Source organism: Vanacampus margaritifer, chromosome 2 (genome assembly GCF_051991255.1).
Source record: "Vanacampus margaritifer isolate UIUO_Vmar chromosome 2, RoL_Vmar_1.0, whole genome shotgun sequence".
NCBI classification, from domain to species: domain Eukaryota; kingdom Metazoa; phylum Chordata; class Actinopteri; order Syngnathiformes; family Syngnathidae; genus Vanacampus; species Vanacampus margaritifer.
This window is the reverse complement of record NC_135433.1, coordinates 45,055,561-45,127,649: the sequence shown is the minus strand read 5'-3', so window position 1 is coordinate 45,127,649 and position 72,089 is coordinate 45,055,561. Positions and strand designations below refer to the sequence as shown.

General features: G+C 39.2%; 2 protein-coding genes across 2 annotated transcripts; both read right to left on the bottom strand.

The window, feature by feature from the left end:
- Positions 1-60,309: 60,309 nt before the first annotated feature.
- On the bottom strand, positions 60,310-62,509 carry foxc1a (forkhead box C1a). Its single transcript, XM_077558155.1, has one exon. It carries the CDS (start codon positions 62,182-62,184, stop codon positions 60,733-60,735), a length of 1,452 nt encoding a protein of 483 aa, XP_077414281.1. The 5' UTR covers positions 62,185-62,509; the 3' UTR covers positions 60,310-60,732.
- A 4,114-nt stretch (positions 62,510-66,623) lies between these two features.
- Positions 66,624-70,112, bottom strand: foxf2a (forkhead box F2a). The gene is made up of 2 exons (XM_077558376.1): positions 69,084-70,112; positions 66,624-67,522 (listed from the first exon to the last, which is right to left on the bottom strand). The coding sequence occupies exons 1-2, from the start codon at positions 69,955-69,957 to the stop codon at positions 67,320-67,322; spliced, it is 1,077 nt and encodes a 358-aa protein (XP_077414502.1). The 5' UTR covers positions 69,958-70,112; the 3' UTR covers positions 66,624-67,319.
- Positions 70,113-72,089: the final 1,977 nt, after the last annotated feature.

Here is a 72,089-nt window from a genome sequence, read left to right as displayed (position 1 = left end):
ACCAATGAATGAATCGTTAGTTAATAACATACTTTCTGGTTGGTACTCTAGGTCAGAAAGACAGAGACCGAGAGTTGCATGGAATAAGGTAATAAATAACTGAAAAACATTTTTTTAGATCATATCACAAAACCATACATATATTTATCCCTAACTTACAAAAACTTGAGAATCTTTACATGGAAATATGACACTAAGAGTTACCATTTCTGTCCCACTAATGTCACATTTCAAAATGAATTCCATCTGTCGTGGTTGGCGTTCGCAAACATCATCATGTATACGAACATATCATCACGTCTGATCTTTTCTGGAAACATGTCCAAACAACAAATCCTTGAGGAATTTCCACTGACTCTTACAAAGAGTCATAGAAATAAAGCCAACTTTTGACAATGTGGGAGTGAGGCAACTTTTTACATGCTCATATTCGGGACACAAATCACAAGTGGAGGCAGCCGTAGGCTCACGGCCCAGCGCTGCTATCAGTCCTCAAAAGGTTTTGGACAAGATGGATGAAAAATATGATTATCACTGTCACAAGATCGAGCGCAGCTTCATAAAGTTCTCCATAGGCTGCATCTCGAGAAAACCCAGCTACACGCTATTGAATGTTTTTTTGCGTGCACATGTAAGCGATAAACCTGCCTCGCTCGCATCGCTGTTACGGTGGCCGTCAGCCAAACAACTTGTAAGAATTCCTCCTTCTCCTCAGACTTCCGCAGGCGCCAGCCGCCGCTGTACTGGAAATGACTTCGCCAAGGGGAGTAGTGGAGAGAGAGAGAGAAAGAGAGAGAGAGGCTATTTTAGAAAGGCTGCCCAAAAAATATTTCATAAATAACGGCACGAATGAGTGGTGCGTAGGTCAGTGTGAGTTTATGAGTCACCGATGATGTCTTGAGTTTGACGGCTTGGAAAATGTGGAAGCGATGAGAAGAGCGCGTTTGTGCATTCATTGTTCTGCAAGGAGGCTAAATGGAAAGGACATGAATCTTTCTCTCACCCTTTTTCTCTCCTCTATCACTCTCTCACCCCCTGCCACCTCTCCAAGGGAGGAGGGTCTCCTGAGTTTCTCAGGAATGTTGACTTCTCAGTGCCTCTGTCCCTTGGGGGGCGTTGGTAGAGGTCTTGACCCTTCTGCTGTATCCCTGGAGCCGATCAGCTAACTAAGTTAGCATGAGATAACTCAACGCTCCCAGCACCCCTTACCCCACCCCATGAAGCTTTTCTAACTTCCCTTCTTTTTTGTTTCCTGTCACTGCAGCCTAATATGAGACAGGAACTTCATTAGAGGCCGGAGAACATCCATCATGGTACTGTCTCATTTTTGCCCGTGGCAAAATTTGTCTTTCGACCCTGTGACGTCATCAGACTCTGCGCCCAGACGGATGACTTTTTCTTTACCTTGTTTGTGGGCCCTAACGCCCCCGCTGGTCTGCTAGTCAGTGCTACAATGCTACCATTATTTCCTTTGACCAATCTGATACAATAATCTTTGTGGCTTTGCGAACTTTAAGGAAGACTTTTTAATTGCCTCTATACAAATAATTGTATCTCTGGATTGCCTGCCCAGCCATCATGTCGTAAGTTTAACAGCTAAGTAAATCTTTTGTTAGCTGCATAAAAAAATGGTTTTAAACAAATTTTACCACCACAATAAAAACCCATGATTTAGCAACTATCTGGATTAAGATTGGATTGTTGTTTCTTGAAAGTAAACAACATAAAACTGCAATGTAGTTTTTCTCCAGAATTTTTTTTTTTAAATAAAATAAAATAAAAATAAAATAAATAAAAAAGTAAAATAAAACTGCAATGTTGTTATAACATGGTAGCAGAGAAGAGCCTTCAAAACCTGTATGTATCTTATCTACATTCCCACATACAAACCCCAAATACAAAGTAACATCAAGTTCATACTCCAATAATTATAATGCAAGGTACGACAGGCTCTAACTTTTTCCCGGGCAGAATATGACTGTTTTGTCGCCAATATTCAGATTAAGGTCAAAATTCCGATTTCTAAAACATTCGAGATAACCCATTTATTTACATGTGTGAGCGGTCACAGTTGTTCCCGTATACATATCCCAGACACAGACAACGTCATTATGCAAATACACCGCTTTTAACTCTCTACGGTCAATAAAAAACATTTTATTCAGCAGTAAGTTTCTTCCTCGCTCCGAAAATGTGGTTCTGTGCAACATTGCCATGTTCCGCCATTTGTTTACCCATGCTTGCGTATTTCCAGTGGGTTGGGTGCCAGACGCACGGACTTATGTATATACACTAACACGCATATATGTAGGTGCAAAAGTATACAAACTAGCATTTTTGCCTTAAAAAACAAAAATAACGTGAAAATGTTGCAGAAAAATCAATGTATTCAAGTTAGGCTCGCTTCACAAGTGGCAACATAAGATGGCCGCCGCACATAGAAGTGGTTCTCGTACTCAAAAGACCAAGATTCCTTGGAAATTGAGCATGCACAGACCACAAAACAAATGTTCCGTTCATCGGAGGTACCCCGATCATGTTTATATGACCAAATATTCAGGTTGGGAATAGGGGTAACCCAGGGGTCTAATTCGAGCACATTCGGGCTTTTGCGTGTCTTTACATGGCTGGGTTATTGACTGCATGTAAACGTAGTCTGTGTTAATGTGGGATCCTATTATCATCTGTTTTCTACATAAGACTTTAGCCCTACATCACTCCGACTATAACAGTTGAAATACTGTTTTCTTGCTGGGGCATTCTTTTATAGAAAAGTAGAAAAGGGGGGCCTCTATTGCATTGTATTGTATTTTTAGAATCATATATTTCAATTAGCGCCGGTAAAATACAATATATGTCACTGGTACAAAAACAAAACATTGTGAAGTGACTGCATAGTTTACTGGAATGAGATAAGATAAATAACCTTTATTAGCCCCACAACGTCTTTTGCATTTTTAAAAATTGCAGGTACAAGTGCATGGTGGTCTGCCCTCATATTAATCAACGATCTTGCTTTTATCCCGGAGAAAAGTTGTCATTTTTGGAGCCTGCTATTCATAGCTATTTCATTGCGATGCCACTTTGTCTGACCCCACAACAAAATCCCTGCAACTCCACCCACTGCGCAGGAAGCCCAGAAGGCTCAGCGGATTCAAAACGAGAGCGTCCAGCGGGTTAACTGCCAAATGTAAAGCGCCGAGATCACAGATTATATTGTTGCTCGCAAAAAAATGTACTCGCATGGCCATGTGCGTAAGGTAAGGCATCATTTGTTTTCATGATGCCGAGCCTCTGCTAAGTAGAAAAGCAGAAGATGAGTGTGCAATTGCGGCGTTCTGCTTCACTTCCCGTGTCTGTCACGGTTCAATGCCAGTTCAAGCGACGACGACGACGACGATTCCTGACGTAGGACGTTCTTTTGTCTGGTCTCCACTGCCCTCATTCTGCTCCAGAACCGTCTCCTTCACCATGTAGGAATGTATGGGAAATGGACTAGCGTCTTGGAATGCCACATGCAATCACTGCCAACCAAGAGGGAGAGAAAAAAACAATAATGCATGATTCTCAATCACTCGTCAATTGTGAATTCAGCTGGGGGGGGGGTTACGTCCACTGAGGGTAAGTAAATGTGTCATTTCCAGTAATGACACAGTGCTGTCTCCGTGCCCACCCCGCCCCCATCCCCCCCACTTACCCGAATCCCCTCGACTAGCTTGGAAGGCTTTAATATCTGGCAGCAGTGGTGGGTGGAAGGATATTCAAACTTTCACCATAGTTTAAAAATAGCCCGCCTCCTTCTCCGAGACAAAAAAGAGAGCCCTGCTAATAATCACGGCTCTGTGCTGGCTGTCTGAAGCATCTGGTCTGCGAATGTGTCATTTTTTTAGGAGGGGCCTGGGAAACTGTAGACACCACGCTGCTCGCTGCCCAGAATAAGAACCATGGGAATAATTGAATGGACCTTTCCAACCCTCCACCCCCTCTATTGGTGTGGGCCACTAAACGAGCTTGTGTCCAGAATTGGCTCGGCCTCCCTTGCCAGTATAAGTCACTCGGTGGCTCGTTTTGGCAGAAACAGATGATTTTTATGGTAAGACATTAAGAAAAGCTGAGGGACACAATCGGGTCGACAAATCATGATGATGCAGGCGGGGGGGGCGCCAGGCAGACCAACAGAAAGAGCGTAGTTTATGACATGGATGTCAAATAAAGTCACGTCGACAGAATTAGAAGACTACATCATTGTTCTTGAATTTCTGCTGTGTGACAAAGTTGACTTTGTCGACTTTTGTGTGTGTGCTGCTCAACAACCATGAAAACATGGTTTAGTGTATAACAGCATCTTTTTACAAATTGACCATCCACGACTGTTGTTCAAAACATTTTTTTTCCCCAAAAAAATGGGGTATTATATGTATAATGTATTTATACAGGGGTATTATAGAGGGCGCCCCCATTTTTTTTCCTCATTGTTTAGATATTTAGCCGCACCAATGCAGGACCAAGGGGTTGAAAAAAAAAATGAAAATATATAATAATAGTAGAATCACAGATTTTTAGTGCATTTCATACACAACATAATGTGTTTCACATACTATAATGAAATGTACAACATTCAAAATCAGAAACACAGAGTTAAAGAGATTCAAAAGCAAATAAAATAAAATAAAAATAGCTTCCTAAAATTACTAAAAGAGCATCCAGTGCAAGAACAAGATTTTGGAAAACATGATTTTTAAAAATACTTTGAAAGACCTTAATCGTAGGTATCAGAATAGGGCATCATTTTTAACCTGGATTTAAAAGCATTTGCACTTTATTGGCATGTTTTGAATCTTCATTCATTCGTATTATATTCACGCTGCTAATAATAGATCAGGGGAAAATTTATACATAAGTACAGAGGAATTTTTTTTTTTACTTTTTAAGGGTGATTTGGTGCGTGTGGGGTGGGGGGCAGTGTATTATACACGGGTGCATGTCATACATGGAAGATGAAAATACTGAGTCAATAAATAAGAAGGTATGAGGTCATGGGTTTACGATTGAGTTCCATTCCTTTTGCAGCAACATAACTCAAAGCCGGTCAATAAACTACATTAATGCAGTTGTAAAGTCATAATTACTGTAAATAGCTGTCTGATCATAATATAAAAGCTGTACAGGTAGTAGGTATTAAAATGTGTTAAGGTACCTTTTCACTTAACTAAATTGGATTGATGCATTCAGGTTGAATTCAGTTCATTTAATAATCAGTTAAACTATGAATGTATATACTGTACCATACAGTAGACATTCCAATGTAAAATACAAATGGAATGCTTTGATGACATTGTGAAACAGCGCCGTCAAATGATAATCTCCTCTGACTTGCTTTTTTACTAATATGATTCACTGTATTGCTTAAAGTGGGTAGTTAAACCATATTTTAAAACAAGGCTCTCTGGAACCATTTTCCAAAACATGCACTACCATTTAAGATCACATTCCCGTCATTCTTTTTTGTTTTGCACACAAGACACTTAATTTTAATAAATAGCCCAGAACCTCGGATAAGGATGCTTGGTGAAGATGATTGACAATAAAGGTAAGTTTTCATTTCACTGAATCAAATAAATGAATACAGTTCAATTTGATTGAACATTTAAAAACGTAGCCAGAAAAAAAAGAGAAAAAAAAATAATAATGAAAAAATAATAAATAATAATAATAATAATAAAAACATAGCCGACGATACTATACAAAGCTACTTTATAACTATTGTTTACCGTACTAAAGCTTTATTGTCCATAAAAGTCTAATTTGTGAATTTTCAGCCTAACCCACTGTGACTGTGGCATGAGGAATGCAACAGGCACTCTGATTCAAACTGTCTATGAAGTCAGGCTGTTAACTTGGCTAACAATTAGCGCTGATAACAGACAGAGACACATGGTTAATGAGTGCTGCTAGCACAGGTGATGTTGAATGGCAGTGGAGGTATGTATCATCGAGGGGGATATTGTGCCTCATTCATTTTGCTTTATTAACACAGAAAAAAAACAATCAAGGATGTAGAATTTTTTTTAATTATGGCGTTATTTGAATGAAACAAAATCACGGTGTGGCTTAGCCTTTTTTTGAAGGATCGTATAAATCTTTGTCACATATTTAAATCTGCCAACAAAATGACTGATGATACTAAACAATCAGTTGTGTGTACAAAGTTTGGTTTGCTGACATCACTGTAGCGCCACAGCCGGGGAGTGACTGAGTGAGAATGTGAACGAGGCACTTGATTGCTCTCTGGAGCATGGCCCGCTCAAGGAAAACCCACAGGAGCACTGGCAAGAAAAGTCAAAGCCTCAATAAAGATGAAATAATAACTGTAAATAATAAATAAAAAATAAATTTAAAAAAATCAAATGAATGCTGTATATTAAATAAAACATAGAGGGAAAATACATTTTGCTTAATTTTAATGTCAGAAATTTTTGGGGGGAAGATGCTCCAATTTCCGTTTAGATTTATAGTGCTAAACTAAATTAGGCCATTAAAGGGGAAGTCAACACAAATATTTTCTTTATAATAAGCAATAAACTACAGTAAGCCCACACTGGTCTAAACACGGCATTTTGATTCATATTGTTAATGTGGAATATGGATTAAGCAGCAAAATCGATGTTTTTAATCCCTCTCTGGGGGCCGCCATTTTGCCACTTGCTGTCGACTGAAAACGACATCACAGTGCTGATATTATGATTAATATTGCGTTTGTGGAATATGAATGAAGCAACAAAATCCACCCATTTTTATCCATCACAGGGGTGGCCATTTTGCCACATGATGTCGACTGAAAATGTCAACAGAGTTGAGTGACAGTTGAAATGGCCACCCCTGAGATAAATGAAAACGTGTGTATTTTACTGCTATATTCATATTCCAAAAACGCAATATTAATCATAATATCGTGTTTAGACTAGTGTGTCTGAATAGAACATATTGTCAAGAAAGTTTTGGGTTGACTTCCCATTTGAGGTTTTATTGGTCAGGGAATATTTTGTAGCTTAAAGATCCATATAAAGTGGGGTACACACAAACTGACAAATGAGACAAATATAAGCAATGTATTTTTTTCTTCCCAAAAGGCCCAATTGTTGGCTGTCTCTAAAACACAGGTCAAACTCAAGGTCAGGGGGCCAGAACTGGCCCACCACGTCCGTTTAAGTGGCCCACGAAGGCAAATCATGTGTGTCGACTTTGTTTCTTTCTAAAATACCAAATAGAAAAGACCTTGTTTCTTCAGTTTCTTGTTAATTTGAAATGCATGCTATGAACAAAGGTATTCTTTGAACAGTTTGTTTTGACAAATATAATGATCGCAATGAAAATAGTAACTAAGAGCTGATTTCTAGACATTATCCATGCAGGTTTTCTTGATCATAACCAAAATCACTTAGGTTCTTTTGGCATGCAATGACCAAAACAAACTGTGCTTTAGGCATTCCTTTCCGTCACATGATACAACTTTATTGGTACCAGGGATAAAAATAAACAAAAACAAGGTAGCCTTATCATTTTGCTGGTATGGATTCACACAGGGGGAACAGGGGGAACAGGGAAACCATTAACTACTGTATGAAGTGTCCCGTCACAAAAATGAGTTAGACACCCCTGCAAAGTTGATGTCAAGTGATTATCATGTGGTGTTAAGAGAGAAATCTGTTTATTATTTATGATGGAAAAACTTAGTTTTTGGTCAACACGAAGTTCAGCTGAGCCATCAACTCCTTGACATGAAATGGAACATTACTGAGCTAAACAGTTAGCATAGCTTCTGTTCTTTCTTCTTCTACTAGTATTGCTCTATTTGCTGCCTCTCACAGGGCAGTGTTGGTACTACAACATACATCTAGTTTTGGAAGGTCACGCACGTAATTTGTGTGGCATAAAATAAAATAAATAAATAAAAGTCTTATAATGTGCTAGGGGTTAAACGAGTGTCTATAAAGGGTTTAATGTGTCACTGCTTGGTTAGCGTATAACTGACAGTGCAGCAGTAGGTCACCTACATCTCATCATTTGCATATTGTCCTGAAATGCCGTATGAGTTGCGTGTTAATAATTGTAAGGTCTTGACAGATTTTTTTCAATTCTTCCTCTTGGACTTATTTTGGGGAGGACACCGGCGTGGTGAGCTCCGTGTTTGTAATCGTGTATCCACTTACGAGCAATCAAAGCTCCATTACTACTGCATTTTAAGGCATTAGAGATGTCAACATTGTTAAGGCGTGTGTATTGTTTGCTCAGTCAAGGAAAATTAGAAAATGAATTCCTCTGGGCAGCAGCGGAGTGTGTTCAAGAAGGGTGGGGGTAGGGGGTGGGGGGTGGGAGGGTAAAGTGAGGGCGGTGCACATGTGCGGGGTCAGAGGGTGGGTGTCTGTGTGCTCATGGAGGGTGGTGTGTGTGTGCGTGTTGTGTGTGTGTGTGTGTGTGTGTGTGTTGTGGGGGGGATGCCAAATTGTGCTCAGTCACCAGCGGATCATTTTCACTGAGACAGCTGAATTGTGGGAAAAGAGGAAGCGTGGTGGCTCTGCCATTTGTTTTGCTTGTCACAACCTCCCACCCAGACGCGGCTGAGCGTGCACTGATTAAAAAGTCAAACACGCACTTTGACGCACCGGCGTCCTGGAAAATGTAGCCTCTGCAAACACATCTCGCGGTACAGGTATGGCAGGGAAATCCTTTAATATCTGTACAAGCAAACCTCCATAGTTTCATTTTTATTGTGGTCATTTAGTGGGTGACCCTTGACAATGAACAAACACTCTCCAATGTATTACTCATCAAGCGGTGTACACACACACACATTTTGCACGTTTTAACGACTTTCCAACTTTGCAGCTGTTGCAGCCAATCATGCCATGTGATGTTGTATCATGTTATCTTTCGCAAAATTTACGTTTATAAGCATAAAAGGCCGAATCAATAAAGTATACAGTATATTGTGTTTTACAATAATACTTAAGTACATTTATAATTTATATGTACCTGTGTATGACAAAGCAAAGTGTGCAGAGTCTGTCACGGAAAAGCACAAGTTGAGTTGATGTTTCCTTTCTTTGTCTAATTATTTTACAGCGACAGCTGCCAGAGCAATCTATTTATTCTTTGACAATAACATGTTTTATGGTTCAACAAAAAAATTAATAAAAAGAGTACAGTGTATGTGGCGCCTCAAAATGTTCCCCGCTAAAAGCACCAGGTTTGACAGTTTTTTACCATTGCAGCAGATTTGTATCTGTGCAGCCTGTTGTGTGCCATTGAATCAATGATTATATTTGTTTTTTTTATTTTTTGTTTCACTATTGTCCAGTTCAGTTGCTTTCGGCTATGTTTTTGTTGTGCATATGCAGCACTTTTTCGTTTTGGCCATCACTGTATTTGACGCCGTGGATGTATACGCGTATCGTGACGTGTGGTAGCGCCGAGAAGCCCACTGTTGTTGCTCTCTAGTTTTTTGCTATTCGGCTGTGGCGTCCATGGCTGATCAGCCACTGCGTGTTACACAATGAAACACGCATGTGGAAAGAAAATGGATGAATAGCTGGAGTACGACTTTTCCTTGAAAAAAATACAAAAATCTGCAAATAAAAGTTATTTTTTTCCCCCAAAACTGTTTTTTAAATAAAACAAAACAAAATCTGACTTAAAAGAATAAAGTTAGAATTTAACTTTACTCTTTTACTCTCCCTTTTTTTCTTCAGATTTTTTCTCACTATTTTTTAACAAAAGAAATCCCTTTTTTTTTCAAATCTTTTCTTTAAATTCTTTAAATAATAAATAAATTGTACACGCAAACAAATTTTTCCACAGAAATTTAGAGAGCACTAATATAGTATGTGGAAATTAAATGTGCAATTTGCAAAGGTTCAAAAAGTAAAGCATTGTGACTGGAATTACCAAGATCCTAATGGTATAGTATAGTCCTTTTGACTCCCCCCCCCCCCCCCTTAAACCTTAAACATTTCTTGACAATAATATATTATATGTAACCTCACTTGTCTAAACATGACATTCTGATTAATATTACATTTGTGGAATTTGAGTAATGAAGTAAAATCCAGCCGTTTTTATCCATCTCAGGGTCGGCCATTTTGCCAATTGCTGTCGACATCACAGTGCCGATATTATGATTATCAGGGCTCAGGCAACCATCAATCACATATCACCTGTTTTCTGAAGCTGAGCTGTGATTGGTTGTTACCTGAGACCTGGGCAACATTGATGTCATCTTCAGTCGACAGCAAGTGACAAAATGTCCGCCCCCTGAGATGGATAAAAACGGCTGTATTTTGCTGCTTAACTCATATTCTACTAACGCAATATTCATCAAAATACCATATTTAGACTAGTGGTGCTGCATAGAACATATTGTTAAGATTATTTTGGGGGGGTTGACTTCCCCTTTAACTCATTCACTGCCTTAAATTAATTTGAACTTTTTCTATTAGTTTAACATTTTTCCACTTTTGTTAAGAAGAGTATGAAAACCTAGATTTTTTTTATTGTACATTTATAACAGATATAAAATTTGTGATCAATCGTGAGTTTACTAGTGAAGTCATGCGAATCGCCTGATGTGATTTAAAAATAAGATTCATTCAAATGTTTAATTGTAATTAATCGCATGACTTCACTAGTTAATTCATGATTAATCACAAATTTTATATCTGTTCTAAATGTACAATAAAACAATTTAATTAATAAAAATTGTTCAAATGAATTTTTGACGTCTATAGCCGTCAATGGAATTAGTTAATTATAATAAAGTGTAATTTGACATCCACTACAGTAGGTGGCAGTGGCGCTCTCAGAGTGCACACAGAGTATTATCTCTTCTGCAGAGGTCTACTGACAACAAATGAAACTTTTAATAGTGTTGGCGAAGAATTGGGGTTTAGAGGGGGGAACAAAATTATTGAGAAGCAATGCTATAGTACCAACATTTTATTCGTAATGTCATACATCACTACATTCAAGCAAAAAGGTACTGCAATTGTGTCACCAATCACACCACTGCACTCCAATCTTGAGGTAGTAGTGGCATGAGGACAACGGAGGTGTCAGTAAAGGGACCCATTCAAACGCGAGCGGGGGGCCTCAGCGGGGTCAAGCCGCCCTCCCTGCCATGCGAGCCAGCAAGGTGTGTGAACTTTTGCCTCGTCCCGCTCGGTCCGTCATCCGGCAAATGGAGCACATCAGCCACACTGTTTGGGGCGGAGGGGGTTGCTGGCGGGGTCGGGCGAACACCTCACACAGGCTTCCTTTGTGCTCGGGGCAGCCACTTGCGTTACTCAGGCTGGGGTGTGCTGAATTAAGGAGATGGGTGGAGTGGATTGGAGGAGCGAAGAACAGTGTTGGAGTAATTACCACGTGTGCTCATTATCATGCTGGCGTTGATGAGCAGCTCACTTCTCACTCAAGGTGTCACCTGGTCTGCATTACACTGACAATGACCTCTAATAGCACCCAGGCCTCTCTGGCGGGATTTACACTGCATGGTTCAAGTGAGTGCTCACAATTGGAATATGTTTTATGGAAAGACAAGAGAGATGCAGCAAAAGCATGGACAATTAAAGGGTTTAAATGCATTAGAGGTGTGGTCATCATTAAATGGGCAAAAAAGCTGCTGACTCTAGCAAGTGGGAGTGTTGTGGAAGCTACTCGCATTAAAATCTATATATAGTATTCACTGACGTCACGGGATTGCGCGTCGGACACTTCTGATGAGTCAACTTTCCAGCGGACTCAGCTGTGTTTGTATTGAGTTTTCATCGAATGTTCTTTTGTTATTGATTAAAGTCACCCCCAGCTTCCTCTAACATTACTTGTGTAAGCAAGACGTATGCGGAAGATTTAGCTCAACACTCCTTGAAACGTTTGATTAGTGGAATCGCATGGATTACAAACATTTGCCGATGTTACTGCCCGGGCAGGACTACATGGCAACAGCGTAGGCGCTGAGGTAGGATGGCTCCCAAAACACGGACAATCTTGCGTCTTCCGTACTTTTGTCTTTTATTGGTTGCTATGTGCATTTATCATTTGTGAATTCAAGGTGAGGAATCTCGGGTTATTTTTAAACCAAGTTAGCTAATTTCCCCGACCGTGCTAGCTACTAGCGCTAGCATGTTACAACAAAAACAACAACAGCATTGTTGATTCAGCACTTATTTTCCTACACTTTTAACAATTTCCACTTTTGGGCTGCTTGGAAAGGAAAATAAGAGACCTTGAGGAAGGTATTTTTTTGAAGAGATCTCAAAATCCAACATCTTGACCACCAGATCTATTTTTAGCCAGAGCTAGCCATATTTATCACAATCACATTATGGTAAAAGCATTTTTACCATCTTACAATGACACTTACAGTACCTTAATCCAAATGGTCAGAATACACTTTAGTAGACTTTTCGATTTATCTTTATCTTTCCCATTCGACATTCCATGGACCCGTGAACGGCACACAATGTGGGGCACATGACATCATGTGAATACTATCTATAGGGTGAAGAGTCAGCTTAGGCCAGCTAATTATTATTTAACTTTTCATATTTGTATTAGTATTATTTTACATCCATGTTGTCACTGCACAGTGTTTATGCATTCAAACAACTTTACAAGACATTTTTTTATTCTTTGGCTTTTTACTCAGCATGAGATTCAATATTGTTTTAGTGTTTTATGGTGTTTACTGTTTAATGTTAATTAATGTTATTAATTTATTGTTTTAACTGTCTTGTGTGACTACTTTTTGCTCCATGTACAACACTTTGGATGTTTTAAAATACTCATAAATTAACTAATTAATAAACTATAATATAAACAGGGCCACCGCTCCCTATACGCAGAGTACATACAGTGCGTCACATCCCCTTTGTAATTGAGCGACATGTGTCTTTCAAATATCCGTCGGCACAAAAATGCCCACCCAAATTTTCGGTGGGCAACCATCTGAATTTTTAGCTTAGGGCAGAGGTGGTTGTGGTTGCGGTGGCTATGACTAAAAATAAAGTTGAGCTGCATTCAGTATGCTAATTTAGGTATCCCATCTATAGTGTTTCACATTAAATGTTAGCATTAAGCTAATGGATTTTCATTAAAATAAATGTATTGGTTTGCTAAAATGCTACAGTTGTCTTTTTTTTTATATTGTACAGTAAACTTTAACTGAATGTGTCAATTAATTTGCTATTTAGAGACAGTGAGAAAAGCACTAAGGAATACTTTAAAAAGTGATTAAGTGTGTTCTAATACATTTAATTATATGGGAGGTTGACCATGTTTTTTATATGTTATCTCTATGTATCACATCTGGTCTAGAATTAAATGGAGGTACACCGTTTTATGTTTTTGTTTTCAAATGTAAACAAATTAGATTAATGAATGTATAGTTTGGTCTTTAAAAATGTGCAAATGAAGTGAGGGGAGGTGCTATCTGCGTCATTATGTCTGCCCCCACAGTGTGCCCTTCATCCTGATCCATGTGCAAAGTTTGACACAAGACTGTTTGAACAAAAGGCAAGTTTCTCTTTGCTCACCATGATTTTGCATTTTTAAGGCTTTTATCAGTGGTGGGATGTTGTGATTTCACAGTGTGGAAGGCAATGGTGGGCAGATATGCAAGGTAAACAACTACAATAAGGCATTTATGCATACGTGGACCACTTGTCCCCTCCTATGGGGGCGTTTGAGTAAATATAGCACAGTGGGCAGCTCCGCTTCCTGCTAACTGCAGTAAAATAAGGCACAGTAATCTATTTAAAAGGAGATATTTCAAGATATGTTTACAAGTTGAGAATAAGAGGGATATTATTGTTAAGACTATTACAAATGTTGAGTGCTTCACCACGACGTATGTGATTGATTGCAAGGTCCTTTTCTATAAAAAGGTATTAGGGCCATGCTGCAAATAAAGAAATATAGCATACAGCGAGAATAAACTGGTAATCGTAGAAGACAACAGCAGGATTTATTTGTTGATTTTTATTTAAGGGGAAACAAATCTTACAAAAAGAATGCTGCATTTTGGGAAAAAAAAGTTGATAGCGTGGTAGCTGTATTTCATCGCGTTATGCTACTTTGTTTAAAAAAAATTAATAATGAAACACTCAGGTCAACATCACTATCATGACTTTGAGGCCATTGTGAGAGAAATGCATCTTACATACAAGACCCTTTTTGTATGTATATATATATATATATATATATATATATATATATATATATATATATATATATATATATATATATATATATATATATATATATGTATATATGTATATATATATATTTATTTATATATAAATATTTTTTTTTTAATGTGTATTAATTTCTGGAATTTTTTGTCTTTCTTTGAATTTTACACCAAAAAAATCCTCAAAATTTTCAATTGCATTTAAAAGGAAAATCTTTTTTCCTGATAAAAAATAAAATTTTATTTCCAGAAGACATCAATACCTTTATAAAAAAAAAATAATAATAAATAAAGGGTATCAATTCAAAAAATATATATATTACAATGGCAGTTGATGAGATATTTATTTTAATCAGTGTTTATTAAAGTTTTTATTTACAGCATTTTGTTTCGGATACCGTGTTGATGGATGGGAAACTGATGGTGAGGCTATCCTACAGCAAACATGGCAAGAAATCGAGTACCGTCTTTTGTGACTCGTGAAAATAATGGTGCCCGCAGACAGTAGAAGTTTATTATGAAGTTAAAAATAATAATAATAAACACTTGCATTTGAAGATGGTCGGAAGTCGGAATTTTCTGAGTTCAAACCAGGAAGTGTGTACAGGAACGCCCCCTTAAACACGGAAATTCCACTTGCGAAGTCAGAAAAAAAAGTACTCCGACTTCACCGACGGACTAAAATGTGACGTCACTCTACATTGGCGACCCCTTTGGAAACACAGGCCGTGAATGGTAAAACACAATTTACTCGAGTATAAAAAAATATTTTTATTTTTTTTTACATAATCTCCACGTAACACAATGTAATCGCTGCATGAAATTAAATGGTGAACTACTGAACTGTATGAAATGCTTATGAAATAAGATAAAAATAATAAATGAAGCTAAATTGCGAGAAGGCAAGTTTGCTGGAGGTCAAAATGAGTTTTGAGGACCAAAATAAAAAACAATTAATCACTATCCGCCATTTTGGTTGTTTACTTGATAAATCTGACTTCTCGAATGCAGTATTAGTCTTGTAAGATTATAAGATTTTTCCTTGAACAAATACAACTTCATCTTCTAAGATTTAGACTTTTTTTGTCCTAGGAAAAGCTCAAAATCACACTTTAAAAATGACTTTATTCCTTTAAAGTTACGATTGTGTTCTAAAACAGATCTAAAAAAAATTTAAATAAAAAAACAATTGACCTCAATTGTTTTCAGATTCCAACTTGGTCCTGAAAGTGCAACTAGTTTTTTCATTCAGTTGTGGCCCTAATTATCCTTTGTGTTGTATGCCCTCTGAATGAGAAAAAAAAAGAAAGAATCTGGATCACAGAGTATAATCTAATGAAGTTACCAAGAAGAGAGAACATTGAAGGGAAAAGTCACAGATTTTGTCAATCTCCACGATTGATTTAATTAACTGCAAATCTCCCCTGTAATCCTGTTTTTTTGCCTTTTTTCACCCGCTAAAAATTAAAGTTTAACTATAAATAGAGGTGGATAATGCAGTTGACCCAAGGGGTTAATTCTCTGGCTCTTGGATGCTCGCGGCCCCCCGGAGGCCCTCGCTGCGCGCTCTCCTCGGGTTACATTACCGTGAACTCGAGAAGCGGCGCAAGGAAATGAGTTCATATGGAGAAATGAAGCGAGGATTTGGTGCGCTCGGGCACCTTTGCAGGCACTCCAGAGATGAGAGGCCCAGAACGGGCTGAACCTAAGTCTCCGTTAAGACCCCTCGCTTTCACGCGTTCACGTCATGAGCTCGCCGAGAGATGTCAAATAAAGGGAGAATTGCTGGAGCCCTGTATTAGAGCGTGTTTTCCAGTTTCCACCGCGAAATAGCGCACATTCTTGGAGCGCGAGTGAGGTAAAATCTTTCAATTAATAGCAGATGAAAGAACTTGTTGAGAACAGTGTCCCGGCATGCCACGCCGCCCTGTTGAATAATCGCTTCTTCACCAAATCCTACAATGTTTTGCACAATCACAAAGTGTTTGAACATAAAAAGCGGCCGATTAGCGTTCTATAGTGTCGCGCCGTGCCAGAACAAATATACACCTTATTTTACGGGCCTAGCAGCTTTGGCATTAATCTTTCGACATTTGCTCAGCTAATCAAAATGGAGTTGGATAAATAGAGAAATGTGGCCTAAATACACATCCAGAAGTCAAACAGCCGATGACGCGTTGGGGCGATTTGATGATGGTGACAATCAGGAAGTCCCAGCGTACGTGATGTGATGTATGCAACACGCTGAAAGATCGCACCTCACTCAAGCTCGCACAAACAAATACACGTGTCGGCAAAGTCAAACTCCGCCATAAATTTACACACGCACACACAAAATGGGAGCACTGATTGCCTGAGCAGCTGAGCTAAGCTGCGGTCTGGAAAGTCCATTGAAAAGAGCTACTGTGGTGGAGCTTGAGGGGGAAAAGTGCATCGTTGGGGTGGGGAGTTCTGGGAAAAAAAGGCCGCTGGAGGTTTGTTACTGCGGGCATCGGGTGACAAAGCCACTCGGTCCTTTGCAGAAATTGATGAGAGCGATGCTTGTATTGAACATGTTTAGTCTAAAGGTAAATTAATTGCTCACGTAATATCTTCTCCTGTGGCACACGCAGGATGCTGCCATATGGATATTATTGACATGTTTTGCCATAAAGTGGTTATGTAGTCAGGATTTTACTGCGGGAAAAAATTGAAACATCTCTGATGGTACAAAACGACAGGCTGCACACTTACTGATTGTCATTTGTTTGCTTTATATTCATGGTCTAAGTGTTTTTCGTACCACAATTATGACATTTCGAGGTTATGAACAGTGCGCGATGATGCCGTCGTTTTAATTGGTTTTTCTTGTTCCGTTTCCCAAACCCCAAATGAGCTGAGATAAATGAAGACTTTATGCGGTCGTCCAGATAGTCACTTTTAATCCCACAAAAATGTTTGTTTACTCCAAAGGAAGCAATGAAAAGGAGGGCCTCAATTTATGATGGTATCAACATATGAGGTTTTGATTTTACAAACGGTATGCAGAGTAAGAAGAAGACCACTTATCTTTTTTCTTTTGATTGTTCGATATTTATGGCCCAAATGGAACTTATACAAACATTTATTTTAATTGTGTCATTCAGTCACTGTTGCAAGAACAGAACCAAGGATCCCCATATTTGTAAATAAATGTGTAGAAAATATTTGCACATTAAGCAGAAAAGAAGAAAGAAAATGATATAAAATGTGCTTTCCAAGTCGATTAAAAGATGATTTGTCTAATTATAAAAGTGTGGGTTCATTAGTCAAAGTTTTGTCAATGGTCGGTGCAAACCATAATCAAGTTCAAGTATCCGAGGTTATGTTTGGTTCCCTAAAACAAAGCAACACATTTGGGCTTTGCCCTAACAAAATCAAAGGAAAATATAGATTAAAATCATGATGTCAAAAGAAAAAACAAGTCATTTCGCTACACTGTGTTGCTTTATGGGCAGAGAACATTGTGGAAAGTGACAGTATTGGCACCATATGTTGGTGTATCAGATTTGTACACTAAGAGCTAATAATGCGATTTATTGGAATATCCATATTTTGTCCAACCTCATTTTCCAACCCAGCCTTCAGCTGTGAACCCATTAGAACCAGATGTTGCATTTGAGTGCCACTGTAAAAATAAATCTTATGAGAACCATTGTCACACAGCTAAGTTGCTGCATCTCAGGAACCAGAGGGTCTCCGGTTCGTGACCGATAAAGTCAGAGGGCAGCCATCTTGTGTTGTCACTGTTCCTGACAACTCCTGTTAAAATTGACTTTCGCAAAGAACAACGTTGTGAATCGTGAATTTTGACTTACAGAGGTCATGTTTTCATTTCACCGTAACCGGATCCCATTATTGATGTGCAAATAAAATCAATTTGCTGATTAATTAATTAATTTTTGTCATGATGAAAATTCAGAAAACGTGAAAAGGCGGCGGAGAAATCAATCTGTATTGGAGTTAAGGCGCGCTTAGCGAGTGGCAACGCAAGATGGCTGCTGGTGACTTCAGCTCTCGCTACGGCAGGTACGCAGCATAACGTTATTTTTCGACATCCGTGACCACGCAAGGTCTTCTGATTAACACGGCAGCTGCTGTCATTGCACTAAACATTGAGCTATCTCACGATGACACCGCAAACCATGAAAAGAACATTGGATCACGTGCCACATGCTGCTTCACCAAGACCATTTTACCCTCATCCCGTGTGGGAGCTTGTTCTGACAAATTTTCATGACAACATCTGAATAACTCGTGCTAACACAGTAGCAAACGCATAATGATGAGAAAGATTTGTGTGAAAAATACTTCTCGAGCAAAAAATTGTTTTTAATTTTTTTAAACTAGTACAAGGGTAATTTGTAACCATGCCTTCTTATTATGCAACGTTGTACTCTTCCACCAAGTAACTCGTTCACTACATGCCATTAGTAACCTCAAGTACCTAAGTAACTAATGAATACACACTCGCACGCACGCACCCACACACGCACATACACATACTCACCCACATACAAAAAATAAATAAATAAAATCAAATAAAATTAAATTAAATTAAATAATAGAGCAATGATGATGACATGTCAAACCGGTAAAATTACCGAATGAACAATACTGAGCTCTCCAGGAAAAAAAAAAAAAGTATTCTCAAGTACCGTCGTAAACCGAGTATCCCCTGTAATAATAATAATAGAGGAAAAGCTAAAAAGTTAGCAGATGCGGACATTATTCTGTCACTCTACTGATTCCCCTCCAGCGTATGTACACTGGGACAATTCACGTACCTCTCGTCCAATTAAATGACTTAGTGGAGCTAAAGCGGTAGCTCGGCTAAACCGTGCATGTAAACGTACTAACAGATGCTCTACTTAAGCTGTCCCTCGATGCATGCTGTGCACCGATCCATTGGTGCGTGTGCGTGGGTGTGTCTTTATTGGATTAAAATAAGAGAGCGTGTATTAACTGAATTTCCCCCAAGGAGATCGCTGCTCTTCTATTTGGACGCATGATTTTCTGTGGCCTTCCTGACGCAACCTGGGAACCAAACCTAAGCCAGATGCAGGACAGGCAGCAACGGGAAGCACTAGCGATACCCTGCCAATGGAATTCAAAAAAGGATGCATGTTTAATAAATGGTTAGCATTCGGCTCTCAGGAAAAAACTGCGGTTTATGGATTATACTGTTACCGTTATGTATACCATGAATATTATTCCGCCCCAAAAGAACACTTCAAAAGCTTTTCCCTCGGAGGTGGGCACTTCCGTCCATCATCTATTCCCATCATTGACGGATGCTTAAATTTTCAGCGTTGTGGTATGACGTGAAGCAAAGAAACACACGGACTGAAGCTGGTTTTCGTCCATCGATCCGGGTCAGTACAGGTGGTCCTTCTCGGTATGTGTATTTATTTTTTTTAGGTTTTGCATCATAAAGCACTCGCTGGAAGGTGGGCAGCCGTCAATGACGGGTTGACAGAGAGATGGAAATGCCCACATCTGTTTTTTATTGGCACACATGAATAACATGAATATGAACACACCTTCAACTCGGGATCGTACTAAACTGACTGCTGCATTCTGCTCATTCAGCTGCTAACTTGCTTCTCTTAGTCTGAGTCTTAGTCGATGTCTCCAAAGATGTGGAAGTACATTGATGTGCTTTTTTCTGTCGGAGTTTGAAATGTCCGACAGTATTTGAATGCAGCTGTTCGCCGAACGCTGTCAATGTAGCTCCCGTTAGCGGCTAGTTGCGAACGCCGGAGACTTGTGTCGTATGCTCGTATCATAGAATGACAGACTAATTAACAAACTGATTCAATTCAATATAATTTCCAGGTGGCGTGTTGATGTAGGAAGTCAAAAGTCACGTCAAGCTGCCCGCCTTGAGCTCTGATGCCTTGCAGGGGATGCGTGGGTCAATTTCAAAATACAAATAAGGCAATTGAATCGACGTCAATGTATTACTTGGAAGGCTTTTATTTTGAAGTTGGCCTCCACGGCGCGTTCCGCGGACTCAGACATAACACCCGAGTCCAGAATCGTGGCGTTTGAGGCAGATCATGGCTGTTGCACCACCCATTTAAACATGTACCGGGTACTCGCACCGTGTGACTGGATTAATTTTTCACCAGCACAGGCTGTTTAGTTGGCCGCATTTGCGGGTGAAATGGTCGCAGTCTCGAGCCCTGACTAGTGGGGCTGCATAGAACATATTATTGTCAAGAATTTTTGGGGGAGTTGACTTCCCCTTTAAGCTTTTGATTTGTATGTCAATAATCATTTTGGTCATGAAAATCGTGATATGAAACATACTTTATCCAGTTTGATCCCTATCGTCCTTTCATTTATTTTTATTTTTTATTTTTTTCTGGAGAGCTCAGTATTGTTCATTCGGTAATTTTACCAATTTGACATGTCATCATCATTGCTCTCTCTCTTTTTTTTTATTTAATTTTTTTTTCCGTTCTCTCGTCCTTTCAAACCTCCACTACGTCAGTGTTGCTTCACGATCGTAGCAAACAAACCGAACACTGTTGTGCACTTCTTCCTGAGAGAAAATAACAAGCAAGAAAATGAGAATTTCGCTCTCTCCTTCCTTTGAGCGTTTGCTCTCTGTGTGGCCTTGGAGGGAGCGGCACACACATCCTGCCTCTCAGTGTGATGCAAGGTCAGATGGTCAAAGCAAAGGAGCCAGCAGGAAGACTACAGTGTGTCCATCTGCTGACTTGTCCCGTTGAGAGATGTGTTGCGTTAGTGTTGTTGTCCGGCACGAACTGAATATAATCGCTGAACCCCCTAAAAATGCTTTTATACCACCAAAGTGTGTTCAACTCCATCTTGATGATAAAGATGATGAAGTTGTATGTCTGTGGCTATATTTATAGGGGTTCTTTTCATACATTGGATGAACCTCTTACGCTATAACTAACATTACTCATCACCTAACACCCAGTTCTTTAACACTTTACACCCAAAGTAAACAAAAGTTCAAAAAGTAAAAATTGTATATATATATATATATTTTTTTTTAAGAAAATACTTTGTATTCTTTCACTCAGCTAATAATTCACAAGGTGATTTTTACCCCAAGTATTACTTTCAGAAACGTTATACAAGACTGCCCATATGGGCTCCTCAGCGCCAATCCTCTGGAGAGCTCAGCTGCACAGGAAGAGGAAGTGAGGAAGACATTTTAGTGTGAAGCGACACCTCGCCTTGTCTAACAACTAGTTTGCAAGCTGTGACGTGGGAGGACAAGGGGAGGCCCAGTGCTGTCCCCGCCCCCGTGAGCGCTCTCTGTCTCTGGAGACAGGGAACATTTCATTCAAGGCGTCAAGATTGGTACCAGACATTTCTAAATGTTGCCCCTGCCCTGCATGACCCCTCTCACCCTGGCAGAGGTCAGCGCAGCTTCTATCAATCCTGTGTGTGTTGAAAGAGACATGCTTTTGCAGGTGTGTGTGAGTGTGAGTGTGGAGAAATTCAATCAAACATGTTGAATTGTATGCCATAAAAATCATGGTGGTATATAGTCTCTAAACGTGCCTGTGAGTATTGCTGTCACTTCTCTTTGTATGTATTAGTGCTGTGTTTGTGCAAAAATAACAGTTCCTTGATAGATTAAAAGGTTCGCGATAGCAATGCTAATTTCTTTTAGCCTGTCATTTCCTATTGTATGCTAGCATTGAGCTAGCAGGCTTATGTTTGGCTGAGGAAAGTAGCATTGAGCTGAAAGTAGCTTACTTTAAATCAATGTTTGTGACAAAACAACAGCATGAAATAAAAAGGCAGGCAGAGTAGAATACGGTACATTCAAATCAGAGAGCCAACCAAAACGCATAAATGGGAATAAGCAGAAACAGCAGAGGGTAACAAAAAACAAAACAAAATAACGCTATTGACAATTCCGTGTTTACGTCAAAATGGCGGTCCACTCGGTGAAATGACGCTCTCCGCTTTGTATCGTTGTAAATTGATTTGTGGGGATTATTTTGATTTCAAAATGTGATGAAATGTCATTTAACTACTATAACCATCTGCCTGGTTTGTATGCTAGTTACAGGAAATGGCAATATAATACGCCGTTTGTTTTCACCGTGGAAAGGAAGCATTTACATTGTGTTGCATTGCGCAAATATCAGAAATGCTCGGATGTTTGGAATTGTCAGTTGTCACAACAAAATGCACAAAATAAATAATACAGCACGTTTTTGACATGATGAAGCAATTGGGCATAACAGATAATAGGAATATTAATCCAAGGTGAAGGACTCTGGTTGGTGGCCTGGTGGGTGGTGTCTGGTCGGTGCTGGATTTCACTTTCCTTTCTTTTCTTTGGTCCTTCCTCGGGTCTCCTGACGGCCTCACGACTCTGGCTGAAAGTGTTCAGTTTAGGTGAACGGTATGGGATTTTTTAATAGGTTTTAGGTGAACTAATGAATACACACACTCGCACGCACGCACGCGCACAAAAAAAAGAAAAAAAAAGGGAAAGAAAAAAAAGGAGAGAAAAAAGGAATATTAATCCAAATTCATTAACAGAAAACACAATTTTGCTGAGTTGAGAAAAAGCTAAGACTAGACGAGAACATAAAGCTCCTGGGACAGGAGGCAGCCATTTTGCCACTTGCTGCCGACTGAAAAATGACATCACAGGGCCGAAGAGCTCAGCTTGTGAATGTCACGTGACCAAACCCAAAAAACAGATGAGCCGTGATTGGTCTTTACCTGAACCCTTACTGTAATGTCATTTTCAGTCGACAGCAAGTGCCAAAATGGCCGCCCATTTTAGATGGATAAAAACAGGTAGATTTTGCTGCTTAATTCATGTTCCTTAAATGCAATTTTAATCATTATGCTGTGATTGTACTTGTGGGGGTGCAAAGAACCTAGTATTGTAAAGAAAATGTTTGACTTGACTTCCCCTTCAAGCTGAATGAAAAAAATCATGGCTCATGGTCGGAACTTTACTGTACGTACCTATCATCCCGACTTGCTGTCTCCTTTGCTTTGGTGAGGGCATACATTTCGTTCTGCATGAGCAAAGTCTTTTAGCGCGTGTTCTCTGCACCTCTTTTCAGTGCGGCCCGCGTGTTGAAAGGATGCCTTCTTTGTCTGGCTCTTAAGTGAGACACACGTGGTCATAAATGGCAGCTCCTGTCAGCGGCATGAACTCTCCCGCCAACCTCGCGAGTGCACTGAAACGTAAAACTTGGAGTCGAGGCGCTGCAAATATTAGCCCGCCGTTCTCACATGCAGCATTCCACAATACTGGACGCCGACCAAAAACAAGCTTATCGACTGTATTAAGTCATGCGTTGTCGAATTGAGAGTTTTTTGGGTTTTCCCACGCACTCGCCAACCCCATATTTAATTCGATCTCAATCAGCGAGTCCATATGTTGCAACTTTTTTTTTTTTTCTAAGCATGGGACTTATCAAGCTGTTCCATTAATCATGCTTGTCGCCAGCTCTCCCACCAGTGTCCAACAGACTCATTAGCTAACACTGAAATGTGGTAGTCATAAATCCTGTCAGGGTGGAGCGGGTGGGGGCTGGTCTGCGTTGGTATGCGACAAGCATGGGAGAAATGACGGGCTAGGAGGAGGTGATACACCGTAAGAAGACACAACAGGAGGAGGAGGCGAGGTGTGAAGAAGCCGCAGCATCCAATCTTTAGCGCAGCTCGGTGGCCAAAGGGACACTGACAGTGGGAGATGAATGGGAGGGAATTATCTACTCACTCGGCCAGATAATTGCTCCATTTGGCCCTGAGTTAGAGAATGGTTTCTAATTAGCTCCCTGCAGTCCCCTGGACCTTCACTCCTCCTTCTCCGACCCCCACGCCCTCCCCAAAAAGAAAACACTGTCACACATGTTGGGAGGTTTGACCAACTGGGCCCGCTTTGATGACACCTGAAAAAAGTCCTGTGCCAGTTGGCAACACGGCTCATTGGAGTGATTTAAATTCTCTTTAAAAGACAAGAAAAAGTTCAGTGACAACAGTTTGGCACATTTGCATGAGTCCTCCTTGCCTTTGGTTGGTTGTTGATAACATAAAAGGTAATGAGGAGAATTAGAGATAAGAAAGATTTTTACTGAATTGAGGGCATTCATTTATATATATATATACATATATATATATATATATATATATATATAATATTTATTTTTTTAGCCTGATGACTATTTCAGTTTTCACTTTCTAGCATTTTAAAATATAGAATTGATTTCTTAAAATACTGTACTTAGTTTCAAAAAAAAAATCTTCACCCCCTCCAAAAAAAAGTGGCTGGGACATCCTGTTTTTTTTTTAAATAAATTACATTAATTCATCCATTTTCTACGGCTTATTTGGCGATTATAAAGTCGTCACAATAAATTTGAAAAAAGGGTTAGTATGTCTTTCTTTCTTTAATTCGTTCCAGATACGGAACAACATATGAATACATACATATGAATACACGTCATACACATACAGTATCTCGTTTTCAACATGTCTGAAAAGTGGTAGGAAAAAGTGATTTATAAAAAAAGATTTATATTACATTTAGGTGTGTCAGGTGATTAACATTTTTAATCATAATTAATCGCATAACTTCAATAGTTAACTCACGATTAATCACACATTTTATATCTGTTCTAAATGTACAATAAAATGTACAATAGTTTTCATACTCTTGTAAACACAAAAAGTGGGGAAAAAAATGTTAAACTAATAGAAATATAGTTGCATCTTTTAGTCATTGATACAGTAATTTCATAATAAATCATCACATTGATTTCAAACCAAATCAAATCAAACTTTATTTTTAACGCACCTTTCATACAATAAAATGCAACTCAATTAAAACATTCATAGTACAATAAAAAGATAACCCATCCCTCCCCCCTACATCCCCATGATCATATCCAAAAACACACACACACTCACACACACACACAAACCACATTATGGCAGGGCACAGAAAAACCCCGTGAGGAAAGGCACCCAGGAGGAGCTCATCCACACTGAAAGGAATGACTACAGTGAAGCACGCCACAGCCCCCCAGGGCCAAGGGGCGCCCGGGACGACCGACTTCCCGCAGGAGAAGCCCAGCCATCCCTCCCAGTGCGCAGGCTCCCCCATGAGGAAACACTGGAGCTAAAAACTTTGGAACAACTAAATAAAAACAATTAAACGCTAAAAGAAAACAGTTAAACACTAGAAGAAAAAATAATAAAAGGCAAAAACAAAGCTAAAAGACAATATAATTAAAAAGAAAGAAAGAAATTGGGTAAAAATAAATAATTTAAATGCCAAAATGAAAAGGTGTGTCTTGAGCCCATAGTGGCTGAGTGCAGCCTCACCTAATTAAAATTAAAAATATGTACTGTACTGTAAAAAAAACTAGTGCGATATTGATTTGCGTTGAGCTCATTTTTCTGCCACGAGATGGCAAAATTGCTTTTGTAAAACTTTGGTGACATCTAAGTGCATTTTTCTTTTCATATTAAGAGCTATCTAATCTTTAACATGAAGTAATTCTGCACAGTTTTAAAATTGTTAAATACAACTTGACCTCAATCTCCACAAATATATGTATTATTATTAAATGTATTACTGCTAAATTTTGTCGTGGACGTGTCTCCCAGTACAGGTTTTCCAAGTAAGGGGCGGTCATTAATCACTCGTTAATTTTTTGGGGTAGAATTTTAAATTACCTCAAAATTAACTCACTAATTTTGACACCCCTAATTAAATTAATATTTATTTCTCTATTTATCAGACATTGTATTATTGGTAAATAACTCATGTTTGTCATTATTTAATATGTTTATGTAAATGTCAACGTTTAAGAAAGCGTCACTACTTCTCACTTAAAATACTGAAATCTGAATCAGCTGTGTCACCGTTTAGGTTAAGTTACGTATCAGCAGGAAGCTATTTACAAATGAACTTCAGGAATTAGCATTGGCTTTATTTGCTCTCACTGTTTGGCAAAGCTCGCCTGCTTTTCCTCCGATCGCATTTTAAAGCATTTGTACTCCGGCCCAGTGTTTGCTAGGCTGTGGGTTAATCTGTATGAAACGAGCTGTTGCCGAGCTCACGCAGGTTTAACCTTTGGAAAGATGTCTGATTTTGAGCGTGGACGATGCGGATACCTCACATGACCTAAAAATGGCACTGAAATAAAGTTGTGCCCGTATCAAAGATCAAATAAGTCGCAGCAGGACAGATAACAGCAGTGGGAGCAGTGAAAGGCGGTGACAGCTTTAGTGCACTGTGGCCCCTGCCAGGGGTCTGAATGGGGACCCCTGACATTTGGAAGCCCACGAGAGTGGCCCAAGTCTGGGCGGGCCGTTGGGGTTGAGTGGGGTTAAAGTAGGTGATGATGGCTAGCCAGATTGGAGAGGGTGGAACATATTGCGATAACCAGCAATACCGGGTGGGGGTCCCAAACCGTGGGGGGCGGGGCACCATTAAAAATGCAATGGCGGTCTTTGTATCGTAAAATAGTTAAGATTCAAAATCCATGATGCTTTATTGGAATAACCCTACAGTTGTTTCTCTTTGAAGCTGCCCATAGTGCTGAGATTATGGGTAAAGTAATGAATCAACCCTGTTAGCGCAATAGCGCCTTAGGAGTTAGCTGCAGAACATTTTTAACTCCATTGCTAACCAAAACAGCAGCACCGAACAAAGCACAAATTAGCCAAGCAGAGGACTTCAAGTATGGAATTTTACTGGGTACCACTTAAATATTAAAGCCGATGATAAAAACAAGTCCGTCCAAATCAGCTCACTCTTGCGTCTGTTGCTAACCAAAACAGCAGTCTATAAACTACCTTAGTGCAAAGAAACTATCGTTGTCTACACACGCCACGACGAGCCTATTTTGAATTATGTTGCTAATCAAAATAGCAGCACCTAGCGCAGCAGGTAAAAGCATGGGGTTTGACTAGCTGTCACTGGACATGGCTTTCCAGCGTCATTACAAAACGTGTACAAATAAAAGCCTCACCCGTCTAATAAATGCCTTGCCCCTTATAGATGCTGGTCACAGTTGGGTAAATAAATAGCCAAGGTCACTATTATATGAGGATATTAGTTACATTATAAAAAGAAAGTCATATACTTCTGCTACTGCCAGTTGGCACATCTTCTTAGACATGTTACTGTGCACACTACAGTGGACTCTTGCTACCGAAATACTGAATGGGAACGGCAGAAAAAAAAGGAAAAAAAGGCCCAAAATTCGCAAAAAAAGTTTTTATGCTTGGAGGGGGTGGTTTTTGAAGCGTATTGAAAAAAGGAAAATGCGCATTTTGGCGATGGAAAGAGGTTTTGCGAATAAGCGTCTCCAAGACCGGATATACGTCGCACGTTTTGACCGATACTACGTCACACGCACGTTTGTAGTCGCAATAAATGACGGATGATAAAGTAAGATATCTTTGGGGAGACGAAGAAACATTATTTTTATAATTAAATGCAATTTTAGATGGCTTTATTAATATCAGTTCTAAATGTAACGACACACTTCACTTACATGCTGGAGGGAAGCCAACAAGACAAACTACTTCCGTTCAGTCCGTCAAAACATTCCCACCTGGAACTCCCCATTGTCCCAAAGTTACGTTACTACAACGTCATCTCGCGCCGCATACTCGCAAAAGTAGAGCGGAAGAAAAACGGGCATAAGTCACATGTCCGTTTTGCGCATTTTCACAAAATTTGCATACAAATTTTGAAACATTTGTATGTTAACATGACAACTGTGAGCTGTCCACCGAGGTTTATTGGGCTGCAGACAAATTCACTGGTCCGTGTCCATCTATGAAACCCTCATAGCCCTCATAGCCTTGCTCACCACGCATACCTCCGTTGCAGGAGTTTTGTTAGCCTTCTATTTCCCCCAAGTCCACACTACTTTGGGTAGATCATATTTTCAATTTCTGCCCTAAATGCCTGGAACACTCTGCTACGAATAATATATTTTAAAAATTATTTTTTAAAAATATTCATGTAGCCCATTATCGTGGTTTGAAAAGTTCATGTAATAATTAGAATACTATACCGTTTGTTGTCCGTGTATTTGTATTTGTTGTTGTTTTAGTCTGCTGTCTGTTGCCGAGTCAGCATTGAAAATGGTAAACAAGTGAACAGAATGTAAAGCATTAAACAAATTCCCCACCATGTTTTAATGCTGCAATACAATTCAGTGTGCTGCTCCTTGTGGTGAGCCTACTTTGGCAGTACTGTATAATACAGTAAAGCAGGCACAAACAATGGAGAATAAACATGCACTACTACACATTAAGTTTCTTTAATAATGGTGAGTTTTTCCAAGAGAATTAACAATTTTGTTTTATATGTCTGAGTGTGTTTACATATTATTGTAAAATATATGATCTGCTCCGTCATTTGTGTACAAGTACCCTTTGCGTAGAAAGTTCTAAAACCACAATTATTGAAGCTAACAATTAGGAATGTCAATGACAATTTTCAAGTTTTCAAGTTAGCATTAAGCTTGGCAGTTTAGTTTGGTTGTCTTAAATATACATGTGATTATTTGTTTTATACTACTTATTAGGGGTGTGTCAAGATTTTAATTATCCCAAAATCTATTTTATTTAAATTATTTTATACTGTCTTGCCTTTGTCTGTGTTTGCCTTTATTTGGAGCGCTGTTCATGTTGTACCCGGTTTGGCCACTGAAGGGCAGTGTGGTTCCATGCAGTCTAATACACTGTTAAGTTGTAGCCACATTAAAGAGTAGAAGGAAAAAGTAACGATCAAGTTATTCTAATAAAAGTTGGGGCGGGGGGGTGGTGTTTATTCAGCGTGGAGCCGTTCTTTTGAGTGATAAAAGTGCCGCGAGTAGCACGCTAATTAGCGTTAGCGAGTCAGACTGCAGTAGATCATTACAATCCCTTGCACATCTATAAATTTAAGCAGAAATTATTGTACATCAAATCCTTTAGAATAAAAAAAATCGGCCAAAAATCGGAATCGAATCAAATTGAATCGTGAGACATTCAAAGATTCCCACCCCTACTATTTCTGGCATAGAAATGTTTTTTAACTACTACTGTGTCAGCATAACTGTAAACAGTGAAACCTCAGCACTTTTGGTGGGGTCGTATGGTGAATAGGGGTAGGTGAGTGGCTTAAACATTCCGGGTGCGAGATAACCGTTAGCCTCGGAGACACTTTAGCAGTTCAAACAATCATGGCGGCTTCATCTGCTCATGGATTTAAGCACGCCGGGCGGGATTTCAGGTTGATATTTTCAGATTTGTGGAATTCCATCTCATCTGTCAAGTGTTTGTTTGAAGTGATTGGAGATATCCCTCTATGCCATCACAGGCGCAGGGAGACCAGGAGACTGCACTGGCAATAATGGGAACGGCGTCCTGGGAAAATAAACGGCAGGCAACGATCCCTGAATGCAACAGAATCCTTTCTTAAAACCTCCAAAGTGTGACATGCGGCCTGACCTTGGCAATAATGTTTCATGTTGTGCTAGACTACAGGTACTTGGAATACAGGGTTCACACACTATATTGCGATTGACAGTTTCGGACCCTGCTACATCACACAATTTTAAGCTAGCGTTTCGTGGTTTAAGTTAACAGTCAAGTCCGATTTTAGAGTTGAGGGCCTTTCGGGTAGTACCACATTGTTCCGTAACATGTTGGGCAGAATTTAGGTCTCCCGGAATAGCTGCAGCACAATAAGATGCCTCTTGAATGTAATACTGTAGCTTGTTTTGTCATTTTAGGATTCATTTTTCTCACAGACAAGAGGAAATATATACCTGCTGTGAGTATTATTAGTTATGTTTGTTATTGCACCTGTGTGTTAAAGTAGCAGGTGTTTGAAGATTAATAATGGCAGCATTAATAATGAATACACACTCACACGCACATACACATACTCACCCACATAAAAAATGTAAAAATGTAAAAAATTCAAAAAAGAGAGAGCAATGATGATGACATGTCAAATCGGTAAAATTACCGAATGAACAATACTGAGCTCTCCAGAAAAAAATAATAAATAAATAAATACAAATAATTACAGCATTCCCACGTATGTTACGGTGATTTTTATTCTCCGCACTTTTTTTGCCATGCTATAACTCCCACATAATTCTTCCAATTTACACTGTTCGGATTTCAAATGGCTTCGAAAATTCACGCCATCCTGGGTATATATCGTCTGATTCCACATTACTTGCAGTATTCGCACAATTTAACGTTAAATATCAACTTTTCCCCATTCGTTTTCTACGGGACCACATTCCACGCCCACTTCCGTACATGCAACTGATCATCATTTCCAGCTGTATGATACTGCTCAGTGGCGTAGTTGTCCAGTAACCAGAAGGTCGCGGGTTCGAATCCCACCTCCGACTGTACGTTGTTGTGGCCATTATGCTAAGTGTATCTACAGTACATGTACAGTATACCAACTGACTAGCATATCAGGAAATGCGTTATAATTTCACTGAAATGATCAAACACGCGTCCCCATTCAGTAGCTTCCACAATAGTACGGTGGTTAGAGCACATAACTGGCATGTGCTAGGTTCTGGGTTTGATTCCTGCTTGAAGCTCCTGAAGCTCAATCAACTTGCCCATTTTACATCCGATTGAAACCATTCCAACTTTATTGTTTTCCAAAAATTCACAGCTTCCCTGGTGGTATTCTTCTCAGTCGTAAAATCACCAGTTTAAGCATTTTTTGACATTATAAAACCACTAAATCTCCATTCATTTTCAATGACACATTCACTCTGGCACTCAGCAAGACATCCTTCTGTACAATTTCACACAAAACTTCAATGACAACAGCAAGTCTGCTGTGGGTAGTGCAGCAGAGCTTTGACCAGTAAACAGGAGGTAAGGCAGTTTAACTTTTCTTTCTTTTTTTCATTTACAGTGTATCATAAAACTCCAATTAATAATTAGTCATTTTCACGTAATTTATCTTTTGATTTACTTTAAAAGATTTCACAAGCATTCCACATGCATTCAGCTTTTATTAGCAACGAGCTTTCAGCAATCCCACACAATTTCTCCAGAGATTGTACTGCTCGTTTGTTTAAGCCAATCTATGGCATTTCACAATATATGTTAGCATTAAGCTATCGGACTTTTATTATATGGTTTGATTGAATATTTTGGTGTTTAAGCATACAATATTGAATTGCCTTTTGTTGTCTGTGTCAGTTTTTGTGCAAAATGAATCACACTTTGCCTCGTTTGGAGAACTGTGGAAGTGAGAGTGTGAGAACAGGTGCTAAGGAATACTTTTTAAAGTGTTTTTAATCAGTTTAGGTATATTTCAAAATGTGGAAACGTGTTTAAAGCCTGTGGGAGGTGTACAGATTTTTATTAAATAAAAAAAATAATTATAATTTTGAAAAAGTAGCAGTGGTGTCCAAACTACGGCCCGGGGGCCATATGTGGCCCGCCCACTGTTTTTTAGTGGCCCGCAGAGTAAACTAAAAATAGCATTTGACTTGGCCCATAAGGCTAACTAACAAACGGTATGTGGGGGGATGCGAGTGATGGGGACTGTCACTACTACTATTAATGAAGCTTTTCTAGATATTCAAACACAAGTCACCTGTAATAGAAAGCGGTGATGAAAGTAGTACTTTAAAAAAAAAAATAACAGCATCATATAAACAATGTGTAATTGCTTGTTTGATTGATTGATTTTTAGCATGTTTAATATGTTGTTGTTGTTGTTTTTTAAACAAGCCCTTCTTTGTTTCCATTTTTCATTATGTGGCCCTTGGAGGAAAAAGTATAATCCGTGTTAAACGGGGGTTCACTGTACTCTACTGTACATGTACACACATGCATACACATAAACACACACACAGTACAATATTGGTCCATGGCCACGGCTACAAGACACCAAGACATTAGTCATTAGTTTTATTTGACAGGCAGGGATTTATCCCTTCGCGTTAAATCACAATCGAGCATAAAAATTCACCCGTGACATGTGTCTTGTTAGCTAACATTTGCACGCGCTCTCATGCGGACGCTTCCAATCCGGCCGCCGACAATATAACACGAGTGCGGCGGCGGGAACGCGGCATAAATCAGGCGGTAACGGCGGCGTTGGCGAGTTGAGAATGTGTCACGCGTCACCTCTGGGAGAAACAAGTATAGCAGAGCTCAGCAAAGTGCACGGCGCTGATAAAGCTGGATTGTCTGGCCGTAATCAGAGCCAGATGTGGTCAGGCCCTCGCCATGGTGGTCCCACCACATCTGCTATGTCGGAGGGAGGGTTGGGGGGGGTAAGACGGAGTGGGGGGGCGGGGCCACAGCTGGATGACCTCTGACCCAGAGGAGGGAACCACGAGCCAAGGCTGACAGCTGCCATGGACGAGGCAGGCGACCCGCTATCATCTCCTTCGCTCGTGTGCTTTACGACGCAGACGTTCTGCTCAACTCATCCACTTTCCTATTTTTTTATTTTTTCACCTCGCACCGCGTGTGTTTTGTTCCAGCGTGCGCAGGTCAGCTTTTTTGCTGAAAGGAGGAAAAACGCAAACATCTGTTGCTGGCTGGAATTTTCATATTGCAGAGATTCAATGATAAAAGCACACAGTCAGCATGTTTATCGACACTATTTCCATTTTTGTTTGCCTTTTTGGCCTTTTCCAAGTTTGGTCTTTATTCCAAAGCAGAAAAGCGTCCCGAAGGCCATGACTGCGGCAGGTAAAGCGGCTGTAGCCTTATTTAAACGTTCACTATTAACCCAGGGGCTCACAGCCTGGTGATGGACAGCCTTGTGGTTGAGGCTGGCCCCGGGCTATTAGTAGATCATTGGAGGAGTTACTTTTCCCGTCACGTCCTCCACTTTCCTTCGGAGGGTGGGGGGGTAAGGATATTGATGCGATTCAGCTGTTAAACTGGGAAAAGAAGATCTCTGCTGAGGTTAGACATTTACTCAGATTTCGGTCAACGGGTGTACTGATTAAAAGGCTTGAGTTGGAAGGTTTTACCCATCGAGGCTTGTCGAACGTGTGGGTTGTTTGTTACTAAAAGATTACAGCAACAATAAAGGATTGAACCAAGTTTGTTGCCGCCATGGTTACATACCAAAACAAAATGTACACCCTCAACAGGCTTCAGTGTATGTACTCTTGATTGGATCTTTTTTAATTGAAATGGACTGGCCTCCACTCAAACAGATGCCATGTCTTGATTAATCACAGATTACGTCGAACTCACCCGAAATCAGTGGTCTGCAACCGGAGCCACATATGGATCATTAGTCCCTCTCCTGTGGCTCCCCGTTGATCTCTCTAAAAAATAAAAAATAAATAAAAAATAAAAAGAAATTAAGTCGGTTTTTTTATATTTATTTATTTATTTTATTATATTTAGGTATTTTTTTATAAATATTTTGGTAGTTTGGTATGTTATATATATTGTATTATATTTTGTATTATTTATATTCATTATATTATATTATGTTATTTTATTATTAATTATATATTTTTTAAACATTTCTTTGAATGAATTAAGGATTAAGATTTTTTTTTAAGAATAATTAAATGTTCAAAAAATGTCAAAGTCCAAATTTGCAAGTTGTCAGAAAAAGAGACGAAAGGTAGATTTTTTTTTAAACCTAACATGTCCAAAAAGTGACCATAAAATGTCCAAAAAGAGCAGAAAATTATAACGTACGCAAAAATGCCCCCAAAAAAGTCAGGAAATGTATTTTAAAAAAGCCAGACAAGAAGCCTTCTTTTTTCATCAATCCATTTTCTGTTGTGCTCGTCTTCATTTGGAAGGTGGACGAGCTGGAGACTATCCCAACTGACTTAGGGCGAAAGGTGGATCACACCCTGGCCTGGTACATATAAACAAACATTTACACTTTCTTTCACACCTATGGACAATTTATAGTCTAGTGAGCTGAACATGCATGTTTTTGGAATGTGGGAGGAAGGTGGAAGACCCAGATAAAAAAAAAAAGATGCAAACTCCTCATAGAAAGGCCGAGGCCGAGATTCAAACCTAGAACTTCTAGGCCAATCAATACCGAATTTGTGGTCCTTGCCTATTTATTTATTTATTTATTTATTTATTTTTATCAGACATAACATTTTCGGTAACTATTTACTTCAGTTCACTATTGTTCACATCCGTTGTACGCCGTTGTGGGATGGAATGCAGCCGATTCCCGGCCAATTGAAGCGGCTCTCCTCATTCCCATTAAAATCAGGGCAGCGGAAGCGCACACATGCTTGGCATTGTGGAAGCAAAAACTGACCCGATTGGGTCCTTGAAAAACTGAAGATCGCCTTGCACCCATGTGTGAACACCCCTCCGGGCCCGCCACCGTTGTGCCGTGCGGTCAGGAGGTTGCTGCTGCAAAAAGAATTTAAGATTATAATGTTAATAATTTGTTCAATGAATTGATTTGGGATTCAGAGTGTTCATCCCAATCTACTGTCATAATTATGAATGAAATACGATGACGTCCATCATACACATACGTCCGCAGAGCACCAATTCTGACTGCCTGCACATTTATCAAATCCACCAAAATCACATTGCACCACCTACGCCACAATTTAGACCTCATTTTAACAAGTCTAACACCTAGTCTACTTTTTGTCACCAAATTGTCAGATGTGCCAGGGAGCTCCACCCAGCTAGGCGTACCTCTCTACCAAATTCATAAACATTGTAAGGTAGACTAGACCCTGGCGCAAAAATGAAGATGCACCCGCTATTATTCAGAGCGCACAGGTGCCTACCTCCAAAAATAAGGCCTCTTGTGTTGATGTGACTATGTCACCATTTTGAATAAATTAAATAATTAACTTGTAAGTCCTATTTGGACAATGTTGCTAACCAAAACAAAAACAACCACCAAGGCACATGATGGTCTGATCCTCTGCAGTTGAGTAAACAATGTGGGGACCTGCTGTTATTGAACTCAGTTGCTAACCAAAACAGGAGCACTTACTGAGGTGAATAAAGTGGCTGCCAGATGACGTCATCAGACTTTCTGGGCAGCGTAACAGTTGCCTCACACAAAAACATTAAACGAATGAACTGTGAAGCCTTGTGTAACTCTGTTGCTAACCAAAACAGCAGCACTTACTGAGCCATGTTGACAGCCTGTAAATGAAGTATTCAGTTGGCTGTTGCTTATATTTTGATAATAAACTTGGTCCTCTGTACAATGAATAAAAAAAAAAAAAATTCCTGCTCACTATAAGAGGTTGTTAGGAAATCAGGCAGGGCTCGTGTTACATTCCATTCTGACTCTTTAACGCTGCATTCCGTATATGTTTGATATGTTTCACCACCACTCTCACCCTGACACCCATGTTCGGCACCGTCCATTAACATTGCGTATCTGTGCTCTTGATGGATACAGACGGAGACGGAGGGGTACGGCCACACTCCACTCCCCGGACGTCAGCGGCGCACGGTGCCGCGATAGGGGTGAACGGCGCACCTTCTGCACTCGACGATGGAGCCGCTGTGAAAAAAAAGACATTCATCTGTCCTCACGAGCTCAAAGACGAATGAGGCGCTGCGTGAGCTATGCTTAAGGTGCCTCATATTTTCTCCACGGCGCCCCCTCATTTTACTACAGCGGAGGTATGCATTTATCAAGAGGGAAGGGGCTTAAATCATTGCTTGCAGCCAAGCTCGGAGGTTGGAATGCCAAGGCTGATATGGCTGAATACACTTGCGCTTTGTGTGGGATGGACGCTTATTTCTCACCGTCTCAATTGAATTTGGTGCAGATTTAAGTAAGACAGTTGGGGCCATTTTTAGCAATTATACTGTATGTATATGTAAATGTAATCAGCAAAAACTAAATGGTTAAGCACTAGAAAGTCAACCACTGTGTAATAAAACTGAACAAAACTACTCACCATTTTATACAGATATGTGGAAAATAATAATGGTGTAATTTAATATATTTTAATATTTCAAGTTTAAAAGTATACTAAATGCTGGCAAAAGCAAAATTTGATGTGTCATGTTTAGGGAAATAGAGAGTGAGGATTGCTCAATTCCAGTCGATCATGATTTTGACTTTTTGAGTGTAAAAGTGGGTTCACCAGTTCATCGGCACTGTCAGGTGGTAACTTTCTGTTAAATTACGCCTCTTAATAATTAGATAGGTGAGTTGAGCTAGGCCGTTGCGTCGCTGTGACCTGTCCTGGTTTGGCGTCTTTCTATCTATATGCACTCTGACGCACTTGAAACCCGTTAAGACCATCGGGTCACACATTGTCACATGGGCTAGGGCGAGCCGCTCACTCACATGGGGTATTAAGGCAGTATAAGAGTATAAACCATTTTGGACAGATTAGACCTTCTTCCGCATTTTAAGAGGGGTTCATTCAGAACCTTTCACTTCTATGCCCTAATTTGGTCAATGTCATATTTTTCACCCCCGCCCAAAAAAATATATATTTGAAGAAAAAAAAACATTTTTCATGAAAAAACAAATATAATAAATAAATTGATAAAAATATTGCAAATAAAATATTTGTTATAGTGATAGACTGATGTGTCTTTTCCAGGGCCGATACAGATTATTGGTCATTAAGGAGGCCGATATCCAATATTTGGAGCTGATATTTATTTGCAGTAAAACAGAAAATGTCAACGTCAAAATGTTTTTTCAAAACCCTAACTTTGTCGAAATACCATTTAGCATGATTGTAAAAAGGAAAAAGGTTTTTTTTCCCTTTTAATTCTAAACATATATAGAATAGACAGCTCTGTTTTCAAACTCTCACAAAAACATTACTGAAATGTTAAAATTTCACTTATTTTATTTAACACTTATTATTACACATTTTTTCTGCCGGGCAAAATTTATTTTTATTTTTTTTTCTGCTGATTTTGACTCGTTTCCCACATAAGAACAACATGGAATTTTATCTCATGTTTTTAGTTATAGTGGACGCCAGGATAATATGGCTGTAACGTGTTGTAAACTTACTAAGCTTATATGCAACATTTTTAATATGAACATCATGCAATTCAACTTGCGATTGTTAAGAGCCAATCATGAACCAGAAGTGTTGACATCATCCAAATTATGCGTTTTATTGGTTTAGACACGCAAGGATGTCATGTCCACTGCAATCATCAATGGGTCTGAAAGGGTTATTTTCGAACAGAAAACAATAAGTGCAGGGAGTTCAGCAACATATCTTACAAAGTTATGTAAATTTTTTTATAAATTCAAAAACAAAAAGTTCACCCAGTTTTAAATTGATCTCTTGAGCTGCTATCTCACGAAGCAACGAATGCTTACCGAGATAGCGAATTTGGGGTTTTGGTCAGGGTTCGTAAAATGTTTCCAAAGATGTTTGCCGTCAGTGAAAAAAATGTATGAAAATGCTCAAAGATAAAATGTAAATGTAAAAACTGTCTGTGAACATCTTTACAAACTTTTGCAACATTTTACAAACCCTGGCGAAAACCTCAAATTTGCTACATTTGTAAGCATTTGCCACTCAGTGAGATTTAGCTTTATCGGCCTTCAGATTCGTAAAAAAGGCCGTACCGATATTCGTCAATATGCTAAATATTGGCACCAATAATTGTTCAATCAATACAAAAAGTACACTCTAAAAACAGTTGGGTCAAAAGTAACCCAATCATGGATCAAAAATGGACCGATCCACTTTATGGGTCAATTTGACCCAAATTTCTTTCTTCTTTTATACAACATGACCCAATTTTTTGACCCAAGTAAAGGATCTGATCAATACTTTCATTTCTTGAATCAAAGGTGGCTCTAATTGATTCAAGTAGAGGACCGCTCCATTTTTGACCCAACTGTCAATGAGTGCCATTAAGTATAAATAATTGTTCCCTCTGATGGAAACTAACTACCGATTTGGCCCAAGACAAAATTGACCGACCTCACTGAGCTGAAGTCCTGAAGAAGGTTTTACATTCCACTGAAGGTTTTGCCCATTACTCATATCGCCTTTTTCCAGAAAATGTCAGTGGGGTTATGCGACTTCAGTGCCATTCAACTTCAGAGCTTCCTCTGCATTAGAAATCACCGAGACTGAGCTCCATAAATCTTTACCTTTGGCTGCGACTTCTAAGAACGAAGGAAGTATGATTGGTTCAAAGTCCCTTACGTAAGAACTACAACACCCTGGACCACGGTAAAAGAAACGGGGGCCGCAGATAGGGAGCGCAGAGGCCCCTCCTTCCGAGCTCAGGCATTTCCTTCTGGGATATTCCCCTCTCGTGACCTCAGAAGAGAAGCGGGAGGGACGGCGGAGAGGAAAAAGTGAGCGAGTGGAGCTGGCAGGGTCCGTCGGAGCGAGCCCCGGCGTAAGGGAGAGTAAGCGAGCCGGGGTGACCTTTGACGGATGTGAGTGACAGGCCGTGGGTTCGGGATGGGTCGGTGAGGAGCGGCTGGAAAGAGGCCCTTTTTCTATTGTTCTGTGCGTGACGTGGCCTGCCACGCTTCAGCGAGGGCAGGTGCTTGAGGGTGTCAAAATAGGAAGACGGGCGGACGGGCTTGGCTGCCGTCCATGCTCCTTTGACACATGACAAAAAGACACTACTCTCACCTCACAGCACAAAAGAATACCACAAGTGAGATCGGGTTAGGCAGCACGGTGCCCTAGTGGTTAGCATGTCTTCCAAACAGTTTTTTTCTTCATTGTATTGTTTTTTGAAAGGGATAATGCCCAATAACGAACATTAGTATAATATGTCGAAATTAGCATCCAGCTAATTCACATTTGTGGTCCCTTGGCAGGTGACATGAAACATGGAAAGAAATCAAATTTATTGTCGTTGCACATGTCACAAGCACAAAGCAACAAAATTCACAGCTCGGGAAGCCTGACGGGTTGCAAGGCAGCACCCCAATTTTCTTAAATAAAAACATGGGGGGGGGGGGCAAGCCCCAAACTATGCTTCCATAGACAAGACATATCAACAAGTAAAAAAATCCTTCAGTAGTTCACATTTTAACATTTAATCAACAGTTTAAAGTGCCCAACTAAGTGCAAATAGTAAAGTGAACACTGTATTTTTTTTTAAAGCTGCAGTTTCTATTAATTATTTACAAATAAATAATTGAAATTGACCCAACCTTCAGTCAAGAAGTGGGTCTTTTAGTATAAAACAACTCATAAATATTTTTCAGATCCTTTACTTGGGTTAAAATAATGGGTCATGTTTTATAAAACAACCCATAAAGTGGATCGGTCCATTTTGATCCATAATTGGGTTACTGTATTAACTGTTTTTAGAGTGTGAAATTGGACAGAAAAGGGACTAACCCAACATTTTGGATTTTATAGTCAATAAGACTTTTTCCCAGCATACAGTGCGCTCATAAGTTTACATACGCCTAGGGTCCCGTATATACTTTCTAGCACACCTGTAAATGAATAACCCAAAGCGTTGAGTCGGTCTCTTTTTGACCCAATTTGGGTTATTTTTTACCTGTTTTGTACAGTGAAGCATGGTAGTGGAAGCATGTTGCTTTGGGGCTGCTGTTCTTCAGACAAAACTGTGGCCTTTCACTAGCTGGACAGAATTATGAACGGTTCGAAATTCCTGTCAGTGTTAATACAATAACAATAGGCTTCAGCTAGAAAGCAAAATTGGCTAATGTAATTAGTTGTAAAAATAAAAAATAAAACAAAAAAAATCATTTGGTAATCTCATAATGTCACTCAAATGATCTAAAATTTTAGTGTGATGCTAGTTAAATGATTTTTTTTGGTTAATTTTAGTTCAAAGTGAAGAATACATTCAGTAGGCTTTTTCTTGCACTAGAACATGCTCAAAAAGTGAAACAAGAATGCGCGGCAAGCGTTTGAGGAAATGCAATAAAAATTCACCGACTGGAAAGCACATTTGGACATTCAAAGAGGAAGGCATCAAGGAAAGCGTTTTGTGTCACAAACGCTGAGCATCTTGAATATTTGTGACGCTTTGTGATATCGGTTATGAAATTGATATCACTTGAAATAATCATTGGATGTTTGACAAATATTTTGTCTTTCAACATTGGGGCCTATTTAATTTTTCTTATCTAAGACATGTAGTTACTCAGATATTCATATTTCAAGCGATGTCATGTATTTGGAACAGTTTTATCGGCCTTGTTGCTTTAATGAATTGTATTTGGTTTGGGATTGGTTCGTAAACCACCTCCAATGTTAGCAGTGTGTCGTCGGTTGGATTTACACGAAGGTTCCACGGGCCTCGGCTGCTGTGCGATTGCAAAACAACAATGGAACTTTTTGGCTTTCCAAACTAATGAACAGTTCCTTGTCACTTGGGTGCAAAAGGTCCTTCTTGAGAACGCCGACCATAATCAAGCAGTTCTCCGTGCAAAACGAGCCAAGCTGTTATCAAAGCCCCGAGTGATTATTTTCCACAAGATTTTCCTGTCAGGATGTTATGAATGTCTCCGTGTTCGCTGGTGGCTGATAAATGGCATGGCTTTTCTGCGCTGATGTCATCCAGCAGCCTCCACTTCCTCTCCAAGCGAGAGTGCGAATGCACTCGCCGTGGCCCGGCGCGGCGACACCGTCGTAACCCGGACCGCATTTCTGCACAGAAGCAATAGGATCCATCACCATTACGCTGCCTATGAGGGTCTTTATTGGCTCAATATTGATCATTCTTCATCCTCACTATGTGCAGCATGAGGGCGGAATGTATTTGTACTGGCAACGGGAAAGGCTTCCACCGCGGTATTGTAGGCCGCAGCATTATATTAGCCGTTCTCTGCATGCTTTGTTTGCTTTCACGGCGTGTTCAGCCATCACTCAGCAAATAGATGATCGGGGTACGACTTCCTGCAGCGCCAAGTAAGCCGTGGAATGTTAGCCCCATCGCAGCTGCGCGCAGGACGCAGAATGGAAATGTGTCACGTCGCGCGCCGTAGCCCGGGCCAAGGGGAGGTCGGTCGGTCGGGTTGCGGGTCTCTGCGCATACCGCGAGAGAGCGCACGGGACTGTAATGGAAGTCTTGTGAACTGCGAGGGTCGTAACTAAAAACGCGTACGGTTTGGTTGGAATGAAACTGTACACTCGTGCTAATGTCACGTGGCAACGGAATGAGTTGTTTTGTCAATGCTCATTTCTGGTTAATATTTCTAATAGAGGAAGTTTGTAATTACAGTGTAATTGCAAATAACTTCCAGGTTGCTCTCATTTTTAAAATGGGAATTGAACTATTCCAGGCTCCATCTCAAAATCTTTATGAACAGTACGGGTGATCTCTCAACTCAAGTTTGAACATTCTCAAGTGTCAACTACTTTAAAGAACAGACAACTTAACCTGAATTTGAACATAAGTTGCAACACACCGAAGTAAATCCCGAACCAGTGATAACAAAAACTAGTTTATTGTGCGGGAATACCGTACACCAAGAACCCCTCTTCTGCTTTATTTTGTAAATTAATAGGATTCCATTCCAGTAGCCAAGTCTCTTCAAATACAAACTAAACCCAACTAACTAGTATTATACACTCTGTTGATTCTGAATTATTGTCAATATGTTGTGAATGTACTACACTGCAAAAACTGGTCTTAAAAAAGAGAGGAGGAAAGTGAAATTAGGAATTTACTGTTTAATTTAATTTGAGCCGACAGAACTGCCAAATTTGACTTTTGATCTTAAAGCGAGTAAACATAGCTAATAGAGGAGCGAACAGCGTTGTGTGACATGTGCTGTTCAAGTGCAACACCCAGAAATGTTTGCGTGTGTGTGGAAATGTTTAGCTGGATAATGTGCATTATGAGCGTTATATTTAACTGTTCTTGGTTCTGTCGTTGGCCATGTGTGTGACAAGGGATTCGGGAGGTTAAAGTAAGTTATGTTAAAGTAAAAAGGAAATCATTTTTTGTAGATTGTTTTCAAAAAAGTGAATATGAGGCTTGGTCAAGCTCTTTAGACAACATATAGCGTCGATGAAACACTATATAAGTACATTCCATTTAATATTCTGATTAAATTGGATTTTTTTATTTTTTTGGACTATGACATGTTTTTCAGCAAAAAATACAATTAGCACCCCATTTGATTGGATTCGGGATTCAGTGGTTATATGGTAAACAAATATGCAAACAACTCAGCTAGACTCAAAAACACCCACCAACGTTTTAGTCAACCATAAACATTTCTTGACAATAGTATGTTATATGTGACCTCACCAATCTATGACATTCTGATTAATATTACAGTTTTGGAATATGAGTTATGAAGCAAAATCCAGTCAATTTTATCCATCTCAGGGGGCGGCCATTTTGCCACTTGCTGTCGACTGAAGATGACATCACAGTTGCTCAGGCCTCAGGCATCGACCAATCACAGCTCACCTGGTTTCTGAAGCTGAGCTGTGATTGATTGTTACCTGAACAACTGTGATGTCCTTTTCACTCGAGAACAAGTGGCAAAATGGCCGCCTTCTGATGTTGATAAAAACTGCAGAATTTTGCCGCTTGACTCATATTCCACAAATGTCATATTAAACAGAATTCGATATTTAGACTAGTGGGGCTGCATAGAACATATTGGCAAGAATTTTTTTTGGGGGGTGGGGGGTTGACTTCCCCTTTAACACTAGCGTGTACTACAAAATAAATGTCAGACAAGGATTTTAGCTTTTACAATGTACTGCAAAGTTCTATTCATAATTATACCTGAAACACACGAGTAGAATTCATTGTTTAGATGCTCATCGAGTTGAAATGTTCCGGATTTAAAAAAAAAATGTTTTTCATTCACTCACACAAACATGCACACATACAAACATGTCAATTTATGTCAACTAAAAAAAAAGCAATATTGTCAAATGCCCGCCTTCACTTTCAGAGCATCTCAATCCATTTTTGTGTCCATCACCCTGAGGGCCGACCAGCAAGCGAGCCTGCGGGCGATTGTTTCCAAGCTGCGCCGTTGACGGACAGCGCGGCCGATTCGCTTCCACTTCCTGTCGAGACCCAGACAGCCCGCTTCTCCGCTCTTATCACGCATGTCACCAAGCCAGGGGGAGAAGGAAAAAGAAGGGGAAGTCGGGGGAGTATTAAGAGCAAGAAGAGGGGTTTTCCTTTATGCTCTTTTTCTTGACATCGGGCCAACATCCAGCTTGAGATGACGAGTGAAGAAGCTGCATGTTACTTTAAGTACGTGTATTATTTTCAGCAGAGGTGGAAGATGAAACTGCTTTTTTTTGTCTTTTTTTGTTTTTGTGTTTCTCCCTGTTAGGGCACGACAGGAGATTGTTGTTGCTGATAAGATAAGAATGTAGCAGTGGCCTGCTCTGGTTGGAGGAAATGCCTATCTGATGGCATTTTCAAATTGGATTTTGAATGCTCAGACGGGGGAAAGAGAAAAAACAGCAACACGTTGGCCGTCTCAAGAGTTGGGTTGCCTTTAATGGCCCAATTGTGTTATAAACAACACGTGATGATGTGGCTTTTACCAGATGATGTCATCTTTTGCGCGACTACTGCGAATGTGTTGATATTCAGGATGTTCCCCCAAAAAATGGCATCATTTTGTTGTCTATTAAGAGCCCAATTCTCAATCATATTATCTCAAATTTTGTATAAGTAAGTTTAATTAACGTTGAACAGAGTTTAGTTAGTTTACATTTTATTTTATTTTTTGTGTGTGGATTAGAAAATGTCACGGGGTGCAAAATCTATACGTTTTAAATGAATATTTTTGTTGAAATTTTTGAATTGATGTATTTATATATATATTACATTTATTTTTACTTTGTAGGATATGTATTTACTCAAAATGTAAATTTATAAATAAATAAATAATAAAAATAAAGTGAAAATAAAACATAAATAAAAATAATTGTTGTTTTATTTATTTTTTATAAATAAATCACCGCAAATATTATTTAGTTAGTATACATTTTATTTTATTTTTTGTGTGTGGATTAGAAAATGTCACGGGGTGCAAAATCTATACGTTTTAAATGAATATTTTTGTTGAAATTTTGGAATTGATGTATTGATATTTAATTTTACTTTGTAGGATATGTATTTACTCAAAATGTAAATTTATAAATGAATAAATGAATAATAAAAATAAAGTGAAAATAAAACATAAATAATAAGAATTTTTATTTTATTTATTTTTTGTAAATAAATCACCGCAAATATTATTAAACACCAGATGTCACATACTTATCTCCAGCTTAATCATCGTCGTAAATAAGACAGTCAGTCAAAAATAAAACCATACAGCCGACCGAGATGATGTATTTTTGCCAGAAAATCATGTTTGGAAACTTTTCCAACAGGCCAAGACTAAATAAATGTGACCCTTGAGGATTTTTTTTTTCTTCACATTAAAAAGCCTGCTTGTCATGAGCAAGTTTACCTCATGCCATTAAGTCAGTCGTCTGTGGTAGTCTGCTTGAAAAAAAAAAAAAAAGAGGCCAGCGAGGTCAAGAGCCGATTATTTTTTCAAAGATTTGGATTCATTTCGAATGAAGCAGTCCAACAAAACCAAATGACATGAGCAGAATGGAGCCATTAAACAGCATGTCTTTGGGTTTAAACGTATTTGACAGGAGATGAGCTGCTTTTAAATGAGAGTGGCGCGGGGCCGTCACCCTTTTCCTGCCTGCGTTACGGAGGGAGCGCGGTGTAAACCCTCACAACTGACTGAAAAACCGGCAGCAGTGGCCCTTCCTGGTGTCCCCTTGCTTTCGAGCGCCACCCAAATATTTCTTCTTATATTTAAATTTTATGGACAGGTCCTTTTAAGAAACTTCACGTGGATGTATCGTTAACACAAAAACACATATTTGCTTCCATTGGGGCCATTTACACACAGTAAATGTATTATAAAAACAGATAAAATATTGACTCTTTATTATTTACTGTTATCTACAATTTTGCTATTGACATCTATAATCTGTTAATGAAAGCTTTCTACAATAGTTGCACCAGATGATGGTTGGTTTCATCAATCGAAGTTATTATGCTAACAATTAGCTATCGAAACAAAACAAGCTAGATAGCTATAATGAAACTATATATTTGTTGGGGAAAAAAATATTAATTATTTTCAGGTCATACCACATGATGTCCAAATAGGACCACTACATACCAGTTGCTATTGTATTTCAAAATAAAAGTGCAATATTTATTTTTGGTCGGACCACTTAATAATTCATAAAATGGGCGTCATTGGACAAACTAATCAATCAATGACCCATTGACAGGACGTAATTTCCTGTGTGCCGGAAGCATCAAAATGGACTAGACTGTCAAGTAGCAATTGAACCCGAAATGTTTACTCGTTTGTATGAAAAGGGCAAAGTGAGTTTAGGCCACGTTTCCATCAAGTGGCGAAACAGTAACCTGGCTAGCAGATGTAAATAACTTTTTTCCATCTCCATTGCCAAATGGAAGTGTGGAGTTGTAGACTGCTGCTGGAAATACCAAAGAGTGAAATGGTACATAGTGGTTATTTTTGATAAACATAATCACTTTTAACATCTAAATTAAGCCAATACTCGTGACAATGAACAAACGCAAATCTCTATTTTGTGACTAAGGCCTTGTCTACACATAGCAAAGGGAAAAAATGAATATCCTGCCGCCTCTATCTAGAAAAAGTGTGCACACCATCTCGTATTTAGAAAAATAAATAAAATCAACCACACATAACCTCATAAGTGCGTTTTTAAGTACATTCAAAGGGCATCCTAGCCATACACATTTTTAACGTAAACACAGTTCACATAGATAATGTAAGAACATATTTTGTCAAACGTATTAGACGTTTTGAAACGCTGAATCATACAAATCGCAATATCGTTGAAAAATATCTTTGCTTTGTGATGTACCCTGTTACATGTGGACGAGGCCTTATATTGGCAAACACCAATTATTTTCTTTGGTCCTTCCTCGGGTCTCCTGACGGCCTCACAACTCGGTTTAGGTGAACGGTGTGGGATTTTTTTAATAGGTTTTAGGTGAACTAATGAATACACACGCACGCACACACACACACACGCACATGCACATACACATTCTCACCCACATACAAAATAAAATAAAATAAAATAAAAAGTGTTTTAATAAAATTTAAATTTAAAAAATTAAAAAAGAGAGCAATGATGATGACATGTCAAATCGGTAAAATTACCGAATGAACAATACTGAGCTCTCCAGAAAAAAAAAAAAAAATCAAATATTGGTAAACACCAGCGGCTTTCGTAATATTTTACTGCCCCTCGCACCTGATGCTAATGTCAACTCGCATAAAGCTACTGTATATGTTTGCAGGAAACCACAATATAATAAATATTTAAGGCCTCTATGCAAAAGGCGCAGGAGTATAAGTCGAGAAAAAGTCAAGTCAAGAATAACTTGTTAAACTGCAGCTCTGAACGTATGTCGCAAAACACACATCAAACATAAATATACCAATAAACAATCTTTACAGAAGTAAACATGAGCAATTTAAACCACTTAGACTGACAGCAATATGAAAAACTAAATGCTTAGTTTGAATTAATTAGCATAAAAATCTTTTTTTTTTTTCAAATTGTTCTGCAGTGTAGTTTTGCTCTAGTGATGGGCTACAACTTCAATTGGTTGACATCATAACCTGAGGGACCCCCCCCCCACCCCCCCTGCATGATGAAACTTTCAGTATGTAATAGCAGATCAACATACCACCATTGCATATGAAACCAGGTGCAAACGTCAGACAGCAAAGCCTCCTTTTTGGTGGCTGCAATACAAGGTTGTTTATTTGGATTGAAGCGAGCCCGCCAATCGTTCCCCGGCGCTTCTAATGTCCCACCACGCGGCCTGCCTGACGCAGTCAGCCCCCTCTGTTATGAACAGAACGTAAACAAAGCATTAAGTCATCGTAAATCAGGGCCCAATGGGCGAGGGGAGCGGAGATGGCAGCTCCTCCGCTCCTCCTCGGGTCCCAATGTGTAAGATGATTATTCAAATTGCAGCCCAATTAAGATAATGCTAAATGACTTTCCCCGTCTCCCACTTTGATGTGCGGGGGGATTTTTCTGCATTCTCCGGTGGAAGGAGCGGCGGTTTGAAAGGGCGGGAAGACAATTGCTCTGAGCTCAGAGCTTTGATGTCGGGAGCGTTGCGTGTAGTTTGATTGGAAACGTGCCTGATTGCTTCTGTGAGATTGGTTTTGAGACAAAGCCTCATTTGCAGAAGTGAACGCTACATCTCATTTGCCGCACGTTGCAGACGACGTGAACTTTTGGCAGAACGAGTGCAGCTTGTGCGTGCTGCGTTGCACTCTTGGTGAACTCATCCCGGTGGCCGCGGGGCCCCTCAACGCTAATACATTTTTTCGGATTTCTTCGTCTTCTGGTCCATCTTGGTTCCGTGTCCAATCAGTGGGACTGGACATGCTTCCTACTGTGGATGACAACCTACACAGCACCCAGTGAGATTTCTTCAATACACCTGAAGGCCCGTTTTCTACTGTTTAGGGCTATGAAACACATAAATAGGTTGGTTTGGGTTTTGGATTAGATTTGAGTTTGGATTTGGTTTGGTTTAGATTCAGGATTTGGTTTCGACCTGGTTTGGATTTGGTTTTGACCTGGTTTGGATTTGGCTTGGATTTGGTTTGGATTTGGTTTGGATTTGGTTTGGATTTGGTTTGGATTTGGTTTGGATTTGGTTTGGATTTGGTTTAGTTTGTGGTTGGGTTGTTTTGGACTTGGTTTGGTTTAGATTCGGGATTTGATTGGGTTAGGTTTGGATTTGGTTTTGGTTTTGGTTTTGGTTTGGACTTTGGATTTGGTTTTGGTTTGGACTTTGGATTTGGTTTTGGGCATGGTTTTGGTTTGAATTTTGGATTTGGATGTGGATTTGGTTTGGTTCGGGGTTGAGCTTAGGTTGGTTTGGTTTGGATTTGGTTTGGTTTGGGGTTGGTGAGTTGGGTTTGGTTTGGGGTTGGGATTTGCATTGGTTTGGACTTGGTTTAGTTTGTATTTGGTTTGGTTTTATTTGGACTTGGTTTGTACAGTGTTCCCTCGCTATAACGCGGTTCACTTTTCGCGCCCTTGCTTTTTCGCAGATTTTTTTAGTGCAATTTTGCATGCATTTTTTTTTGTTTTTTACAGTAATGTGCCCATTTTATACAATTTATGAAGGTTTGAACATAGACAATGTTTAAACAAGAGACAAATCTGAGAAAATGTAAATGTCTCAATGAGAAAAGTGTATAAAACTGTATGGTGAGGGTTTTACAGCCTTAAAATCTTTATCTATCCATCCATCCATTTTCTTGACCGCTTTTCCTCACAAGGGTCGCAGGGGTGCTGGAGCCTATCCCAGCTGGCTTCGGGCAGTAGGCGGGGTACATTCTGAACTGGTTGCCAGCCAATCGCAGGACACACAGAGACAAACAACCATACACACAATCACACCTATGGACAATTTGGAGTGTTCAATTAACCTGCCATGCATGTCTTTTGGAATGTGGGAGGAAACCGGAGTACCCGGAGAAAACCCACGCAGGCACGGGGAGAACATGCAAACTCCACCCAGGAAGGCCGAAGCCCGGACTCGATCTCACGTCCTCTGCACTGGGAGGCTGACGTGCTAACCAGTCATCCACCGTGCTGCCCTAAATCTTAAAATCCTAAAATCTTTATAATAAATGTAAAACATAAACTAACTAGTTCGCGGGTATGTATTTTTTGGAATCTAACCCCAGCGGAAAACAAAGGAACACTTTATTTATATTTTGTTTGGGTTTGAGTTTATGGTGGTTTAGTTTAGATTCAGGTTTGGGTTTGGGTTTGGATTTGGTTTGGACTTGGATTTGGTTGGTTGGTTGGTTGGTTGGTTGGCTGCGATATAACCCTAATGTGTACATAAACTGGAACATATTGGTCTACTCTAACACGCTATAACCCACCCAAACAAACATAACAATAAATAATAATAATACATTTTATTTGTAAAGCACTTTATATTTGACATCAAACCTCAAAGTGCTACAGTGGGTGTAACATAAAACACATAATAAAACTAATGTAATAAAATAAAAATAAAAACAGCAGGCAGTAGCAAACATAGTAGCAAAGTCCTCATTTCTGTAAATATTTGTATGAAAAATGCTTCTATACCAGGGTTCACCAATTCCGACTCGAGGCCCAGAGTCCTGCTGGTTTTAGATATTTTCGCCCACTAGCACATCTGATTCATATAATTAATTAATTAATTAATTAATTGATCCTTAGTATCATGTGTGTTGGTGGGCGGAGACATCTCAAACCTGCAGGACTCCAGACCTTGAGGACCGGAATTGGTGAACCCTGTTCTAGACCATAAATATAAAACAATAATATGAAAAATGGTAAGTACAAATAAGTGTGCTTTCTTGTTCCACGTAACCACATATTCTCACGCTGCTGTTAGTTAGTTAGTTAGTTAGTTGGTTGGTTGGTTGGTTGGTTGGTTGGTTTGTCAGTCACCTGGTTTACCCAGATTTTTTGGTTGAAGTCCAAATTGTACGAGTTCCGAGACGTTCAAATTTCGAGGTTCCACTGTATTTTAAATATTACCATGCCCCCAAAGATGCATTTATACGTGCTTTTTTATGCTAGAACATACAGGCTTTGATGCCGCCTCTGAACTGAAGAGAATGCATGAAGCTATGGTAGTTATTACAAAATCTGTCAGCAGGGCGCAGCAGAGTATAAGAGATCAACCAGGGCCATGTTGCAACTAGCTGTTTCCCCACTGTTTCAAACAGATTTGTGAATAATGATGAAATGTAGCTATATTCTATTGCTAAATGCTGCAAAACGGAAACAGATAGAAATATACTTTTTTTCCTGAAGAAATAAGATACTCTAATCTTTGTTTTAGTAGGTTCCGTGTTTTTTATAGCAATAGAACACAGTATTCTGTGGGCCTTGCAAAATCAGTGAAAATCCAGTAAAACAGCAGGGAGCGAAGGGGGTTGCTTCAGTGAAAATGGCTGGGAGTGAATGAGTTAATTGATAATGGGGATGGGTATCATGGGAGATTAATTGATCTCTGCAAATTGTGTTTGTATGGAAAAGATAGTTGATACATTATGTCTCAAAGCAAATTGAGAGCAGTCCTTGGCTGGAACCAGCAAAGGCAACAATCTAAGGCCTTCCTCCACTCGCTTGTGGAATTATTCTGTTCTATATAAGAATGGCATAAAAAAGGAGTTCTGAACATTCACAGATCCGAATATCCTAGCAAGAATAATTGTTTTTAAAAGAATTGATTAATTGACTTATTTCTAATTAATTTGTTGCATTTGTACAGAAATGGCCATCTCTATAAGAAATATACCTTTAGTAGTCCTTCATGAAATTGGACTGATTACTTTTGTGTTGAATCAAAATAAAACATTTGCATTTACTTTGGAAATCAACATTTTGATCAACATTATTGGCCATTTTCTGATATGTTATGTTTGCACTGTCAATTTGATATAATGTCATGTTTTTTTTAATAAAGGGATGAAAATTAAAACGTGATTTTAAAAATCCAATTAATTGATTAATCAACAACATAACTGATAAATTAATCAATTATTAAAATAATCATTAGTTGCAGCCTTTCTTGTTTATTAAATTTATGGAAATTGGGTTGTTGGGAACATTTGAGTGAATCGCATTATAGGGAAGACAGAAAAAAAATTGGACATGACTGTTTGGTAGCACAGCAACATGCTTCCATGAGTCTGCAGCTTTTCTTCAAGGGGTCAATCTCATAAAAAAAAAAAATTCAATGTCAGATTTTTCTCTTTGACTAATGTTGCCGCTCAGCCATGCACTGTCTATTGTTCGTCGTCGCTCCTTTCGTCTCACGCGTCACGTATTTGCCCGACTGGTCTCTGTAAACACAATGGCAAAGAAACATCAGAGGCCCCGTGCACTGGGGATGTTTACATGAGCCCAGAGCTTGGAGATGGAACAGAGATACCAGTGGCGATCTGCGCAAAAAAAAAGCTCTGCAAACACCATCTGGCCACCTCACACCTGCACGCCTCATGAGAAGCGAAGTTCATGTTGTACTCTCTAAGAGCGAGATACGCACATTCGTAAAAAAATTCAAATGTGAAAGACCACACACATGATGAGGAAAAAAAAAAATTGCCGTGCGTTCTTACTGTTCTAAAGGAGAAAGCAGCTAATTGGCTATCGTTCTGTTTCATGTCACAATCATGGAGTCTGAATTTAGTGTTGACCTAACACATTAGGATTTGCCATCAAAAATTGAAATGGTAAGATTTACGATTGTCGGACGCAATTATTTTCCCAGCAGAACGGGTAGGAAAAATTCCTCTGAAAACACGCAAACCATAGGATAATTATTTTCTACTTTAGGTTTTTAGAGACTTTGATTGGACCTTGGTCTTAAATGCTCAAATTTCGACCAACTATCGGTGAGAATAAACCAATTTAAGCTACCTTATTGTTTCCCAACAATGTGATCGTTTGTGATCATGAATATTGAACAAGTTTAATGTTTAAGACCGTCAAGTCTCAACCGTGTCCTGGGTAGCTCATGGGGGCGCTTTCAACACACCACTCACCATGTGATAATCGGGATTGATAATCAGGATCATCATTCAGTGGTATATGTTGGCTGAATTTGATTTGAAGAATGCAATAAGGATTCAAATCAGCCTGATTATCAGTGTAACACAGATCTTGATTTGGGTGAGGGAGGGGGAAAAAAATCACCCTTTACTCACCCCATACCACAGGATAATCATTTCGGCCCATCCAATAAATAGGCAGGCCTTTTGATGAGTTTGATCATGAGAGAGTTTTTCAGTATGTATGTACCCGCTTAAGTTGTCCGTCTTTCATCATTTTAGAGTTGTTCTTTTGTCTTCCCCTTCTAAAGTTTGTTTTTGTACAAATGCTCACAATGCAATCAAGCATGCGAACAAAGAAAGCAACGCACACAAAAAAAAATGATAAAAAAACATGTTAACTGGCCAGAGAGTAAACAATGGCCTACTGAAAGAGGCCGTCGGGAGGAAGGATTTCTCATCCGTGGGGGTCAAAGGTAACATCGTCCATTGACACAAGCTGACAGGTGATATTTGAGATTGACTTCTGGTCACTCCATTGTTGTTCCTGATGCATAACATACATATTTTATTAGACATCAATCAAATATTTGCACGATATAATCAGAGTACACATTTTCTTAAACACACATACGCGGCACTATTGTCCGGAGTGCGCATAGTTCAGAAGCATGTTTTTTAAAATTACAATTGTAAGCGGCGCTATCGATCCGCTATCAGATGAAGAACAGCTGAGTTGGATCACAACACGCTAGGATGCCTCCTCGTCTTTCCTGCTGAAAATGATATCAGGTCAATACACACACTGCAAGTTATCTGATGGGATAGCAGGATAGAAATTCAAACTGAGAGAAAACATGAATGTTTTCATTTTGTGGGACTACTTCAGTTTCACATCAGAGACAACCCAAGTGGGGTTTTCCCACTACGCACCTTGAATGCAATTTAGAATGCAGTTAGCGTAAAGTCCCGTGTATAATACGACCGCACAAAATCACCCGTAAGCAGGCTAGCGGCGGAGGGGGGGGGGGGGGTTGTATTCTGTACGTGTGTGTGTAAAGCTGTCCCCTACTTTGCGGGCATTTTATTATGAGATTGAATAATATGAAAGAATAATGATTCAGAGCATAAAGATAAAATGTAAATGTTTTTCAAACCAGTTTAAAGCAGTTCTATTTTCTCATACCTATATAATTAAAAGTATTTTTTAAATCATGTTTACCAAAATCTTGTTCTTGCGCTGTATGGTTTTTTTTTTGTCATTTTAGGAAGCTATTCTTTTTTTATTTCTTTACTTTGCTATTACATCTCTTAAACTCTGTTGCTGCTTTAAAGTGTCTGTGAAGCGTACTGAGTTATAAATAAAGAATTCTGTTTTTTTTTTTTACAACTCTTACATACCGGTACTGCCTAAATGATAAAATAATGTAATCTATACGGAAGAGAATTAGGGATTAGTATTAGTAGGGATTAGAGTATTCTCACTCTATTCTCAGACTTTAAAGACTTTAAAGTGAGAATTCTGACTTTAATCTCAGAAAGTCAGAATTCTGAGAATAAAGTCAGAATCCTGCCAACATTTATTTTCTCTTCACTGGCCCTAATCCTCTTCCGTAAATCTAAAATAGCATGAAAATTGTTCGTTTCTCATTAAGATCCCTGTATAATACCCACCCTCAAATTCATACCCCCCCCCCCCAAAAAGGGGAAAAAAATCAAGTCAGTTGCACGTGATTGAATTGTGCTGTGACCAAATGATTTCATCATTTTCGAGGAAAACGGGGAAATGACGTCAGTCTAATTACTTACAAATTCAAATTTAAAAAATAATAATTTTTTTCAGTTCTTTTTTTCAGTAAGATTAAATTTAGAAAATAATTTTCTAAAATTATTATAAAGGGGGGCGGTTAAGATCGACAGTTAAGATCGATTCTAACCCCGATCGATTCTAACCCCTACACAATTGCAAGATATAAACAATACGATGTGATACTATACAATAGCGTGTGATGTGATATTTTTGGAGGGGTTACGATAAAATGCAGGTGAAATATATACAATATACATAAATACAATGCCGATACAAAGCAATGCCATCAGACAGGATACAATACTAAGCGGAATTAATAAAAATGTAATAAATGAATTAATACTAGGGCTGTCAAGTGATTAAAAAATTTCATTGTAATTAATCACATAACTTCAATAGTTAACTCACGATGTACAATAATACACAATATTTATTACACAATATTTTGTCTTGAAAATATTCAACACAGATAGCTGCAGAACAATACAAGTGTTCATGCTGTTGTTAACATAAAAGTGAGGAGGGAAAGTTAGACTAATAGAAATATGGCTGGATCATTTAGTCATTGATACCATAATTTCATAATAATTCACAAAATTGAATTAAAGATGTACAAAAAAAAATGTGATATTGATTTGTGTTGATGTCATTTTTCTGCCACTAGATGGCATAGTTGCATTTGTAAGAGATTGGTGACAGCTCAGTGCATTTTTCTTTTCATATTTAGAGCTATCTAATTAATCTTTAACATGAAGTAACTTGTGAATTCTGCACATTTTTAAGATTCTAAAATACAAGGGTTGACCCCAGTCTCCACAAATATGTGCATTATTATTACATTTATTACTGCAAAATTTTGACGTGGACGTGTCTGCTGCGTTTTTAGGCTTTCCAAGTAGGGGGCGGCCTTTAATCGCGCATTTAAAAAAAAATGTGTGGTGTTAAAGTAACTTTAAATTAACTCAAAATTAATGCACTAACTTTGACACCCCTAATTAATACATTCAACTAATAACTACAATACAAATAAAAACGATTCAGATTGATATGATACCCATACGAAATAATACAGATAGATAAGCTATACAATCCATACAACAAAGAGATCAAATAGACAGACAGCTAACAATACAATATAGATGCCTGCCATGTGCTATGGTTGTGATTGATTTGATAGAATAGAAATATATTTTTTTAAATAATAGAAAAATATTCAACACAGATAGCTACAGAACGATGATGGTACAATACACATATACAGATGTGGATAACTGATATAAAATAGACATGACACGATGCGGCGCAGATTTGATACAACAGGATAGAAAACTTCTCCAATTCATATGAAGAGCGGCTGGAGTGGGAAGTAATTGAGGAGTTGGTCTGTTGTAGACATCACACACTTGAAGAGGGCGGAAAAAAATAGAAGATTTTGTCATTGGCGTAGTGGTGCAGTAGGCTGCTACTGCCAGTAACTTATTGGCACTGATGCTTGTCAAGGCATTTAGATGACTTTTCCTGTGTCTACACACACACACACACACACACACACACTCACTCAAATACAGGTTTTCATCCCTGCATTGTCTTGTTACTATTTGGAGCAAAAGCAACATTCTGGTGTGTCGTCCAATCCATCACTGTCTGCCTTCTCTGCTCGCCGTGACACTTCGGTCTCCTCCCTGAAGGGACAGTCCGACTGCAGAGGTCAAGCGGGTCACTTCCACGCACCTTCTCAATCTCTTTCCTCACTCGCCGTCAGCGCCTCCCCCAGGCCTCCAAACACTTTTGGGGGCAAATATGCCAAAATGTTGTAGCTCGTATTTACAGTAGTAGAAGTAGAGATTGTTGTACTTACAGTAAGTTCCATTTACAGGCGCATCTCTCCATACATTAACATTACAGAAAAGTTTGTTTATTCAAAAAGTTTAACTCTGGGTCAATAAACACCAAAATAACTTTTTTTTTTAACTATAATTATTAAATTGAATTGAATTTAGATTTGTTTTAATGTAATATTCTACAGTTTATATATATATATATATATATATATATATATATATATATATATATATATATATATATATAAAGCGTTAATTGATTAATTAATCACAAAAAACTATCTCATTAATCATGAATGAATGCAGATTAATCGCATTATTAATTTTGATTATAGATTAGCCTTTAGCGTGACAGCGGATGGCTACGTTTAAGGTAGCACAGGTTGTATTTGAGCAATAAACATAATTTCATGCATTAAAGTAAAGCATTTAATGAATATTACATTTAGAATATTTGTTCATGTCAAAATATCAGGGATTTTTTTTTTCCATTTTAAATTATGCAAGTAATTAACTGATTAAAAAAGAGGAGGATGAGCGTGTGCAGCGGATCAAAAAATGTTGATGATGTCCTCAAAAAATTAACACATAACCGGTGCTCTTCAAATTTGATGGGAATTTTCTTTTTTTGATAAAAATGGCTTTTTTATTAAGCGATTAATCGTGATTAATCAAAATTCTAAAATGTGATTAATCTGATAAAAAATGTTATCGTTTGACAGCTCTAATATATAAATATATATATTTGTATATATATATATTAAAGTAACAACAGATGTGGTTACTGAAACTCAACCATTAAGTAAAACATTTGCTATATTTTTGGTACAAAAATGTACTGATGCTGTTGATTTACATTTTACTGTAGATTTAAATAAATAAATAAATAAATAAAGAAAAGTTTTACCGTAAATTTTACATTAAAAACTGTTATTTCTATGCTAAAAATATTGTCAGCTGTCGTTACCAAAACCATAGTTGAGATGGTGGATTTGGCATTTTTCATTAGCTCTAAGCTACACTTTTCAAAACAATGCAATATAACGAAATATTTCACTCATGTGTGAAGTGAATGCATATAATAGAGATAAGTTTCACTTATGGAATTAAACGATGAAATAAATTACGTGTTCCAGTTTAGTGAGCTGCAACTGTGTATTTGATTTGAAATGTTGTCATGTAGTCACTGCCGATTGCTTAACTGGGAGGAATACAAATAAATTATTTTGTCACAGTTGTTTTTGCCTATTTTGATATTATTTAAAAAGTCAGCATGCACCAAAAAAAAGTCCTATTTTTATCCAGATATAAGACATTTTTATCTTCTATTTTTTTTAATGGTCTTTCTTGGCCTCTAATTTCATATAATGCTTTGAAATGCGTTCTGTCAATGTTTTCCCAGCCTTAAAACAAGAGGCGACCCCCCCCCCCCGAAAGACACAGACAACTGCAACTGGGGCTCAAATGGCCGAAGGGCTTTGAAAGTGGCCCTCTCATGTCACGCAGCACTTCAAGTTTGCTCCCAACAAATCACGACGGGCATGTCAGCTGCTTGATTCTTCCCACTTTGACATGTCCGAGAGAACAACAAAAACACACCGTTTCATTTGATTTGGCTCTATTCCGTTGTATGCCAATTGGTCATTTCGTTCATTGAATCGAGCTTAAACGCGTGCACTGAATCTGGATGTGTTTGTATACATGAAATTCCTCCCCTCCACGCTGTGAAAAAAAATAAATCTACTTCTATATATTTTTGGGGGGTGGACTAAAACATTAAAACAATTTTTGATATTTATAACAGCACATTAGCAACAAAGCAAAACAACAGAGCGAGCAAGTTGCTAAGTTGTTTTTAGCTCGACTTCAATACATTGCAGTAGCTCTATAAACTTTTGTTTTTTTCTGGTGTGAAATAAATGCGGGAAACAAATATTCAGAACAGCAAAATTAAAGATATTTAGTTGAATTGCCTATCTTAAATTTTGACCGAAATTTGTCACCTTAATTTTTTTTTTTTTAACAATGAATTATATGAATAAAAATATGTCCTTTTTTTCTAAACCATTTTTTTAAACCAAAATTGGGTTTATTTTTTATCCAACAATTTTAAAAGTGTAGCCTATACTTTTTTTTTAAAGGACACACCTGATTAAGGTCAAATTGACCCAACTTAGTTTTTTTTTTTGTTTTTTTATCAAAATAACCCAAAGTTTGGTCAAATTGACCAAAATAGGTCGGTCCTTTTGTAACCTCATTTTGTATTATTTATTTATTTGTTTATTTCACCCAGCACTTTTAACGATGTCAAAAAAAGGTATAATACTTCAGTTGTGTCATAATAAAAAGTTTTCAATTATGTTTATAAATATGTAATTTTCCTATTTCTGGAAATGGTGAATTTAGATTTTCATAGCTAATCATCACAAAATATACACACAATGATCATGTATTTCACTCAGATGTATTTGAATATTACCAAATACGATAAGATAAGATTGTTTCCGCTCGTCACGGATCGCAAGCACAGCACAGAATCATTCGCTGCAAAGTCTTGCGTGGGTTTGAGGGACAAGTGTGTGTTGCACCTCGTAACCCTGCCGTCGTTTGGGCCGCAGCGCGCGCACAATTGGCGTCTACGGCCTCTTTGGATTGAAAGCAGATGGGGGCGAGCTCGGCTGCCGCGCTGCACACGCTGACCCGCAGCTAAAACATTTTGCACGGGGTCGGTGGGGGTCATGCAGGTGCAACGCACTCACGCAAACCCCCCCCCCCCTCTTTGACGTGATCGCAAAAGCGACGAGACTGCAAGAGTCGTGTGCGTGCAGTGCCGTCCCCCAATTGTGCGTCATTCCTCATCTTTTCAAAAGTGGCTAATGACGTGTGTCAAGTTTTACCTCCTCACTTGTGGTCGTGCATCAGCTGACTATAAGTCATAATAGACAGCAGGGGGCTCGTCTGTGTTCGACCAGATTTCTGGCAGACGCGTTTAGAGTTCTTGGCTTATTTGTTTTATTATTATTAAATATTTATAATCATAGTTACAATTTTGGGGGGAGTGAAATCATCAAATGATTCCATTGGTTCGTGTTTGAATAATACGCGCTAACATGGACATGCATGATGCCAGATAAGAGGCTCAAGTTATTTTCGTTTGTGTTCAACATTTACACACCAAATAAAACATTCCAATTAAATGTATTTTTTTCTTATTGCCCATAACGTGTAAATGTATTTGTTGTAATATTTTTACGCATTTCAATGTATTTTATTTGGTTGTTTCCAATATACGTTGCAGCACAAAGCACATTTTAAGCGTTTCATTTAATATTTCTTTTTCAACTCCTTCACAGCGCGTTATTTTAGTATCATTTTGTGCAACGTAACACCTTGCATTTATTTTATTTCGTAATTCCTAATTCCCACACTCTATATTTTTTCTATTTTAGGCACGACACATTGAAGTGGCGTGTCTTAAAAGTTAAATAAAGCTTTTGTCTTCTCACATGTGAGAGAAAGCTGCATGTGCCTTTTCAAGAATGCAGCGGAACATTCCGGGGGGGGGGATGAGAGGGTTGAAGGGGAAAAAGGGGGTCCCCCTTAAAATAGATCAAATGTGTTTATATTAAATAAAACGAAGGCAAGCATTGTCAAAGTATTTTCCTTCTGGGCGCAAAATTTGGGGGTCTTGCCTGTAATGTTGGGGCCGTCACGCTCCTCTTTGACCCCCCCTAAGCTTGAAAAACGATTCCAACGCACTGATTGGATTTTTATTCCTTCCTGACCTGGAAGTGTTCCGTGAACGCGCCATCAATCTTTGGACTAACGCGACACTTGTTTGTTATAAGGGCAAAGCAAAAAAGAAAAAGAAAAGGGGGGACGTGGGATGACTTTGTGGGAGGGAGGCTTGATTACAATTGTTCATTTGGCACCTTTTTATGTTTTGTTTTGATTGATCCTTTCCTGTCATTAAGGATTCAAGTTGGCCTGCACAATCGCAACTTGTTTGTTGTGACGTTTAAATGTTTTTTTTTTAATTCATATTATATTTCAAATATAAGTTAGAACAAACTTTAAAAAACACACACGGTAATTTCACCATGATGTCAACTTTTTATATTGAAAAAGGAAAAACATATATTTTAAAATAATAATAATAAACATATCAACGCAGCGATCCGTCAAAATGACATCATGCGCATTTTTACGCAATAGCAAACAACTATGAAACGCTCCTAAAAGGCATGTAATTTTATGTGTATTTGGCTTTTATCATTCATGTTATAACTGTGAAACAAATCATTAAATGGTGTTAGAAAATAAAATAAGTAATTTTAAAAAAAGAAAGAAAACCTGCTGATGTAGAAGAATTTACTGCATTTCTATATTTTTTTCAACGGTTTTGTGAGTTTGGTGACAATAAAACTGTCCCACATTTAAGCAACCAATAAATCCTTTTATGACTTTTTTTACGGCTCTTTTTAAACGAATGTGTGTCAAATGTGCATTTTGTGTGTTATGATATTAGCACATATGAGCACAAAGTATCATCCAAAAATGACTTTTACATATTAAAACAAGATCCAAATTGTGTGCAGTTGAATGTAAATGACATGAATTGCACATTGCAGTTCTCATCATTTTGTTATGCATTATTAAATAAATATTGCTGATGACGTCATAGGCTATAGTGTAAAATATCACCAGCCTTATATAGCGACCCTAAAGAAACCAAACCTTCGTACGCTCACGTAAAATGACCATTTATTAAACAAACAAGCAAAATCCTTCAAAAATAAAAATAAAAATACTTATCAACATGTGAAGAATCTTTCAAATAGTATACGGCGATATACACGTTCCTTCAGTCACTTTTATAATGGAACACTTTTTTTGTAAGTCAGTGTGTGCGTGTACATGTGTGTGCGTGTGTGTGTGTGTGTCTGTGTGTTTGGTCCATAATATCCTGGCTACAGTTTGGAAATAAATTACTATATGCAAGTTACACGTCCATGAAAAAAGAAGAAGACATTTTAACATATAAAGGAAAAAAATAGAGAAAGAGAGACTTACGTGTTATTTGTGGTAACACTGTTTAGAAACATCAAGTCTATTTTTTTTGTGTTTGTTTGTTTGTGTTCTGTCTCATATTAGTCCCATTTTGAGGATGGCGTTTCGGACTTTTGTTGTTTTTGGATCAGAACTTGCTGCAGTCGTACACAAAAGCTCCCGAAGTGCGATAGATGGACTGGCTGGTCGGGAAGGACATCTGGCAGCTGTTATTCCCGTTCACCGGCGAGTTATTCAAGCCGATTCTCTGCGACTCGAACATCTCCCGCACCGAGTGGAAGTTCTGCTGCTGCGCCGCGGCCGCCGCCGCCGCCGCCGGGTACGCGGCGCCCAGGTGGCCCAGGTCCCCGGCCTGGTTGAGGTACCATGAGGTCAGCCTGCCCTGGTGGGCGTGCGGGTGGCCGTCCTGGCCCGAGTTGAGGCCGCCGTGGCCCAGCGACGACGCGGTGGTGCTGACCGAGTAGTCTGGCAGCGTCTCGTCCTGCACGCCGGTGCTCGTGGCGGCCTGCAGGTGGCCCGCCCGGTCCCCGGCGTACAAGCTCATGGCCTGCATGTTGCAATGGTAGGTGGCGTTGGAGGTAGTGGAGATGGAGTTCTGGCTACACGGGGAGCTGTACGCGGAGGTCTGGTTCGGGGAGTAGCTGAGCGACAACGACGGCGCGATACCTGTCCTTGAAGGGGGCAGCTCGGTCGCCCCTTGCGGGGACCCCCGCAGGGAGGTCATGATATTGTCCACGCTGAAGCCCTGGTTGTGGTGCTGTTGGTGGTGCTGCGGCTGTTGCTCCGCGGCCTCCAAGCCCACCATGGAGCGGTTGGACGGGATGCTGCTGTGCGGGCTCCCGCTGGACATGCTGCTGCTGTCCGGACTCTCGATCTTGGGCACCGCGCTCAAGGACGGCGAGTTGGCCTGCGGGGGCGTCACGGTGCCGTTCTCCGTCTTAATATCCTGGATTCGGACCGGCTGCGTGCCGCCGGCCTGCTCCTGGTCCCGGGTCTGCTGTTGCTGCTGGCGGGCCGGCGTGTCCTTCTGGAGCCGGTCCTCCTTCTCCTTTAGCACGTCCTTCTTCTTGAAGCGCCGTCGCCTGCGAAGGAAGCTGCCGTTCTCGAACATGTTGTACGAGTCCGGGTCCAGAGTCCAGTAGCTGCCCTTGCCGGGTTTCTTGTCGTCGCGCGGCACTTTGACGAAGCACTCGTTGAGCGACAAGTTGTGGCGGATGCTGTTCTGCCAGCCTTGCTTGTTGTCCCGGTAGAAAGGGAAGCGCTCCATGATGAACTGGTAAATCCCGTTCAGGGTCACCTTCTTGTCGGGTGAGTTCTGGATGGCCATGGTGATGAGCGCGATGTAGCTGTACGGAGGCTTCACCATATCCTTGGGTTGAGGCTGCGGGGTGTACGGTCCGTAGGCGCGCGCCATGCCGGCCGGGTATTGCTCGTGAGCGGCGTGGGTGTACATGTTCATGGGCGCCGGCATGCCCGTGTAGCCCCCGCCGGCCGCCGCGCGGTAGTAGCCCGGGTCGCCGCCGATGTACGGCACGACGCCCAGGGAGTTCGGGCTGGAGACGGAGTAACGCGCCTGCATGGCTTCGGCTCCTCCAGGAAAAAAAGTTTGCTTCCTTGTGAAAAAACGAACCACGGCTCCTTTTTTTAGTGATAAAAAATGGAAGGGGGAAAAGGTGTTTTTAAGCCGTCCCCATCTCAGAGCGTTTGGAAAAGTTCTGGACTTTGGACATCCGTCAGCACGCAGGACTTTTGCGCAGTTAAATTCTTTCCTCCTTTTTGCTGCTAGTGAAGCTCCTCCTCGCTCAGGGCCACCGGCGTCCAATAGGAAGTGTGGCAGGGGCCCCCGGGGGGGGAGGGGGGGGTATGGGGGGGCAGCCCACTTCAGGCCCACGTCGAGTCACAACAAGGGAAGAGCGAATTATCCTCCAAATGCGTAAATATCACCCAACATTTCTCATTTGGTCACCATCATCATTATTATTATTATTATTATTTTGGTTTCATTTTAACTTTCTCCTTATTGATTTCAAAACAGCAGATGGCTGCTGTTGGAGATCAAAGTCCAGACTGGGCTCAGTAAGCGAGGGAATTAAAAGGCAAATTTGGGCTGGGAGGTGTAAAGATTTGTTCAGGGGTGGGTGGGCTTTAAAGCCAAATGGTGTTTTGTCACCCAATTGAGCCGAATGATCAATTGGGTTTCTAAACATTTGCATAAAACACACACATTAATTTGATGCTTCTTATCATTTCTTCAGTTACCCCGGTCAAGTTTTGAAATGTGTGAAGGTTAAGAAAAAAGCAATTGATCCCATCAAAAGGGGCTTCAATGCACAGCGTGAAATCGCCCACAGTGACTGCGAGGCAAAGTTACACTCCCGATATGAGCGCGTAAGCCTTTGCACGTCGTCTTAATTAAAATGTCCATGCAGTGCTCGGACGGTTTCTCCTTACATGGACCCGGGCATGAACTTTTTCCACCGCCTCCGGGCTGTTTGCACACGCAGCCCACGATGGGCCTTCGACTTAATACCACGGCCTGCCCACCCAGGCCCCTTTAACTCAGGCACAATTGAGGCTATTCAGCGTGGTTAAACCTTTTTTTTTTTGTCATTTGTAATAGATGGAAAATATGAAGGATTTGAAATAAAACATGCGCAGGATGTAGACGTTCAATTACATTTCATTTGAGGTCAATTCGTGATTCGTATTGTTTCATAAATGTCTAATTATGGATTTGTTTAATAGCAATTAGTAACAAATGTAAGAAATACGTGTCCTTTATTTAGGTGTGTCGCTAACAAGTGATGTCATCGGGCAGCGCCGAGCTAAAAGTTGCCACGCTGATTTCCCGCCGTTGTATAAGAATTCAGTGTGGCCATACATTGGGTTGGCATACGCAAAGTGTGAGGAATTCAATCTCAAACTAAAGGCAAGGTTGTGGTAAAGTCATCAATTTGAATGTGGCGCCCTCTAATGGACAGAAAGGGGAAGGCCGAACAAAAACTATACACAAGCGAGAATTCCTTTTACACAGATTGGTTGGGGGCAAGGGGATTTTTATTTATTTATATATATTTCACAATGTATAAAATATAATGTCATAAAAAAAGAAAACTGAAAACCACAATTGTAACTGAATTCTAATACTGTACACTCAATATCTACAATGTGTGAATAAAATGCATGATTTGTAAACATTATAATTCCATTGCACATTGAAACTTAACAGGACATTTAAAAAATGACATAAAAATGTCTTAATAAAGTTCCATATAATCACATATGAGGCTATCACTTCTACTACGTTCCACTCAATCAACAACCAGGCTTTTACGCACTTATGAGACTCTGCTGCCAGCTACTGGTCAATTTGAGTACTACTACTACAGTTAGGGTCCTCAATGGGAAGTTATCGCTTTAAAGTGATCCGGCAGTAAATGAACAAACAGAAGGCTCTGGAAGGTTCTTACCTGTTAACTGGCTGTTCATCCTTCCAGTGTGTGTCACATCGTCTCGCAAAACAACGCCTGAGAAAGCTCCAATGTAAAGGAGCGCAAGTAAAAGCATCACAATGCAATAAGCAGCCATTTTGTTCATAGTGACAATTCCGAACATCCGGGCATTTATAATATTTCCACAATGCAAGGCACCTTATATGGTGAAAACAAACGGCGTATTGTATTGCTTTTGCCTGTGACTAGCGTTCAAACCAGGCAAATTGTTTTAGCCAAACGACATTTCCTCACATTTTAAAATCAAAAATAATCCTCGCTAGTCAGATTACAACAATCTAAAAAAAAATCCAGTGCTTTTCACCAAGTAAAACCACCGCTTTGACCTGTGACGTAATTGTGACATATGCTCGATATCGTCCATTGCGCAGATGAGGTCCACATGGAAAATTGACGATACCGTGCCATAAAAAAACGATTGGTTAATTAAAAAACCTGAAAAGTAACTGTTATAAATCTCACATAGATTAAAAAATAAAAATAAAAAATCTACACATCACTGTTGAAATGCCAGGTTTTGTTTTATTAAAAAAATAGATCAACTCAAATCATTAAAAAATAATCCACCATTATTGCTATATTTGTTACATTATTTGTAGTGCTGTCAAATTTAAAGTGTTAACGCATTGATTAATAACAAAAAAAAAAATCGAATTAATCATGTATTAACGTAGATTAATAAATTAACACAATTCATTTTGACTGCAGGTTATCCTTTAGCTTGACAGCGGATGGTGACGTTAAAGGTAGCACAGGTTGTGTTTGAGCAATAAACATAACTACATGCATTAAACTAAAGCATTTAATAAATGTTTGCAGATGACATTCTGAATATTTGTTTTGACATAGGTGTCAAACTCCGGTCCTGGAGGGCCGCAGTCCTGCAGGTTTGGGATGTTTCCCTTCTGCAACACAGCTGACGTATGACCAGCCCATCAGCAAGCTCTGCATAAGCCTGATAACGATCCTGCTGATTGTAATCAGCTTGTGTTAGAAGAGGGAAACCTCCCAAACCTGCACGACTGCAGGCCTCCAGGACCGGAGTTTGACACCTATGGTTCATGTCAAACTATTGTTTTTTGTTTTTTTTTAACTTTGCAAGTAATTAACTGATTAGAAAAATACAAAGATGAGCATGTGCAGTGGATCAAATTTTTGGGGAAGATGTCCCCATGACATGAAATCCATAACAGGTGCTGGTCAAATTTGGCGGAAATTTTTTTTTGATAAAAAGCCTTTTTAATTAAGCAATCAATCATGATTAATCCAAATTCTAAAACGTGATTAATCCGATTTTTAAGAAAAAATATTGTTTGACAGCTGTAATCATTTGGTAGAGGTCAATTTAAAAATAAATCTTCACGAGAGGGTAAGTGAAAACAAACACCTGAAATAATGTGGTTGCACATGTGCGCACGTGTGCTAAAAATGTTAATATCTAGATAAGTACCGATATTAATAAAAAATACCCTAATGATATTCCAGTTCTGCATTTCGATACTCCTCCCTGACAATAGGGGGCGCAGCACCACCATCAACTCACATGAGAAGGAAGCGCCTGAATGAGGAAAAGTAATGAGGAAAAGTAGCCAGCAAGATTTTGGAAGCACCGTCGTCTCACAATTGATTGCTCAGATGATGTTTCAATCTCTAAGCAAACTTTGTTATGCTCTTTTTTCTTCTTCAATAAATTGGAAAAATATGAACATTTCTACTTGGTTGAGTACGTATGGATGTTTGAATTCAACATAAACTAAGGAGCAGTAAGTCCATACTTTATATTGTTGCACCGTATTCCATTGTGTAAAACACCCCTCCCAGCTTTTGAATTGTGAATTCCTTGATCATCTTGAACTTTGATTTTAGCCTGCATCGACTGAAGATAACCATGTGCTGTATATGCATAGCAGACCAAAAAACTAATTTCGTTAGCTTGTTTTGTAAATCCATCTATCCATTTTCTCAACCACTAATTCCTCACAAGGGTCGCGGGGGTGCTAGAGCCTATCCCAGCTGGCTCAGAACACAGAAATAAAAGACTTTTATGAATACTTTTTGTCCATTTCAAATTATTTCAGACACCATTGTTTGGTTTACTTAACACAAAGTGGAGCAATAATTAAACCTTACACATTGTCTTATATATTGCATTTAATTAATGCAACAATAAAAATATGTTTGCCTTCATTGTTTTTAAATTAAATTAAGTCTAAATGTGACATTTTAAAGAACGGAATGTGACATTTTAAAGAACGCCACGTCTTATCCAATTTGTCATAATGGAAAATAATTCGTTATGATTGTTTGCATGAGATTAGCACTAGAGGGCAGCAGAGTGCCAAAATTTAGAAGGGCCAAGGAAAGTACTGAGTGTACAGCACAATATTTTGGTTCCAAATTTGGACTTTAAACGCTAATAAATCCCACCTGCAACCCTACAAAGGTCAACTGCCTGAATGATATAACGACATAGTGAAGTAATTAAAAAAAAAAAAAAAACAGCAAGTAGCCTAGCATTTCATTTATTGAATGACGAGTCGTTCACGTTAATTTTTAACAAACAAAATTAAGAGACCACCGTCAGTCACACAAGCCAAGTACAGGATTGCACTACCAATAATAATAACAAAAATACGAAGACAATTGAGTTAAACTGCTTTATACATGTTTATACATTTCTGACATTAATAATAATAATAATGACAAACAGCTTAGATAAAATATATTCCTTTAATGATCATGTTCAGCAATATTAAGTGCAAGGCAAATGTAAGTGCATCCTCAAAAAATCAATTTAAGATGGTATCAAAGTTCATTAGTTTCAATAGTTCAATTCAAAAGTAAACATTTTTAATTATAGTATTGTAATTTCCTGAGAAGATGGATTTGCTGTTTTCGTTGGCTGTAATTTATCATCAACATCACGCAAAGTTAAATGATGAAATACTTCATTGTAGTAGTTTTCACGTTTTGAATTGAACCACTAAAATTAATAAATGGAGACACTGAGAATGCTGCACCAATTCTATTTAAATGTCCAGCATGTGTACCTTCACGTCCGCTGCCATAATAGATCACATCGCCTGTATGAAAACGTAATAACGTCACTGACTTAGGAAATGTTGACGATGGATTGTAAAACCCTTTCCTTCATCTTATAAAGAAAAGAAGAAGAAAACGAAAAAAAACCGTGTTGGGCTCTTTACATGACGCAAGGCTTCACGTCCTGATAGGCGCTCTGATGATGGTGCAGCTGATGATGAGGATGATGATGGCGGTGATGATGATGGTGATAATAAGACGCTCCGGTGCCCGAATGGAGAGGTGACATCCCGTTGAGGCTTAGAACCAAATCCTGCCTGTCGCACACTGCACTGGAGTGGCTGGAGTAGCGAGAAAGTCCAGCTGCAAAGCGACAAGACCAAAAAAGCATCAAATTGACTGCATGGATTAAATATTGAAAGCATTAAGCATCACTTCAAACCCATATGCTGCTTATTTATTATTCAATTAGGCCAACTATAAATTGCTACGATACAGTCAATATTTAGATCTCTATAGCCCTTTGTTGCATGCACGGATTTAGGATTCAATTTTTATTATTCATTTGTTGGATATGAACGTATGGTGCCAGTTTGCACATTTATTTGCTTCCTAAAATAAAAAGGCAATATTACTTATCATAGTAAATGAACAGCTAATTTAAAGAAGACAGTGGAGCTTGAAATTAGGTCATGACGATATTGTTGGAAATCTTTTTAGTTTTTACAGGTGTATTTTTGACATTTTATATGCAGGTTTACATCATACAATTAAATAAAACAATTATATCAATATTTGCGTTTCTTCACACGTAAAAACTGCTGGCTGAAAGATTGGACGGAACCACTAAATTTACCCAACTGTGGGTTGTTTTGAACAAATCAAATCATAAAAAAAGGTCGTTTTATACAAAACATAACCTTTTTTTTCCTCCCAGAAAGTTTGGTCAAATTGACCCACGTTTTCAGGTCGATCAAATTTTGGACCCAAACTTGCTGCAAATTGGATTGTTTTTGACCCAACCGTTTAAAGAGTGCATCTGCTTAAATCATTTATTTTAAGCCCACCGAAAATGGACCGTCCTTTGCATGTTTTTTTTTTTAATAAGGGAAATGCCATCAAGAATAAACGAAATGACATGAAAATAATATATATTTTCTTTACAAACTGTTAAAATGTAAAATATGTTTTGCATTAAGTGATTTATAAAACTGTAACTGTCTGCAAAAAAACAACAACATACATTATCATGCATGCAAAAAAAAAAGAAATTTTTCGTTATTACAGTGTAACTATACACAGTTATACACGGCTATTTTTTGCAGTTTTGATTCTTTGATTTTTTTGGGGCGGGGGTCACTAAATACTTATGTACTGTACTGAAAACATCCTTTGGATTGATTTAATTCAGGCACGTTGGCTGCACATGATTAAAATGTGTTTAAAAAATATCATATGAAATATATGTTTTGCATTAACTGATTTATAAAACTGCAACCGCCTGCAAAAAAAAACCCATAAATTATCATGCATGCAAAAAAAAAACATAAATTATCATGCATGCATGCAAAAAAAAATCATTTTCGTTACTGCAGTGTAACTACAATGTTATAAACAACTATTTTACCCAACAACATCTTAACAGTTAGGAGATCATAATTTGTGTTTTTTTGCAGTTTTGATTCATTCTTATTAGATTTTTTTAATGTGGCAATAAGTAAATACTCATGTACTTTAAAAAAACATTTAATCCATTTATTTAATTCAGACATGTTGGCTGCACATGATTAAAATGTGTTTAATAAAATACCATCATTTCAATATTTACGATGAAAAGAAGAAAATTACAACACATTGGAAAGGAAAGTTAAATTTGGTCTTTTTTCTTCACCAGTGACAGTCCACACAATAAAAGTTTGCCTACCTGGAATGTCAGCAGAATCTCGTCCGTTATGATGCAGATAAGTTTGATCCAGAGAGTAAGACGCCATCCCGTGCGCGCCGGTGCCGGTGCCGTTACCGGACGCCAGAGTCTGCTGTTTCAGATATGAAGGTACCGCAGACGAGCTCCAGTGCGGGGCCGAGTTGCCGTAAGGGTTTTGACACTCCAGGGAGCCCACCACGGCCGGCGAAGACTGCAGGGAGCTGCCGCCGCTGTCCGAGCAGATGTAGTCCGCGTTGGGGGTGGCAGTCACGTACGACGAGCCGGACCCGGAGGATACGTGATGCCCCCCTGCCACCCCCTCAAAGCCCGAGTGAGGCATGGGATTAAAGTCTAAATTGTAGCCGTTGTGGCACACTAAAGGTCCCGATGCGGTCTGGAAGTCGAAGCCGATGCCGTTCATCATCCTGTACATGGGTTTGAACGTTTGGCATTTTCTACGGAAGCCGCGAGGTCTGCGTCGGAAGGAGCCCTCCTCGAACATGAACTCGCTGCCTGGGTCGATGGTCCAGTAGTGGCCCTTGCCGGGTCTGCCGAGGCCCTTGGGCAGCTTGATGAAGCACTCGTTGAGCGACAGGTTGTGGCGGACCGAGTTCTTCCATCCCTGGTACGAACCTCGGAAGAAGGTGAAGCGCGCCTGCAGGAACTGGTAGATCTCGCTCAGGGTGAGCCGTTTGCTGGGCGAGCTCTGGATGGCCATGACGATGAGGGCGATGTACGAGTAGGGGGGTTTCTCCGGGCGCCTCAAACCCGAGTTGCCGCGCTTGGCTTTGGCCGCCGCGTCGTGGGGAGTGGACGCCGGGATGGAGCGCGCTACGCTCGGGTCTAGATGTCCGTGGGGGCTCTTGGTCGTCATTGTAAAAAAAAAAAAAAAAAAAAGAGAGACTACAATAAAATATAAGTCACCCTCCCTTAATGAAAGACATTAGGAACGAGAACCTGCAGCCTCGCCTCCTCTTCCTCGCCTCGGTCCATTGCAAAGCCCCTGGACTTTGCTCAAACACCCCCTCGACCACCTAGCACTTCTCCAAATCTGCCTCTGCCCCTCTAAATCTTCGCGAGCCCTCCAAGAAATCCTTTGGAACTCAACTCCCTCCCATCTGGACAAGATCCAGACTAGAAGCCGGACACAAGGCTGTGGAGTGGAAGACACCCCCCCCCCCCTTTCCCCCTTACACATAAGCACTCCCTCACCTCCACTCCCCTTAGCCCCTTCATAAGCACAACTGGACGCTACATTTTGACAAACACCATTTAAAACAAGAGGATATAAGAACAGACAAAGGGTGCCGGGTGGGACATTTTGGTATATCATATTGGCTCATATAGTTTGTGTGTGTGTGTGTGTGTGTGTGTGTTTTATTATATTATATCTGTTCCAATAAAATATATATATTTTTTTATAAATTCTAATAATCTTGTTAACACAAGTGGGAAAAAAATAATTGAAATATGGCTGCATCTTTTAATCATTGATACAGTCATTTCATAATAATTAATCAAATTGGTTTAAAATTAAAAGATGTATTGTACTGTAAAAATGTGATATTGATTTGTGTTGAGGTCATTTTTTTGCCACTAGATGGCATAATTGCATTTGTAAGATGGTGACAGCTCAGTACATTTTTTTTTCCTTTTAAGAGCTATCTAATCTTTAACATGAAGTAACTTGTGAAATTCTGCACATTTTAAAAATTGTAAAATACAACTTGGCCCAAGTCTCCACAAATATATGCATTATCATTAATTTATTACTGCTAAATGTTGTCGACCTGTCTGCTGCGTTGCGACTGGAATTCCCCCAGGTTTTCCAAGTAAGGGGTCACTAATCGCGCATTAAAAAAAAATTGTGACATTAAAGGAACTTTCAATTAACTTGAAATTAACGCACACATTTTGACACCCCTCGTTTAAACTTTTTTTTTAACCCCAAAACCAGTCAATCCAGCAATTAATTGTTTATATATTAGTTATATTGGGGGGAAAAAAACCTGTAGGCTATTGTAAAATGCGATCATATGATTTTCTTCAAAAATATTGCTATACTAAACATCAACCGAATCCCATCTTTATATTCAGAACCAAAACAAAAGCAATATGGACTTTATGGACTGAGCTTATATTGCGGTTTCTACACCATATGGTTCTCAAAGTGCTTTACAATGAATTACATTCACTCTTTCACACACACACACACACACACACATACACACACACACACACACACACACACACACAATCAGTGGTCGGCTGTCGTAATCGGACCCTTTTTTAAGCAGTTACTTGGACATCAGGGACATTGACAGAAGGTGGAAGAAAACATTTTTGCTACTAAAAATGAATTATTAATAATATTCGCCATGGAGAAATGTTACAAATCGAACATGTAAATAGTTAAATTGCACCCTTTGACTTTTTAGTATTTGAATGAATTTATTAGTAATAATCTCCATTACCTGTAGATATTTTTAGAATACGTCGCGGGCCGCTGAAAAATGGACGGTGGGCCCCAAATGACCCCAGGGCCATAGTTTGGACACCACTTCCTTATACAGGTAAAAGCCTAAATGGATTGAAATTGAATTGGTTTTCTTTCATGCACCATTCCACGACAATATTTTGTGTCAATTGCTATTCATTTTTTTAATTAAGTTTTACGGGTCAAACTAATGTGGAAAAAGCTTTCTTATAAGCAACAATTCAGCACTATTTAATACAGTCGTGACAGACTAGCAAAGATGCTGTTGTTTATTTATCATTCTCTACTTTCCGGATGAAGCGTTCTCAAAGTGCGCCACTTTTCCTGCGCATGCGTCGAGACAGAGAACTAAACATTCCATGCACACATCAGTGGGCGTGTTATCGTCATCTTGATCGTTCCTGACATTAATGTGCATCTCAAAGCACTTTCAGGTACTCGAGGCAAAACGTTTCACACAAAAAGTCAAGGAATATAATTTATTGGATTCGTGTTGATGTTATTACAAG

What these genes read in the sequence shown, in the direction of transcription:
- foxf2a (XM_077558376.1), bottom strand. Translation starts at nt 69,957, where the DNA reads ATGACGACCAAGAGCCCCCACGGACATCTAGACCCGAGCGTAGCGCGC. An exon ending in AGATTCTGCTGACATTCCAG is followed by an intron (nt 67,523 to 69,083) that starts GTAGGCAAACTT and finishes GTCGCTTTGCAG; the next exon opens with CTGGACTTTCTCGCTACTCC.
- foxc1a (XM_077558155.1), bottom strand. Translation starts at nt 62,184, where the DNA reads ATGCAGGCGCGTTACTCCGTCTCCAGCCCGAACTCCCTGGGCGTCGTG.